We start from the raw sequence: 59,285 nt of genomic DNA, 5'->3' as shown, positions 1-59,285 counted from the left end.
GTAGAAGCAGAAGCATTCCTAATTATTTTGATTTTTTTTTTTCCACATTGGAAAAAGACCTTAACCTTGAAGGGCTGGTAGAATCTGAGAACTGTCATTTCTTATTTAAAGGTTTAGATAGTTAGTGACAGTTTTGAAGTCACTGTCTTTGTTCTTGTTTACCTTAATGGATTGTTAGGTAGGGCACACAGTGTGTTGTGTTTAATATTTTAATGCCTGTCTTCTTTCTTTCTACCTATCCAAAGCTAACACTCACAGTCCTACTCGACTCCGAGTTCCTCAGGAAATCTCCCCTGAACACACCAGCTGGAACGGTTCCTTTGCTTTTCCAAAATCTTATGTAAATTCATACCATTTATTTGGCATTGCTTGTAGAGAGTTTTACAGAATTCAAAAGCTGGAAAGGACCTAAGAATCATTCAACACAATCCTCTCATTTTGCAAATGAGGAAAGTAAAGTCCAGAGCTATTATATAATTTAGTTAAGTCACATAGTTAAGAGACACATTGGAAGTTATAAACCCAGTTCCCCCAATTCCCAGTGCAGTCCATTCCTTCGTGCCACAAGTGCCTTCACATTAACTATCTGGTAGCGTAGGTTACCTTTTCCAGAGAACAGGTCATCTCACCAATAGTGTATCTGGAGTTCAGGGAACTCTTTCACTTTACTTCAGTTCGTAGCTTAATTTATACACATTTTATATACTCTTTGGTAGACTAACTGGTTGTGTTTTAGGGAGTCATAGGCGAGAGCAGGAGTCCGAACCCGATCCCCAGCAGCCGGCCAGGGAGGCTTAATGGGGGTCACAGGTAGGGTCAGGAGACCTCAAGGAGAGAGAACGCCGAGAACGAAGTGGCGCAGTCGTCATCCGGGCATTGGCCGGGGGCTCCGTTGCCCCGCGGAGGGCGCCGGGGGGCGGGGCCGGACGGCCCGGGGCGGGGCGGTGGCTCAGGTCCTCCTGGCAGCACGCGGCGGCGCCCCCTCCCCTTGCGCCACGGGCCTCCTGGCGCAGTGCACGTCCCCGTCCCGCGCCTCCGCCCCCTCGCCCACTCGCTCCTTCCCGCCCTCTCCGCTGCGCCGGCCGAGCCGGCTTCCCCTCGGTCTCTCATGAATATTGAGCGGCCCCTGTTGTATTTCCCGAGCTCCATTGCGGAAGCCGAGGCTCGCCATATTGTGCGGCGGCGCCGGCAGCCGCGGCACCCTGTACCTGAGTCTCGCTCTGGCCGCGGCTAGCGCAGCCCCGGACTGGAGCAGGAGCCGGTGAGCGGGGCGGGCGGGTAGGCGAGGGGCGCGGAGGCGGCGGGCTCGGCCGCGCGGTAGCTCGGCGTGGCTGCGGGAGCCTGACGGCCGCCCCGGGGCTGGGGGGGGGGTGTGTTCGCGGGGGTGTGAGGGGAGATGGCGCCGCCACCCCCGGCCGCTCTCGGGGCGGGGATGGCGGGGGAGGCGGCTTCTCATTGTTCCCGTTTTTTCGAGGGTCTGGGCGGGGGTGGGGAGTCCGGCTTGGGGAGGACCCCGTGGGCGAATCTCGGGGAATCCTTCCTTCGTGCGAACCGCTCGCTCCTCTGCGCGGAGGCCGGGGCTGCGGTGCGGCGCGGCCCCCTCGCCACCCGGGGCGGGGACGCTAGCCTCTCCACGTCCGCTCTCCGGGGGCGAACCGCGAGGAATGCAGGGTTTTCCTCCCCGGGCTTCCCCCTCGCAGCCGCGTGTGTGTGTCCGCACTGTGGAGGGTGAGGTAGGGGCGCTTTGTGCAAATAGCCCGCTTCCCCCCGGGGTGCTGGAGTCAGGGTTCGAGCGTAGAGGCGCTCCTCGGCGTCGGGGTTCTCTGTAGGCAGCGGGGAGACCCCTCCTGGTTAAAACATTCCTGGACTGCCGCTTGCTTGCTCGGGAGTATCTGTTGCTGCTTTCTGAAACCGCGAGGTTGCCCCGGAGGAGTCGTGGGGGGAGGGGGTGTCTTGGTTTGTTTCTGATGGAAGCTTCGCGTTTTGAACCCAGTCGTGTACGCTGGGGTCTTTGGTACCGACTGTCGCCGGGGAGCCCTCGTCCTGGTTGTCAGGATCATTTCCCTCCTGCAGACGTTGCCTCCCTGCTCCCAGAGATACTGTTAGTAAAAATTGGTCTCTAAAACTTTGAGTTTCATTCCGATTATTTGGCCCCTAAGACCAATTATAGGCTTATCTCCTTGAATCCTTTTGGGGTATCTATTACCTGGCTGTCAGAAGTTTTAGGGAATGTGTACCTTTACGTGGTAAAATGGTTAGAAAATGTCAGGTTTCTCGAAGGTGTGTAAAGATACTTGTTTGCTGTGAAAAGGGTAGCTTTGCATTCGGTATTGTAGTAATATGGTTTACTTCTTTTAAAAAGTAAAAAAATTGAGACATGGTTTCATTGTTTTAGACTGAGAATTATGTTAAAAACTAATGTATGTGTGATTTGCATCACACAGTCTACTTTTGGTAGTTCCAAGATGATCAGCTGGAATACTTAGTGTAATTGGCAGATAATCTACTTTCCTCACTTGCATTAGAGTGTAGTTGTTGAGTATTTTAATAACTTAGATTGGTGTTAGAGCTTGGTTTTAAAGTGAGTGTTTCATCCTTTGACTTATAAAGCATTTAAATGGCAGCAATATGACTCTTGGTTATCCCTTTTTTCCCCTAAAATTTCTACTTGTCACAATCAACAGGTATCTTTTAAAATCTTGTTTGTACATTTAATGTGATTTTTAGTAAAATAATGGGTAGTTATATAAGACTCCATTTTCCAAGGCTAACACAGCAAATATGGCCCCTTACTTTTTCTAAGGATTGGAGATAATTTCCTTCAGGTACCGTTGTGGAATACACATTTGAGGTAAATTATAGTAGTGAAATGGAGAATTTATGAAGGAAAACTGCCTGAGTAGGCTAGTCCGCTTGAGTATTAGAAAAATATGCTGATGGTCCTCAAATGTGCTGCATAGAAAGATTTTAAATTAGAACCATTAATATACTGTAGGCAATGCAGACATTCAACAGACTGCGAATTTTGAGTTTTTTCCTCTGCCTGTGTGGAACACTCAGACTGCTAGCTCCCAGGTTTGTGTGGATAGAAATATGGAGCAGGTCAGCAAACATCTTTGGAATTTCATTTGTCTATTACTGACCTGCAGCATGTGGTGTCAGGTCTGTCTCTTTAATTTGATTTATTCGTGATTTGTGTTTATATTATGCAGTCTTTGGAGTAAAGGTGATATATGTCTAATGAATAATATATAACCAGATGTTTCAGTGACAGTTTCTTTTCTATACATTAGCACAGAAGCATAATTCCTTCTAGCAAGAAAAGTGAGTTAACATTAAAATGCACTTCATTAAAATTACGGCAACATTTCTGGTGTGACTTAAAGCACCTCACACCTTTGTATCGACTCATTTGTTAAACCTGGGGAAACTAGACAATGTATCACAGTTTGCAGTTTTTAAAAAGGGAAAAATACTGTGAGAGTATGTACAGTCTGACGGCATACAGATCTACACTTGTTTTTTAATTAATGTTTGTTACGCATGGTGTGGAAGACAGACATTGTCGTCAGACATTAGTTATTTAATTTCCTGATGTTTTTCATTTCTTTGGAATCTTTCAAGATATCAGTAAGTTATTATAGTAACTTATTGAATGTTTATTTGCATTTAAGTGAGTAGATCCCCATATAATTTGGGTACAAAGGTACAGTAAAATTTACCCTGTCCGTTCTCTGTAGATCCAGATATCCTGTCTATTCTCCCCCGCCCCCAGACTTTCACTTTGTCTACCTAATGTGTCAGACGGGTCCTCTGGTGTCTCTTGTAAGGTGTATAGCTTGGTTGATTTTACATGGATATACTGACTTTTGGCAGTTAAGTAGCAACTGGTGTTAGTATGTCCATGGGCAGGAGCTAGGTGATGAGTCCCCGAATTATGCTAAGGGAGTAGGTGGCCCCCTCTCCACTTTATGCTTTGTGGAGGAACCCCAGTGGAACTGGCATGGACTTTCAACTTTAAAATTTTTTTCACTTCTCTTTTGTCTTATGGATGTTAAGCAGCCGAAGTGGACTAATATGTCTCGGGCTAGTGATACCTTTTCTTGGATGCTCAGGAACTATATACATACGTTACTAAGAATTCTCAGAAAGATTCTCATTGCTTGAATTTTCCTTCTCTCTACGTATCTGCCATTTTGTCATAATTAAAAAAAATCAATTTATTAAGTACAATAATGAAAAATTATTATTATTTTTTTTTTTGCGGTACACGGGCCTCTCACTGTTGTGGCCTCTCCCGTTGCGGAGCACAGGCTCCGGACGCGCAGGCTCAGCGGCCATGGCTCACGGGCCCAGCCGCTCCGCGGCAGGTGGGATCTTCCCAGACCGGGGCACGAACCCGTGTCCCCTGCATCGGCAGGCGGACACCCAACCACTGCGCCACCAGGGAAGCCCGAAAAATTATTTTTGAAATTAACCTCAGATTAAATTGTCTAATGAGGGCATTTTATTAAATGAAGTAACAAACCATAACATTTGAACAAAGCATTTTGGTCATTTGTTTTCAACAGTTGTGTTGATTTGGGGCTCTCCTGCAAGAGGGATTTCTTTTTGTTCCTATGCTGTAGCGTGTAGTTGTAGTTTATGAAGAAGTTGGATTCTAAACGTCAGTGCATAAAATGAAAAACACATGTAGTAAGAAATTATGCTTGAAAATCCCTTAGGATAGGAAAACATACCAATAGGTTCAGTTCAGCTTTAGTGTTGGAATAGGTTGTTGTTTCTTTTGTTGAACACTAGATGAAGTAGTCAGCCTGCAGTATGGGCTGTGTTGAACACAGCAAAAAGAAAAAAAGTCTTTAAATATAAGAATCACATTCAGCGTGGCATCATGCTCATACCAGGAGAGGCTTGTGGGAACTGAGACCACTGAGGAACAGCAGACCAGCTCCACTATCTCACATTTTCTCTAGGATACATGTGCTCTAGTGAGAGGACGTGGGGTGTGTGCTTGGAATAGCCTGAACTGTTTAAATGTTTCTCGTTTCCTCTCTTTTTTTTTCCTTTGCAAGCTGGATAGTTTAAATCACAAAAGTTAAATGATTTTTTTGTTGCAATTTAATAGACACTAATTTAAAGGGTTTGGTGTTTTTTTTTTCCTAAAATATATTTTACCTATAACTCCAATGTTCCTTTGCTTTTCCCTTCAGTAAAGAAGCAAGGTATCTCAGAGGAGAGCAGCTAGAATCACTGTGATTAACAATGTATTAGTGTCCAGCAGAGAAAACAAACTTCAATAGGAATTTGAACAGAGGGGATTTAATATAGGGAGATGGTTAGATGAGTGTTAAGAGCAAAAAGAGAACTTTATAGTAATCAGTTAAAGAGCTCAGAGAAGAGGTTCTACTGGCCTGGTTCTCAACTTTTGAGGTCAGCCTTGTTGAGCTGCTGATTAGTTCTGGGGGATACTGAAAGAAGCTGGAGGCTGGAACCAGTTGCTGCTGCCAGTAACTGGAAGGAAGTCCCCTCACCCATCTTCCTGCTTTCCCATCTCCATGCATTACCTCCATTGGCAAAGCCTAACAGGGAGCCCCCTGGCAGAAGAGTTGGTGAAATACAGTTGCACAGTCTCAGCCTAAGCACCACAGAGCAGTCTAGAGTGGTGGTTTTGGAGTTGAGAGACAGGGAGTAAATTACCTGCACAAGTAGTATAGATTCAAATAATTTAAATAGGGAATCCTGTGCTTACCTTGCCTGTTCAAAAAACATATATTGATTATGTTCTGTGTGCCAGACCTTCTGCTAGGGATTAGAGATAGAAAAATGAAGCGAATAGGGTCTCTTATTCAATTGAATAAGCAGAGATGACAAACTGCCATACAGTGTGTTAAATGCAGTAACAGATAAGTGATATGCTTTGGGAACCCAAAGGACGTAGCAGCCTACTTGCCTCTTCTCTTCCCAGCTAAACCTAATGACTACTGTTTTTATTTGGTATCTTGATCAAATCCAATTTCATTCTGTTTGACTGCTGTCCTGTGAAAGCTGTTTCTCTGAGATGCCTCAGATTTATCATGCAGTTATTGCCATTAGTTAAGCATTTCTCTGTGCTTTATTTTTCTAGGTTATAAAGACCATCATTTTCTCTGTACTTATAGCCTAGCCTAGTATTTCACACATAGAAGATGTTTGAGGAATATTCATTTTTGCAGTGGATAATGGGAATTAAAGTATTGCTCATTACCTTTGTAGACATTGTTTCCTCCTTCCAAGGTCACTAGAAAATAGTTTGGCTAGAGTGTTATGATCTTATAGATATGAGAATTGAAAGATTTAAATAATTGGTTAATATAAACTATATAGTACAAGTAACTGATCTACAAATAGGACTTTGGATTTCTGATGTGTTGTATTCCAGATCCAGCAGTTTTGGCAGGGATTTTGTTTGATGGCTAAATAAAATCCTCTTCTACTTCTCATTTTAGAGCCTAATGTTCTAAAATCTCAAATTATTTTGGGGTGGGGGGAGGAAGAAAAGAAGCCCCTCATTTTATTTCTTAAAAATAAAAACATCATGCAGTTTCTATTTACATTGTTCTTTTTAGTTGTCTACTGTTTTCTTTTTTCTACTCACTGTGTTGATTACACTACCTCTATTAGCTATTGTAAAATGTGCAAATCTGCATACTTCATTTCGACTTCTTTTTTAGAAGAGTATTCTGCGTGTTTCCCCCACCATACACAGACTATGTTGATTTAACTTAAAACCAACTGATTTTTCACTTATAAAAAGATGTATGTCTCCATGCCAGTAATTGCATTAAATCCTCACTATTTACACTATTTACTGTATAGAGTCTAATTCAGTCTGGGACGGCTGTCTGTATAGAGTCTAATTCAGTCTGGGACAGCTGTCTGTATAGAGTCTAATTCAGTCTGGGACGGCTGTCTTGGAATCCAGCCAAATGTTTTGTAGGCTTTCCTGTATTACAGAAGGGGTAGTGTTGTGTATAGTAGAAGGAGCTTCAGAATTGAAGGCAGGAGACTTTGTTTCTAGGTCTGGTTCCACTACTAGCAAGATTCTTGGCCTTTCTGTTTTCTTTTCTATAAAAATAATAATAAAAAATAGCACTCTCGTTGACCTTCCATGTTATTTGTAAAGGTTTAAGAGGTAATGTAAAGAGCATTGTAAATGTAAGAGGGTGTATTTGAAGAAAGAGAGAGGGACAGATTGATCTGTGGCATGGATCTTGAAAGAGAGAAAGACAGAGATTGATCTGCGGCATAGTTGTGTGTCTACTTTCAAGTTTTTGAGTCTCCATATTTAAAAGAAGATTTTTAGGGTGAAATGGAGTGTGGGAGGAGTTGTAGATGTCCTATAACCCTACTTTTCCCAAGTCTGGTCAATAGTGTAGTATTCCCAATCTCCTTAAATAATTGTCTGTTAAGGTTGATGTGCTTCATTAATTTCCTTTCACCAGGGCTAAATATCTTATGTCCTGAGACAGTACCCCAAATTTATACACTTAGGCACAGAACTACCACTTTGCAGATTGTTTAAGTGACAAGGGCCTAAGGGAGTAGAAGAAATAGATGCTGTTACTATTTTGACTGGAAATTACCTATTCTGGTTTTGTTTTATTTATGTTGTTTTATAATACCAATTACAGAAAATCTCTGTGCTTTTATTTATTTTTTTGGTTACGTCAGGTCTTAGTTGCGGCACGCGGGCGCTTTAGTTGTGGCATGTGAACCCTTAGTTGCTGTGTGCATGTGGGATCTAGTTCTCTGAACAGGGATCAAACCTGGGCCCCCTGCATTGGGAGCTTGGAGTCTTAACCACTGCACCACCAGGGAAGTCCCTCTCTGTGCTTTTAAAAAGACACTTAGCAAGATTAGAAATTATACCTGTTTAGTTTTTTTTTATTAACACCTTTATTGGAGAATAATCGTTTTACAATGGTGTGTTAGTTTCTGCTGTATAACAAAGTGAATCAGCTATACATACACTTATATCCTCATATCTCCTCCCTCTTGCGCTTCCCTCCCAGCTTCCCTATCCCCGCCCCCCCCAGGTGGACACAAAGCACGGAGCTGATCTCCCTGTGCTGTGCAGCTGCGTCCCACTAGCTATCTATTTTACCTTTGTAGTGTGTAAATGTCCATGCCACTCTCTCACTTCGTCCCAGCTTACTCTTCCCCTCCCCATGTCCTCAAGTCCATTCTCTAGGTCTGTGTCTTTATTGCTGTCTTGCCCCTACGTTCTTCAGACCCATTTTTTTTTTTAAGATTCCATATATATGTGTTAGCATATGGTATTTGTTTTTCTCTTTCTGACCTCACTCTGTACGACAGTCTCTAGGTCCATCCACCTCATTGCAAATAACTCAATTTAGTTTCTTTTTATGTTGTTTAGTTCTAATGAATTTAATTTCTTATCCTTGATCTTAAAAGTTTTTTTTGTTTCTTTGTGGGTAAATATGAACAATTTCTTTTGAATTTTATTTTATTTTTTTATATGGCAGGTTCTTATTAGTTATCCATTTTATAGATATTAGTGTATATATGTCAATCCCAATCTCCCAGTTCCTCACACCACCACCATCATGCCCCGCCACTTTTCCCACTTGGTGTCCATACATTTGTTCTCTACATCTGTGTCTCCATTTCTGCGCTGCAAACCAGTTCATCTGTACCATTTTTCTAGGTTCCACATATATGCGTTAATATACAATATTTGTTTTTCTCTTTCTGACTTACTTCACTGTGTATGACAGTCTCTAGATCCATCCACATCTCCACAAATGACCCAATTTCATTCCTTTTTATGGCTGACTAATATTCCATTGTATATACGTACCACATCTTCTTTATCCGTTCGTCTGTCGACGGACATTTAGGTTGCTTCCATGACCTGGCTGTTGTAAATAGTGCTGCAGTGAACATTGGGGTGCATATGTCTTTTTGAATTATGGTTTTCTCTGGGTATATGCCCAGTAGTGGGATTGCTGGGTCCTATGGTAATTTTATTTTTAGTTTCTTAAGGAAGCTCCATACTGTTCTCCATAGTGGCTGTATCAATTTACATTCCCACCAACAGTGCAAGAGGGTTCCCTTTTCTCCATACCCTCTTCAGCATTTGTTGTTTGTAGATTTTCTGATGATGCCCATTCTGACTGCTGTGAGGTGATACTTCATTGTAGTTTTGATTTGCATTTCTCTAACAATTAGTGATGAGCAGCTTTTCATGAGCTTCTTGGCCATCTGTATGTCTTCTTTGGAGAAATGTCTACTTAGGTCTTCTGCCCATTTTTTGATTGGGTTGTTTGTTTTTTAATATTGAGCTGCATGAGCTGTTTATATATTTTGGAGATTAATCCTTTGTCCGTTTATTCATTTGTGAATATTTTCTCCCATTTTGAGGGTTGTCTTTTTGTCTTGTTTGTAGTTTCCTTTGCTTTGCAAAAGCTTTTAAGTTTCATTAGGTCCCATTTGTTTATTTTTGTTTTTAATTGCGTTACCCTAGGAGGTGGATCAAAAAAGATCTTGCTGTGATTTATGTCGAAGAGTGTTCTTCCTATGTTTTCCTCTAAGAGTTTTATAGTGTCCAGTCTTACATTTAGGTCCCTAATCCATTTTGAGGGTTTTTTTGTGTGTATGGTGTTAGGGAGTGTTCTGATTTCATTCTTTTACATGTAGCTGTCCAGTTTTCCCAGCACCACTTATTGAAGAGGCTATCTTTTCTCCATTATATATCCTTGCCTCGTTTGTCATAGATTAGTTGACCATACGTGCGTGGGTTTATCTCTGGGCTTTCTATCCTGTTCCATTGATCTTTATTTCTGTTTTTGTGCCAGTACCATACTGTCTTGATTACTGTAGCTTTGTAGTATAGTCTGAAGTCAGGGCGTCTGATTCCTCCAGCTCCATTTTTTCCCTCAAGCCTGCTTTGACTATTCGGGGTCCTTTGTGTCTCCATACAAATTTTAAGATTTTTTGTTCTAGTTCCATAAAAAATGCCATTGGTAATTTGATAGGGATTGCATTGAGTCTGTAAATTGCTTTGGGTAGTATGGTCATTTTTGCAATATTGATTTTTCCAGTCCAAGACATGGTATATCTCTCCATCTGTTTGTATCATCTTTAATTTCTTTCATCAGTGTCTTACAGTTTTCTGCATAAGGGTCTTTTGTCTCCCTAGGTAGGTTTATTCCTAAATATTTTATTCTTTTTGTTGCAGTGGTAAATGGGAGTGTTTCCTTAATTTCTCTTTCACATTTTTCATCATTAGTGTATAGGAATGCAAGAGATTTGTGTGCATTACTTTTGTATCCTGCAACTTTACCAGATTCATTGTTTAGCTCTAGTAGTTTTCTGGTGGCATCTTTAGGATTCTCTGTGTATAGTATCATGCCATGTGCAAACAGTGACAGTTCTACTTTATCTTTTCCAATTTGTATTCCTTTTATTTCTTTTTCTTCTCTGATTGCAGTGGCTAGGACTTCCAAAACTCTGTTGAATAATAGTGACAAGAGTGGACATCCTTGTCTTTTTCCTGACCTTAGAGGAAATGCTTTCAGTTTTTCACCATTGAGAATGATGTTTACTGTGGGTTTGTTGTATATGGCCTTTATTATGTTGAGGTAGGTTCCCTCTATGCCCACTTTCTGGAGAGTTATCATAGATGGGTGCTGAATTTTGACAAAAGCTTTTTCTGCATCTATTGAGATGATCATATGTTTTTTATTCTTCAGCTTGTTTACATGGTGTATTACATTGATTTGCGTATTTTGAAGAATCCTTGCATCCCTGGGATAAATCCCACTTAATCATGGTGTATGATCCTTTTAATGTGTTGTTGGATTCTGTTTGCTAGTATTTTGTTAAGGATTTCTGCATGTATATTCATGAGTGATATTGGTCTGTAATTTTCATTTTTTGTAGTATCTTTGTCTGGTTTTGGTATCAGGGTGATGGTGGCCTCATAGAATGAGTTTGGGATTGTTTCTTCCTCTGCAGTTTTTTGGAAGAGTTTGAGAAGGATGGGTATTAGCTCTTCTCTAAATGTTTGATAGACTGTGAAGCCATCTGGTCCTGGACTTTTGTTTGTTGGAACTTTTTTTTTTTTTTTTTGCGGTACACGGGCCTCTCACTGTTGTGGCCTCTCCCGTTGTGGAGCACAGGCTCCGGACGCACAGGCTCAGCAGCCATGGCTCACGGGCCCAGCCGCTCCGCGGCAGGTGGGATCTTCCCGGACCGGGGCACGAACCCGTGTCCCCTGCATCAGCAGGCGGACTCTCAACCACTGCACCACCAGGGAAGACCTGTTGGAACATTTTTTTTTGTTTTTTTTGCGGTATGTGGGCCTCTCACTGCTGTGGCCTCTCCCATTGCAGAGCACAGGCTCCGGACGCGCAGGCTCAGCAACCATGGCTTACGGGGCCAGCCGCTCTGCAGCATGTGGGATCCTCCCAGACCGGGGCACGAACCCATGTCCCCTGCATCGGCAGGCAGACTCTCAACCACTACGCCACCAGGGAAGCCCCTGTTGGAACATTTTAAATCACAGTTTCAATTTCATTACTTGTGATTGGTCTGTTCATATTTTCTGTTTCTTCCAGGTTGTTCATTTTATTGGCATAGAGTTGCTTGTAGTAGTCTCTTAGGATGCTTTGTATTTCTGCAGTGTCTGTTGTAACTTCTCCTTTTTCATTTTTAATTTTATTGATTTGAGTTCTCTCCCTCTTTTTCTTGATGAGTCTGGCAGTGGTTTATCAATTTTGTTTATCTTCTCAATGAACCAGCTTTTAGTTTTACTGATCTTTGCTATTCTTTTCTTTGTTTTTATTTCATTTATTTCTGCTCTGATCTTTATGATTTCTTTCCTTCGCTAACTTTGGGTTTTGTTTGTTTTTCTTTCTCTACTTCCGTTAGGTGTAAGGTTAGTTTGTTTATTTGAGATTTTTTTTGTTTCTTGAGGTAGGCTTGTATAGCTATAAACTTCCCTCTTGGAACTGCTTTTGCTGCATCCCATGGGTTTTGAATCGTCGTGTTTTCATTGTCATTTGTCTCTAGGTGTTTTTTGATTTCCTCTTTGATTTCTTCAGTGATCTCTTGGTTATTTAGTTATGTATTGTTTAGCCTCCGTGTGTTTGTGTTTTTTACATTTTTTTCATGTAGTTGATTTCTAATCTCATAGTGTTGTGGTCAGAAAAGGTGCTTGATACGATTTCAGCTTTCTTAAATTTACTGAGGCTTGATTTGTGACCCAAGATGTGATCTATCCTGGAGAATGTTCCATGCACACCTGAGAAGCAAGTGTAATCTGCTGTGTTTGGATGGAATGCCCTATAAATACTAATTAAATCTATCTGGTCTGTTGTATCATTTAAAGCTTCTGTTTCCTTATTTATTTTCATTTTGGATGATCTGTCCATTGGTGTAAGTGAGGCGTTAAAGTCCCCCACTATTATTGTGTTACTGTCAATTTCCTCTTTCATAGCTGTTGGCAGTTGCCTTATGTATTGAGGTGCCCCTATGTTTGGTGCATATATGTTTATAATTGTTATATCTTCTTCTTGGATTGATCCCTTGGTTATTATGTGGTGTCCTTCCTTGTCTCTTGTAACATTCTTTATTTTAAAGTCTATTTTATCTGATATGAGTATTGCTACTCCAGCGTTCTTTTGATTTCCATTTACATGGAATATCTTTTTCCATCCCCTCACTTTCAGTCCTAGGTCTGAAGTGGGTCTCTTGTAGACAGCATATATATGGGTCTTGTTTTTGTATCCATTCAGCAAGCCTGTGTTTTTTGGTTGGAGCATTTAATCCATTCACATTTAAGGTAATTATCGATATGTATGTTCCTATGACCATTTTCTTAATTGTTTTGTGTTTGTTTTTGTAGGTCCTTTTTTTCTCTTGTGTTTCCTACTTAGAGAAGTTCCAGATGCTCTACACGCATTTGTAGTAGAGCTGGTTTAGTGGTGCTGAATTCTCTTAGCTTTTGCTTGTCTGTAAAGCTTTTGATTTCTCCATGGAATCTGAATGAAATCCTTGCCAGTTAGAGTAATCTTGGTTGTAGGTTCTTCCCTTTCATCACTTTAAATATGTCATGCCACTCCTATCTGGCTTGTAGAGTTTCTGCTGAGAAATCAGCTGTTAACATTATGGGAGTTCTCTTGTATGTTATATGTTGTTTTCCCTATTGCTTTCAGTAATTTATCTTTGTCTTTAATTTTTGCCAATTTGATTATTATGTGTCTCGGCATGTTTCTCTTTGGGTTTATCCTGCCTGGGACTTTTGTGCTTCTTGGACTTGGTGGCTGTTTCCTTTTCAATGTTAGGGAAGTTTTCAACTATAATCTTTTCAAATATTTTCTCAGGTTCTTTCTCTCTCTCTTTGCTTCTGGGACCCCTATAATGAGAATGTTGTTGTGTTTAATGTTGTCGCAGAGGTCTCTTAGGCTGTTTTCATTTCTTTGCATTGTTTTTTCTTCATTCTGTTCCGTGGCAGTGAATTCCGCCAGTCTGTCATCCAGGTCACTTATCCGTTCTTCTTCCTCAGTTGTTCTGCTATTTATTCCTTCTAGTATATATTTCATTTCCGTTATTGTATGTTTGTTCTTTAATTTTTCTCACTGTTTGTTCTTTAATTCTTCTAGGTCTTTGTTAAACATTTCTTAAGTCTTCTCGATCTTTGCCTCCATTCTTTTTCCGAAGTCTTCGATCATCTTCACTATCATTATTCTGAATCCTTTTCCTGGAAGGTTGCCTATTTCTGCATCATTTAGTTGGTTTTCTGGGATTTTATCTTGTTTCTTTATCTTGTACATAGCCCTCTGCCTTTTCATCTTGCCTGTATTTCTGTGAATGTGGTTTTTGTTCCACAGGCCGCAGGATTGTAATTCTTGCTTCTGCTGTCTGCTCTCTGGTGGCTGAGGGTATGTAAGAGGCTTGTGCGAGCTTCCTGATGGGAGGGACTGGTGGTGGGTAGAGCCGTGTTTTGCTCTGGTGGGCAGAGCTCAGTAAAACTTTAATCCTCTTGTTTGCTTATGGGTGGGGCTTGGTTCCCTCCCTTTTGGTTGTTTGGCCTGAGGCGACCCAACACTGGAGCTTACCCAGCTTTTTGGTGGGTCTAATGCGGACTCTGGGAGGGCTCACACCATGGAGTACTTCCCAGAACTTCTGCTGCCAGTGACCTTGTTCTCATGGTGAGACACAGCCACCCCCCCACCTCTGCAGGAGACCCTCCAACACTAGCAGGTAGGTCTGGTTCAGTCTCCTGTGGGGTCATTGCTCCTTCCCCTGGGTCCCGATACGCACACTACTTTTTGTGTGCCCTCCACGAGTGGAGTCTCTGTTTCCCCCAGTCCTGTCAATGTCCTGCTATCCAATCCCGCTAGCCTTCGAATCTGATTCTCTAGGAGTTCCTCCTCCCGTTGCTGGACCCCCAGGTTAGGAAGCCTGACGTGGGGCTCAGAACCTTCACTCTGGTGGGTGGACTTCTGTGGTATAAGTGTTCTCCAGTTTGTGAGTCACCCACCCAGCAGTTATGGGGTTTGATTTTATTGTGATTGCCCCCCTCCTACCATGTCATTGTGGCTTCTCCTTTGTCTTTGGATGTGGGGTATCTTTTTTGGTGAGTTCCAGTGTCTTCCTGTCAGTGATTGTTCAGTTAGTTGTGATTCTGGTGCTCTCGCAGTGAGAGCACGTCCTTCTACTCCGCTATCTTCAGTGTTGATCTTAAAATTTTTAACTGACATATTTGTGAAGAAAGCATGCCTCATAGAATTAGTGGAAAGATGCTTTTTTATTTTTGTGAGGTACTGTTCTCTAGGAATGTTTCCTCTTGTGATTGTAAAGTAATGGAAGCATGTTGAAGTCTCTCTAATATTGATAGTTGAATTTTGTCTAAAATATTAAGACTAAATTTCTCCATTCTTAATGTTATTATGATCAGTTATGTTTGTATTCAGATGTGGGTCTCATTTACCAGTTTGAGTTAACTAGTCATAATTTATCAGTTTAGTGCCCTGAAATATTTTTTTTTCCTGAGAAGTCTCTATAACTTGAAAATTTAATGTTACAGTTTTGTATAATTTAAATAACATGATTGTCAATTCCAGTTTATTTTATTCTGAAGCCTTTGAGTCAAGGATACTGGAATAATTGATTTAGGAGAATTAAGACAATACGGTTGTGCCAGTGAGAAAAAAACAGTTTTACAGAGTCAAGAAGCTGTCATTCACTTCTTAAATGGATTGTTTTTAGTTTTAATCCCTATGTGCAAAATAGTGCTTAGTCCTTTGAAAAGTAATTAAGAGCTAAGAATGGGAAAAAAAATCCATGAATTAAGTTGTCTTTTTAATGAAATATAATAACTTTCAGTTGTCACTTTATTAATTAAAATTTTTTTACTGGAAAATTTAAGAAATGGAAAAAATCATGCTTTCAATACTCAGTTTTAATTGCTCTTGAATTTTGATGTATTTCCCTTTGGAAATAAATTTTAGCCTTTGGCTTTTGTTTTGTTTGAAACATAGTTTTAACTATCTTTTGTATATAGACTTAAATTTATGTTTATTTTAAAATCTAACTTTAGATATCACTAACATTTTCTATGCCATAACCAATTTGGTAACATTTTTGATGATTACATAATATTTCAGGTGGATGTACCATAGTGTATTTATACACTTCCTTGTGGTTGGATCCTAAGGCTCCTTTTAGCTTTATGTTGATGGTAGGGAAGTACAACATTCATTGTGGCAACCAGATGGAAGTAATTAACAAGTAGTACCTATTGTCTCCATAAGTTTATCTTTGCAAGAATAAACCTGTGTTTTTTTTAATTGAAGTATAGTTGATATACAATGTTGTGTTAATTGTTGCTGTACAGCAAAATGATTCAGTTATATGTATACATACGTTCTTTTTTATATTCTTTTCCATTATGGTTTATCACAGGATATTGAATATAGTTAGTAGGACCTTGTTATTTATCCATTCTATATATACTAGTTTCCATCTGCTAACCCCAACTCCCAGTTGTTCCCTCCCTCACTCCCCTCCCCCTTGGCAACCACAAGTCTGTTCTCTACGTCTGTGAGTCTGTTTCTGTTTGATAGCTAGGTTCAGTTGTGTCACATTTTAGATTCCACATTTAAGTGATATCATATGGTATTTGTCTTTCTGACTTTACTTCTTATGATAGTCTCTACGTCTATCCATGTTGCTGCAAACGGCATTATTTCATTCTTTTTTTTTATCTCTGAGTAGTACTCCACTGTATATATATACCACATCTTCTTTACCCATTTATCTGTTACAGACACTTAGCTTGCTTCCATGTTTTGGCTATTGTAAGTAATGCTGCTGTGAACATTGGGGTGCATGTATCTTTTCGAATTATAGTTTTGTCTGGATATGTGCCCAGGAGTGGGATTGCTGGATCATATGGCAACTCTATATTTTTAGTTTTTTGACGAACCTCCATACTGTTCTCCATAGTAGCTGTACCAGCTTACATTCCCACCAACAGTGTGTAGGAGGGTTCCTTTTTCTCCATATCCTCTCCAGCATTTGTTATTTGTAGACTTTATGATGGCCATTCTGACTGGCATGAGGTAGTGTCTCACTGTAGTTTTGATTTGCATTTCTCTAATAGTGAGCCATGTTGAGCATCTTTTCGTGTGCCTGTTGGCCATCTGTATGTCTTCTTTGGAGAAATGTGTCTTTAGGTCTTCTGCCCATTTTTCGATTGTTTGTTTTTTTGTTGTTGAGTTGTATGAGCTGTTTATATATTTTTGAAATTAATCCCTTGTCAGTTGCATCATTTGCAAATATTTTCTTCCATTCCATAGGTTGTCTTTTAGTTTTGTTTATGGTTTCTTTTCCTGTATAAGAATTTGTAAGTTTGATTGGGTCCCATTCGTTTATTTTTGCTTAAAATAAACCTGTCTTTGATGGCAGTGGCTTGTTGTGCAGTACAGCTGAAGAAAACTGAGAAGCAGTTAGAGAAGGTAGCCTCTGTTTCCCTGTTTAAGATTTGGAATTCTTTTTTAGACAGTGTGTAGCAAGTGTTTTTGACCTTCAGTCCAAGGATCTCTTAAGGATCCATGAGTAGTCTGGAATTTTGCTTGTGTGTTCTTTTGTATTTTTTTTTTTGTATTCTGCACCCCACCCCCCAGAGATGAGAGTTCCTAGCTTTCATCAGATTCTCAAGGGGCATATAGACTCAGAAAAGTTAAGGGCCATGGACTTACAGGATTTTGTTTAAAATGTGGAGGTAGAGGGAAAACTATATTTAAAAAGTGCCTGAAAACAGTAAAACAGTGTCTGTTGTATCAAATTACTGTTAGTTTTCCTTTCCGTTTATTGTTCAATAATATTGAATCAGTTTTCCTTAGGAGAGAAAGGGTTTTGCTGCTTTCGCTACTTAAATTCTTCTTTACTGTAGTATTATTATGGTTTTCTTTTTTTAACATTTGTTATTTGAAGAACTCACATTAAGATTTTCAAAGTCTAATTGCTAATAAGTAACTTTGCCCTAATAGACATATATATATGTCTATATATTTTTAATGTATATATATTTGAATATCTTTTTAAATTGCTAACCAGGAACTCTGCCGTAATGGACATTAAAAATATATGTATACACACACACACACACACATATATATCACCTAAAACATGCTCATTTTACAGATAAAGAGAATAAGAGGTATATATCGACTTGCTCAGTCATGTTGATTTCTAGTATATATGAGCTATGCCAGATTTTTGCTGCTTTTATGAATCTAGAGGTTATGCTAATCTTTATATTTATTAGAGCTGTAAGACATCTTTCTATCCTTAAAGTTTCTGATTTCTTTTTTCTTCATCTAAGACCCCGGCCTTTGAAACTGCAGGAGCTGCTTTTTGCCAGTTTTAAACTTTTTTTTGATGCAAGTTGCAGAAACCAGGAGATAGGGGCAGAAGAGAAATCAGTTTACCTTTTGAAATTGTATCAAGAGCCCAAAATGAGAATTGAGGTCTCCTGAATCCCAGTCTGGCTGCTACTGTTTTCCGTAACAGTTGCTTTTCTGCAAAAGAAAATCTACCCTAAGTAAAGGGATACCAGAAACACATTCTTTACTTCTCCAATCTTATCTATTGTTTTAAAACTGTTAAAATCTGTGCTTGTTATATTTTGGTAATAATAGTAATAGGAGTTGAAAAATAGAGGGAAACCCCCTCTACAAACTCCAGCAACTCCATGTTATCTTCTAAAATAGAACTTTTACATAGCTATAATTGTAGCACAAATGCAAGTTAGTGGCCTCTCTCATCTCTTTACCTTACAAGTATTACTACTTATTGCATATGGTATTAATAATTGTTATTTTTAATGATTTAAGAAATTTCCCGATGTTGATGTTGCAGCAGATGTCTCCATGCTGATGGCATTATTATTGTAGTAGTAGTAATAATAATAATTGGCGTGGTAGTTAAAGGCATGGCTTTCTTAGTCAGATAGACCTGAGTTTGAGTCTTTCCTCTGACCCTGTGAGACCTTTAAACAAGTTGCTTGCTTGTTTGTTTATTCAGTTATTTATATTTTGGCTTGATTTCCTTATTTATTAAATGCGGGCAGTAATAGTACATATTTCATAGGGTTGTTAGGATTAAGCAAGATTTCATATAAAGTGGTAAATACTCTGTAGATGTTACCTATTATTATTAATAGCATTATTTTCTGGGACTGGTATTACTGGGTGCAAGAATATGAATGTTTTATATCTCTGGAAATGGATTGCCTAGCTGTTTTCTGAAAGGGTTATTCCATTTGCTGTTGGGAGAATGTGGAGGCATCAGTCTTCAGCTTTCTTATCTTTCTCAATCTTATTTTTTCTTTTCTGCCCTTGTCAGAAATTTAGACCCTGTTGGTATATTTTCTGTGACACAGGGAATGTTGCTGTTACTTTGTACATTGTTACTTGCTAAAGCTAATGTGTGTTCATCAGCACTTCTGCTGCTTCTGACAGGAATCTGCACTTGATAGGCATTTCTCTTCCCAAGAAAGGATGACAACCTTGGTATACCACTTTTCAAAAGTTGTTAACGTCAGACTTCCCTGGCGGTCCAGTGGTTAAGATGCTGAGCTTCCAAAGCAGGGGGCGTGGGTTGGATCCCTGGTCAGGGAACTAAGATCCCATATGCTGTGCAGTGCAGCCAAAAAAAAAGTTGTTAACATCTATTCTGACATGTTGGGTTTTGGACTAAAAGTCGTTAGTTACTAGAATTCTCTTTTTAGCTTTGCCATTAATGATAAGCATATGTAAATCTTTAAGCTTTGCTTTATGCTTTACTTGTGTTTCATATCGCTCTCTCAAAAATAGAAATACAAATCTGTTTCTGCCGTTAAATCTGCAGGTTTTTATTGGGAGCCAACCATGTATGCTGATGGCATAGAGCAACAGTCCACAGTCAGTAGTAAGCTGGTTACACACATCAGTATGCTCCCCTGTTTACAGTTTCCTGTAATCTGGGTACGGATGTGAAGTGCAGTTGGTACTCCCTCTTGCTCTACTTAGGAACTCAGAATTTTTCTGCTCTGCTCAGCAAATTATCAATGTCCTTTGTGTCTCTTGGTCTTGTAGCATGGGGAGAATGAAAATTAATCTCTCTCTAAGAATGTGGTTAGTTTGTGGTATAGAGCTGGTGCATGTCCAGGGCTGAGGACCTAGATTATGCTAGAGTTTGAGGTCTAAACTATAGTACTAGTGAGTCAGTAGCTTGGCGGTAGGTCGCTAGATTCAAATAATTGGTTGAAGCAGTTGACTGGGAACCCCTTAGGCAAGCAGAGGTTGATACATGTTAGAAGAGTTACAAAATCCAGACTGGCAGATGAGAACCAGGAGGTAAAGTGCCACTGTTAAGGACTGTCTTGTCAGAGGGAGAGACAACTAAGAATTCAGGAAATCAACAAAAATGGGAGGTTCTGACCAAATGGAGCAAAGAAGAAAAAAATAACAGGAGGAAAAAGCAAACAAAACCCGCCACGCGTACAGCCTCTAGCACAAAGATACCAGTTCAGAGGAAAATCTATAGCTAGCTCACTGTTTAAAATTTGTATGCAAGCATACCAGATGGATGTGGAGAGCTATGGTATCAGCTCTTTTCTTTAAGACAAGGAAAAAAGTGCAGAAAGCTTTGTATATGACTTGGAATGCTAGACGTGTGAACTTTAATGCACAATACGCCTCTTTTTGACCTGCTTTGAAAAGAAAAGAGTGGAGGAAACGACTGGTCGAGGTTGGTTGAAGTGTTCAAGTTGCTAAAGGTAGAATACCTTCTTAGCTCAAGAGGACACGACTGTGTTAGGCATTTAAGCAAGCTTTTTTTTTTTTTTTTTTTGCGGTACGCGGGCCTCTCACTGTTGCAGTCTCTCCCGTTGCGGAGCACAGGCTCCGGACGCACAGGCTCAGCGGTCATGGCTCATGGGCCCAGCCGCTCCGGAGCATGTGAGATCTTCCCGGACCGGGGCACGAACCCGTGTCCCCTGCACCGGTAGGCGGACTCTCAACCACTGCGCCACCAGGGAAGCCCTTAAGCAAGCTTTTTTTTTTTTCAAAGCAGTATTGTCTTTAATAAATAAAAACTAGAAAAATCTCAGTATACACCAACAGTTGAATGAGTAAAGTGTGGTATAATCATACTTAGAAGTCATACACTTCATCAGAAACATAATGCAAGCCACATAAGTAATCTTAAGTTTTCTGATAGCCACTTAAAAATAAAAGTAAAATGAAACAGATGAAATATATGTTAATATCTTTTACTTAACCCTTATATCCAAAATATTATCATTTTAACATGTAATCATTATATACATTATTAATAAGCTATTCTACGTTTTTTTCATACTAAGTATTTAAAAATATAAGCAAGCTTTTTGATCCACAAAATATGAGAGCTGAGGGGGCTCTTGATATTACTTAATGTAAATTCTTAAACTTAACAAATAAGGAAACTAGATCCTCAGTTAAAGTGACTAGCCTTAGTTCACCCAAGAATTTGGAAGCAGACCTTCTTTACTATTTGAGTATATTTGTAGAAGATTTGTGGCTATTCCTGTTTCAGTAACCGATCTTCCTATTATCAAATTGTCTCCACCTAGTGGCAACAAATATTTTGCAAGGCTGAGTACAACCACTGGGGAAAAAACTGCTGGGGGCCTTTATTCCTCACTGCTTTTGAGGAAGTCAGCCTGGTGACAGTTGTGTTGTTTTGGGGAAGGGAAAGGAGGAGACAGTGTGCCTAATGCTTAGTACATTTTCCGTAACCTTATAGGAATTTGTAAACTCTTTATAATTGAATTAGGCAGCACATTTATCGTTGACCATGTAAGAAGTTCGTGTGTTAAGCTTGTACTCTTTTCATGTACACACACACACACACACACACACACACACACATATTATATAAGCAAATATGTATATATACTCACATATATACTTTTCCCCCCTCTTTTCCCATCTTTATAATGAGTTAAAAGATAGCATGATAACTTCATCAGTGGAGAATAGATGAACTAAACAATAAATGATGTTGGGACAATTGCCAGTGATGTTGGGGGGGGGCTCTGTGGAGGGGAACAGGTCCCAACCTTTGTAAAAAATGAAATTCTGAAAGTATTAGAATAAAGTATGGGTGGATGGTGGATATTGTGTACAATTTTAGAGTATGAATTAGCTTTCCAAAGAAGCCATAGAGGAAAAGATAAATACATTAAAAATATATAAAAAATAAAATCTGTGGCCTAAAGAAGCCAAAGGCAAAAGACAGCAAACTGGGGGAAAATATTTAACAGTCATGACAAGCAAAAGGTCAATTTCCTTAACAGAAAAAGTTCTTACAAATTAATTTTTTAAAAAACTAATAGAAATGGATATGAATAAGTAATTGACAGACCCCCCCCAAAAAATGGCCAGCAAAGCTCTGAAAAGATACTCAGCTTCACTCATGGTTGAAGCCTTGCAAATTAAAACAACAATGAAATATCATTTCCCACCTATCAGATTCGGCAGGCTTTTTAACAAAGTGTTGCTAATTCTTAATTGGTAAAAGGGTACATTGGTCTAGCAATTTAGCAGTATTTGTCTGAATAAAAAAAGTTACCTGCTTTTTGATCCAGTAATTACACTTTTAGGAATTTGCCTAGGCAACATCTTAACTAATATAATTTTCTGTCAAATGTAAAGTCAACAAAACTAATAAATGAATGAATGAATGAATGAATGGTAAACCACATCTTTATTGGGGAACAATTTCAGGAACTTATAGTATCATTTGGAAATGCCAGGAGTTTCCTAAGGTCACTTAAAACTAATCTTTAGCTAGAACAGTTCTCAACCCTGGCTATACATAAAAACCATCTGGTTGACTTTCTAACCATACCAAGAGCCCCAGAAATAATGATTCAGTTGCTCTGAAATGGGACCTTGGTATCAGAATTGTATCAGAGCTCTCCAGGTGATTCCTGTATGCAGCCAAATTTGAGAACTACATCTCTAGATTAAGGTTATTTTTCCTGTGAATACATTAATTTTCTTCTGGCAGAAGATAAGACTTTATTGGGCAAGTAAGCTGAAGTTCATATTTTTTCCACCTTGTCCCACCCTGCCTTTGACTTTCGCTTACAATTTGGGTTCAGCTGGTATGTTAGTTTCCTATTGCTGCTATGACAAACTACCACAACATAGTGGCTTAAAAATAACACAAGTTTGTTATCTTACAGTTCTGACAGCCAGAAGTCCACAGTGGGTCTTGGGGAATTAAAATCAAGGTGTTGACGGGGCTGTGTTCCTTCTGGAGGCTCTAGTGGAGAATTCATATCCTTTTCTTTTTTAGCTTCTAGAGGCTGCCTACACCCTTTTGGCTCATGAATTCTTCCTGCATCGTCAAGCCAGCACTATAGCATCTTCACATTTCTTTCTTTGACTTATACCTCTGCCTCCATCACATTGCCTTCTCTCTTTTAAGGACCCTTGTGATTACACTGGGCCAAATCCAGATAATCCATAAACTCCCCATATCAAGATTGTTGATTTAATCACATTGGCAGAGTCCTTTTTGCCATGTGTGGTAACATGTTCACAAATTGTGGCCATTATTCAGCCTGCCACAGTTGGAGACCTAATTCAGAAGCCGCTAAAAATTTACAAATGGAATATTTTATTGTATTTTAAATTGATATCATATTGCAGCCCAAAGGAAATTAGCCTTTTTATGGTAAGTTATGATTAGTGTTTATTGCCCCTCAGAAACAATCTGCAGTTTTTCTTTTATTGTTAGAAATGTGGGTTGGATAGGCTAGGCATTCTTGTTTCTATTATAAAATCAATAATAGCTATCATATATTCTTCACAGAATGGTACAAAATAGGTACATACTTTATTTCAACCCTGGCAGGATTTTATACTTTGATATTTGTAGTATCTCCAAAGAGTAGTTTATAGCAGGGTTGAGGTTCACCCGTAGGTTTCTTCCTATTGCTGATGAGTTGTTTTCGAACCAGCTGCAGATAATCCATAAAGATTGATATATGGTGGGATAATTTTAACTACTTCTGTTCCTACACCTGTGAGTTCAGTTAACAAGCCCAGAATTTCCTTTGACCCTTACTCCACTTTTTCTTTTTACACTGCATGTTCCTTTCTCTTACAGTTTTGGCTAATATAAGCTGAAATTTCCCACCAGAACCTTTCTTTCTTCAGATGCGTTTATTCTTCTGGATGACCTTGCATGTACCTTATGTGCAACAAGTCCAGAACTGAATTCATCTTCTCATCCCTTCCTAGAAGATGCATACCATTTCCTGTTTAAAAAACATTTAAAATATTTTTTATTGCTGTAAAATATAAACTATGTAAAATTTACCATTTTTAATCATTATTAAGCATAGTATGAAGTAGCATTAAGTACATTAACACTGTTAATGTAACTATTACTACTATTTATTTCCAGAACTTTTTCATCATCCTACACTGTAACTACTCATTACCAATCCACCCCCGCCCCCAGCCCCTAGTAACCACTATTCTACTTTCTATGAATTTGACCATTCTAGGTACTTCATATAGTGGAATCACAATCTTCATTCCTTTGTGTTTGGCTTATTTTACTTAGTATAATGTTTTATTTATTTAATAGTTTAATGTATTTTAATAGCAAACTTACAGGAAGAGCACAGAAGACAGACAACATTAAAAACATGTACTTGCATGTAGGACAACTCAGAAAAGCATAGTGAATGAATGGAATCTACTATATGATAAAAATGCTACAAACACCATTTAGTTGCAGTCAGTAAGAAATTTACTCGTTTTAAAAGAATCCAAATGCTGGCATTGTCCAGAAAAATTTAACAGGTTTATTTATAATTGTTATAAAGTTGAACTGCTGAGACATTTTGACTTGCATTAATGCTTTATGTCCCCTCATTTATATTAAAAATTCACACACAAATGAAAATGGAAAAACTGCCAGTACCTGATTTCTGTCCCCTATTTTTCCAGTCATGTACTTAGGTACTTTTTGACCTCATTGGGGGGTGGGGGGGATCTAACATTCAGAACTACCAGTAACAGGAGGATAGCGTTCTTTGATGTGCAGACGTTTTTAATTTTAATAGAGTCCTATTTATCAGTTTTTGCTTCTGTTGCCTATGCTTTTTGTGTCATATCCAAAAAATCATTGCCGAATTCAATGTCATGAAGAATTTCCCCTGTGTTTTCTTCTAAGAGATTTATAGTTTTAGCTCTTACTTTAGATCTTTTATCCATTTTGAGTTAATTTTTTTATGTGGGATAAGGTAGTGGTCTAACTTCATTCTTTTGCGGGTAGATAGCCATTTTTTCCCAGTAACTTTTGTTGACAAGACTGATCTTTCCCCATTGAATTATCTTGGCACCCTTGTCAATGTAATTGACCATAATACATGAGGATTTACTTCTGGGCTTTCTATTCGATTCCATTGGTTGGTCTGTATGTCTGCCTTTATGCCAGCACCAAATTATTTTGAATATTGTAGCTTTGTAGCAAGTTTTGAGATTAGGAAGTATGAGTCCTCCAACTTGTTCTTTTTCAAGATTATTTTGGCTATTTGGGGTCCATTGAGATTCTATATGAATTTTAGAGTGAATTTATTTTTTCTGCAAAAAATATTGTTGAGTTTTTGTTAGGGATTGTACCAAATCTGTAGATTGCTTTGGGTAGTATTGTCATCTTAACAATATTAAGTCTTCTGATCTATGAACAAGGGATGGGATATCTTACCATTTATTTATGTCTTTAATTTCTTTTAGCAGTGTTTTGTAATTTTCAGTGTACAAATCTTTTTTCTCCTTGGTTAAATTTATTCCTAAGTAGTATTCTTTTTGATGCTTTTGTAAATGGAATTGTTTTATTGATTTCTTTTTCAGACCGTTCATTGTTAGTATATGGAAGGTCAGCTGATTTTTGTGTGTTTTTTTTTTTTTTTCCCCTCTGCAACTGTTGAATTCATTGATCAATTCAGTTTTGAACATTTTTTTGGTGGAATCTTTAGGGTTTTCTACATGTAAGATCATGGCATCTGTTAACAGATACTTTTACTTCCTTTCTAATTTGGATGCCTTTATTTCTTTTTCTTGTCTAATTGATCTGGCTAGAACTTCCAAAAATACGTTGAGTAGAAGTGGTGAAAATACCATTTCCTATTTTGTTATCTCAATTTCTTAGCATCAACATCTTAAAAAACCCACAAGCTTGTGGCTCTACTCTCCTCTTTTCTTATTTCCTATATCCCATGTATTTTACCTTCTCAGTATTTTTCAGCTCTGTCCCTCCTAAGTCATTCTTATTATTACCAGCCCCATTCTAGGCATTTCTTATTTGGATACTAGCCTTTAACTAGTATTCTTGCCTTCCTCATCTTCCACTGTTGCCAGAGTTGGTCTTTTTGTCCTAAATGCAAATGTGATCTTGTCATTGCACTGTGAATTTCTCCTGACACCTTTGCATGACATATTGGGCCACCCTGATCTCACCCACAGTTTAATTCTTCAGCCTCACTCTGTGCCACTCCCTTTCTCCCTCTTATCACCAATTTAATGGTGAACTACTTGGAGTTTCACAAACACCATGCTGAGTTGTGCCTTTACTTTATGTTGGTCCTTCAGGACTGCTTTCCTTTCCTCAGTTGGTTAACTTCCACTTAACTGTCAACTCTCCTCCTCCAAGGAGGAATGTCTTTCTCTAGGTTTCTTTGTGCTCTTGTAGCATTTATCAAACTGTGTTGAAAATATGTTCAGGGCCCACTAGCCAGTAAACTCATGGAGGGTCTCATTTCCATCATGTGCTGTGGTAGCTCTCAAATGTTTCCTAAACTTTTGAACTCAACTGTTTTTCATTATGGGTCGGTCTGTTAGTGTCTCATATGGGTAGGCAGAGGGACAGAAGGAAAACCAGGCTGCTGCTGATATAACTGGTGTTGGCTATTAATAGCCCTTGATAGGTGCTTTCTGAAGTCTTGGGGAGAGACTGAATTGGGCCATTAAAGTATCTGGGGGGGGCTTCCCTGGTGGCGCAGTGGTTGAGAGTCCGCCTGCCGAGGCAGGGGACGCGGGTTCGTGCCCCGGTCCGGGAGGATCCCACGTGCCGTGGAGCGGCTGGGCCCGTGAGCCATGACCGCTGAGCCTGCGCGTCCGGAGCCTGTGCTCCGCAACGGGAGAGGCCACAGCAGTGAGAGGCCCGCGTACCGCAAAAAAAAAAAAAGAAAGAAACTATCTGTGGGGGTGGGGAAAGTGAAGGAGTAGTGTTTGAGGAGATGAGATAGTGATGAGAAGTATTATAGGAAGGCACAGATCACACTAAATTATCTAGATCTGCATTTTAAATGCTTTAAAAAATCTTAAAACATTTATTTTTCCTGTAACTATAACTTAATTTTATATAGAGACCAGAAAACATTAAGTCTGTTACCAGTAGTACTCAGAAACTTAATTAAGACTGGATAATGAAGATATGGTAAATCACCTTTGAAAGGTTCCTGCTTTGTGTTCCACAGTGTGGAAAGATATAATCCAATTAGGAAGTGATTATATTACCTTTTAAAATAAAGCTATTGGGTTACCAAAAGTAATTTAGCTTTTTATTCCAGATGTTTAGTACAATGACAACTTTTCCAATAAAGAACTTTCTTTGTGTTTTTAGAAACTTACAGAAATTAGTGTCTGTCTTACAGCTGTAGCTTTAGATTAAACTGCTGTGAGTGGCTTTTATGAGGTGGTGCCTATTGCAGGCAATGTTATGATGGCAGTTGGATTGCTTACTCAGAATTATTGCACCCTGGTTTGCCTAGTCTTGAATAAATTTCTAAATTCTAACACCTGTATCCTGTGAGCAAGAAGTGTTTAAATTAAGGAACAAATCGTTTGCTCATTCACATGTTGTATAATGTAATGCAAGAGGAAAAGAAAAATGCTAAAGGTTGGGAGAGTTAATTTGATGTGACCTTTATTTACTTTATGTTCAGAGATGGCAATAACTATGGAAGAAAAAGATAAATTTCTTGTTACAAAAAAAGAGTTTCATAGTTTTTGTTTCATAGTAGAGAAGTAAATCTCAAACAAATGAAGAAAAATGCTTTATAGGAAAATGGGATAATCTAAGTAATTTAAAAGTGATTGTATTTTCTGATACATGGTTCACAATTTAAAAAACAAATTAAGGAAACAAATCACATACAGGATAAAGACAGAAGTATTGGCTGTGAGGAGTTAGTTATATAGTTACTTTTACTTTTGGCAGTTGTGGTAGGCTGAAAAATGGACCCTCCAAAGATATCCACATCTGAATCCCGGGAATCTGTGATGTTACTTTATTTGGGGGGTGGGGGTCTTTGCAGATGTTATTAAGTTAAAGATTTTGATATAAAGAGATTACCCTGGATTATCTGGGTGAGCTCTAAATGTTATTACATTTGTCCTTGTAAGTGAGAGGCAGAGAGAGTTTACATGCAGGAGAGGAGGAGGCAATGTGACCACAGAGGCAAAGATTGGCGTGTTGTGGCCACAAGTCAAGGAATGCCAGCAGTTACTCCAATCTGGGAGAGACAAGGAACAGATTCTCCCATAAGATCTCTGGAGGATGCACAGCCCTGCCAGCACCTTGATTTTGGCCCAGTGATATTGATTTAGGATTTTTGGCCTCCAGGACTGAGCGAGAGAATTTTCTGTTGTTTTAAACCACAAAACTTGTGGTAATTTATTTCAGCAGTTGCAGGAAACTAATACTTCAATCTTTCTTCAAAGTATGAATGGACATTTCTATAAATAACTTCATATACCTTAGCTCTTTGTTAACTCTTTGTTCTTTTGTGGGGGTATATTTGTAGCTCAAGCACGTTAGACTGTAGTTCTATTTCAAATACTCTGAATAGACGAGGTAATTTTTATGATTAAAACAACTGGTAAACATTTTTAGGTGCAGAACTTTGAGGCTTTAGCTCAAAATAAGTTACATTTAAAGCTCTTTTTTGGGGAAGAGTGTTTTTCTTCATTCTGGAATCTCCCTGGTGGCTACTTTCAATAGCTACACTCTGGTGAGAGTACAATTTAGAGTCCTAAAACTTTACAACACAGTGTCAGCCACTTTGCCTGTGTATCTGCTGTTTGATAAGATTTCTTCTTTCACCTGTACTACAGAAAATGTACACTTGAGGCTTTTATTGAGAATGGAGTTATGAGTTTTTTAAGACCCAGCATGTGTCAGGGAGTCTTTGAGACTTGACACATTGGTTTATTAGGAGTCTGACCCAAGTGTAAAGACCGTATAGATTCTCTACACTTTAGCCCTGTATCCTTAATGATCAGACAGCAGTGTACCTGGCCTATATTAATCTTCTCAAAGATTATATATGTGTTTGGGGAAAGAGAAGGATAATTCAAGAAACATCCATTTGAATGCCTCTAAATGTTCTTCAAAGCTGTGGTTCAAGATGCCCTTCTTTATGTCACCTAGTGCCCCTTTTATAAAGAATTCGTAAGTTTCTAATGGGATTTGAGCCAGAAATGTCTCTATCTAATACTTCTTTTTTTCCCTTAAGCTTCCAGGAACTACTCTTAGTATTCAGTTACATACAGGTGACTAGCAGTAAACAACTGACAAAGGTATCTGCCCTTTCTGGCAACTTCTGTTTGTTATAGAAAAGGCCTTAAATAAGTAGTCTTGGGAACAAATAAGCCTGTTGATTGATTTTTTTTTTTTTAATCACATGAGGCACATGATCAAGCATTCTTGAGTTCCTTTCTAAAATAATAAAATTGTTATTTTTGAAAGGGGTTTTATGTAAAAATTTTTATTTTTAATAAGTTAATGGGTGGCTAAGTCATTTTTTCCCCTAGTCTTTTACATATTGGGGGCCTGAGAATAATTCCTATTTATTGAAATAATATCTTTTCAGTTTTATGGGTTATCATTTATAAAATGCCAGACATTTTATATGAACATCTCATTCAACTTTACCAATGACACTGAAAAGTTTTGTCATTTTGCAGATTAAAAAAAAAAAGCCTTGAGAGACTGAGATGCTTGTGGATCTATAGCCAGTAACAGCCAGCATTAGCATGCAAACTCAGGTTGATCCAGTTCCAAAAACACTCTGCTTTGTAGTTGTCTCATTTGTTGTACTATAACAAGGATATCCCTAAAATATGAAGTTCTCTGACTTTATGCTTGAAGAATTTATGGTTTAGTGGATCTGTTTTTCCTTCTAGGGGAGCCAGAGAATGATCTTTGGAGCAAATGCATGGCCCAGTCAAGGAATTTGAGGGTCTTGGAGGTCTCAAAGAGTTTAATGGAATCTGTATTAGTATTGTCCTTAGTTTTTTCATGTGAAACCTGCTATTTGCCACATCTAATGTCTATGGACTAGACTACGGTTTTTTAATACTCCCCTCAGCCAATTTGAGGATTATAGATGAGAGGTGGGATAAAAATGGCACTTTGGGGATCCTTTACATTACTTTGCTAGGTACTATTAAGAGAATATTTATGTGAGACGATGTTATGATTAGTGTCTAAGTCCCTAGATGAGTCTTCAAAAGACTAATCCATAATGTAATTGAATTAGTATACAAATACAAATTTTCCAATAGTTTAGACATGTAACTTAAGTATGATATGTTTTTAATGGAAAAACTTAAAGTGGAAATTTTAGTTTCTAAGTTGGGGATTAATGACAAAATAATCTGTATATTCATTAAAAAAAATTTGTCACTCTTCCTAAAGCCTGAATTACAGGATATGTTTTACCAATCAAATTCTGTTAGAATGATAAAATTTTGATATCTATATTCGTTCATATTATCCTGAAAGTAGACAAAATTTCTGGGGCCAGGATAGATTTTACAGTAGTAACCACATCAGTTCCCTTTTGCCCCAGTTCTTCACCCCTAGAGTGATGCAGTGAGAACGGGATGTTCGTTTAGTAGGTGGTGAATCCCCAAAATTTGATTCTAGGCGCTTGTATACAAGTTGCCCACCTCTCCTGAGAGAGGGAGAGAGACCTTTGCTCCCAAATATAAACAAATTTTCTTTGGTTACGGAAGGGGAAGATCCTAGATTCTTAATCTTTGGACTATTAAATGAATGTTTCTGGGGGGAAAATTAGACAAGTCTCAGAATTTACAACCCCTGGAATGTCTCTATAGTTTCACAGCTGTCCCACCCTGAAATATAAACACATATCCTAGAGAGGTGAATCTCTTATCTATAAGTTTTCAAAGCTTGTCCTTTGAAGGACAGATTTCTTTGCTCAGAAAGCCCTCACCATGCAGAAACAGAACTATTTTCTCTGCACATAGAAAATAGACCAACTGATAAATCTTCCTTTTCGTTTTATCTTTTCTCATGTTAATTTGAATTGACTTTTTTTTTAGTCATGAAAATATGAAATGTTAAGGTTGCCTAATTTGAGCTCCTTTCTTTATGTAGTCATCACCATTGTTGAGTTGTTCAGCAAATACTTATTAACTACTATACGCTAGGCACATTGCAAGGTACTGGGAATATTGTGGTGAATAAGATAGGTAACTACCCTGCTTTCAAGGAGCTTAGAGGCTATAAAAGTGTAATGGTGAAAAACAAACAAACAAGGGAAGACTTGAGAGAATGACAAAGTTAGAATTTTGTTAGAATGCATGAAGGAGCTAGCTGTGGGAATATAGTGGAAGAAGAGAGCATTCTGTTCCAGGTAGAAGGATGGGCTACTGAAAAGATTCTAAAATTAGAATGCGTTTGCCAAGATTGATAAAGATGGCAAATGTGGCTAAAACATGGAATTTGGATTTGGATTTCCTTTTTAATTGCTTAAAAGAGGTCGATCACATTATACATTTTGCTCTACAACTTGCTTTTGTTTTTAACTTAATGTATGAGGTATACATATGTTGAATTCCATGTCAGTGTGTATAGCTACATAGTATTTTGTACTATGGATATATTCTAATTGGCCATATTCCCATTGATAAACAAATATATATGTACATGATTTTTTGCTATTACAATGCTGTGATGACTCTTCATGTATATATATTTATTGCATACCTGTGTGAGAATTTTTGTCAGGTAGATTTCCTAAGAGAACCATTATGAGGTCAAAACTTCGGTGCATTAAAAATTTTGACAGATATAGGCTGCTCTGAGTGGTGATGGTTCAACCAGTACCGTACAGTGAGTCTTATTTTTTGATTTGGCCAAAGAGAAGACAGTTCTTTTGGTGTATTCTTTCATTGGCATCTATTTTTCAGATACTGACTTTTGATTCACAAGTTAATTTTATTAAATTTTTTGAAGGATAAATGAATGGGATTATTTTGTAGTTTAAGGCTACCTTCGTGTGTTAAAATACATGTTGTACTAAAGTTCTAAAAGCTGATGTGTCTACTATTAGACTTATAAAGAATGTGGATAAAATGACATCAACCAGTAAGTTAATTGTATGTTGATGAAAGGTAATAAAGTGAAAAGTAGGGAATGCATTTCCATAGGGATTTCTGTAACAGTCGTGTATAGCTTGATTCAACCAGTTTCCATTTCAAAGAGTACATTCTTAATGCCAAAAACCGCAGTTATGCCTTAAATGCCAAATTGCTCTGTCCCCAAAACCATGCCACTGTATACACTTCCAATGATTTGAGAATTCCTGTTTCTGCACACCCTTTTAACACCCAGTGTTATCAGTCATCTTAATTTTTGTCAGTATTGCAGACAAAAAATAGAGCATATGTAGATAACATTGTCTTGATTTGCAATTTAGTGATTTGTAGTGAAGTTAAGCACAATGTAGTTCTGTTGGCCACTTGTATTCCTCTGTTAATTACCCATTTATCATTTTGCCTATATTGAGTTGTCTTTTAAATTGACCTGGGGGAAGATTTGTTGTGTATTATGGATTTGGGGCTTTGTTTATTATGTATGTTGCAAATATTTTCTCCATGTCAATTGTTTATTTTTAAATGTGCTTATATCTTTTGTTGTTTTTTGTATATAAGTTTAAAACTTTTATGAGGTGAAATGTGAACTATTTTTAAAGCCTTCTGGGTATTGCATCTTGCTTAGGCTGCCTTCCTAATCCCAATCATATGAAGACATTCTACCCTCTTCTAGCTCTTTCATATAGTTTTTAAAAAATGTTTAATCCTTCTAGAATTTTTTTATTTATCTGTGTAGGTACATCTGATTTAATTCAAAAAACTTAAAACTTTTTGTTATCCCTCTGATTTAAAGTATCCTGAATTACATAAATTCACATGCTTTTGAACCCTCTGGTTGTGCATTATTTCATTCATCTTTGTGCATTAATTCATTCGTCTTTTCTTTGGACCATAGTGTTGCTTTTTATTAGGCTTTATTGTTAGATGTAAGGTAAGCCTCACTGATTATTTTTCTCTTTTAAAATATCCTGGGTGTTCTTGTGCATCTTCTAAGTGAACCTTAGAATCACTTTATCTATTGATATTTTGATTGGGATTGCCTGACATTGGATTTATATGTTTATCCAATTTAGGTCTTCTTTAATGGCCTTCAGTTAAGTTGTAGAGTTTTGTCTGGTCAATATTTTTTGAAATTTACTCCTAAATATTTCATAGTTTTTGTTGCCATTGTGAATGGTTGTAAATGGGAACTATTAAAAAGTACATTTCTAAGTGGTTATTCCTGGTTTATAGGAAACCTGTGGCTTTTTGGCCTGGTTTTCTCTCCTCAAGCCAAACATGTTACTGCCTTTTTTTTTTTTTTAGGTCTAGTAGTTTTTCATTTGATGCTACTGGACGTTCCAGGTAGCGATATTATCTGCAGCTGATAATTTTGTCATTTCTTCTTCCACTGTGTGTGTGTGTGTATGTGTGTCTCTCTCTTTTTTTTTTTTTTTTTTTGTGGTGGCATAATTTAGGACTTCCAGCAGAATGTTGTAGGGCAGTCATGTTTTGCTCCTGACTTTTTAATAGGAATCTTCAAAAGTTTTAACTTTGGGGCTTCTGGCGTATTTTCATCAAGTTAAGGATATTTCCATTTATTTCTAACTTTCTAAGACTTTTAATTAGGAATAGTTGAATTTCTTAAGTGTATAAAGATGAATATAGCATTCCCTAATAATCTAATTTAAAAATCTGTTTTATATCTATGTATGTGCATTTTCTAACGTTTTTTCCCCTTTTGATTATGTCAGAAATTTAGCTATTGGATTAGCTGTATCAGGTTACTAAATTTTGCTTTCATGAACAAGTCCTTTTTTTTTTTTTTTGTGGTACGCGGGCTTCTCACTGTTGTGGCCTCTCCCGTTGCGGAGCACAGGCTCCGGACGTGCAGGCTCAGCGGCCATGGCTCACGGGCCCAGCCACTCTGCGGCGTGTGGGATCTTCCCGGAATGGGGCACGAACCTGTGTCCCCTTCATTGGCAGGTGGACTCTCAACCACTGCGCCAGCAGGGAAGCCCTCCTTTTTTTTTTTTTAAAGCAGTTGTTTCTGTTTGATTTATGCTTTTATAATGATCATTTTTCCCTTTTACTTAATTAGGTTCATATTCTAATTTCTAATGCTTGGTTCATATTTTTTTCCACTCTCCATGGTTTTATTACTTAAAAATTGAAGGTTATAAGTATTTCTGAAGGACATTTTTCTCATTACACATCCCATACATTTTGATAAGGTTGTATTTTCACTTTATTAATTTATAAAGAACATATAGTGTCAATTTTGCTTTCCTTTTTAACCCATTCCAGTGTGGCTTTTGCCCCTCAGCTTAACCCCATTTGATTCTTGGGAAGATCACCATCATGGCACCTTCTTTAGTTCTGTAAAACCTCTTCTTGTGTATTTTCCCATTTACTTACCTGTCACACTGACCTTTCTGTCTTTCCGACATGTCTGTTCCTTTGAAGTCCTTCCTTGATCCTCTGTTTTTAATGGCTCCTTTTCTTTTCTTGATTATCTAAACCAATGCCCTTTTTTGTATGTCTTATTTAGAACTTAAGAATTTTTACTTTATTGTGTATATACTTGTGTTTACTGCTATCATTCTTAGCACCTTGTACAGTGCATGGGGTGCAATGGATAATCAGTATTTGAATGAGTGAGTAAATGATACGTAATCTTATGAAAGGATTGGGGTAGGGAGAGGGACCTACCCAGATACATAGGCCTTTTGTCAGGGCATATCAATTTTGGTAAAAATACTTCAGGAAAATTGATAATCTGGAAATTAAATTCCTTTCAAAGTATCCAAGACTTACAGCCTTTTGTGTAGCTCAGGAGTACACACGCATACCCCGCTTTGAAGATTCCTAGTTAAATCATAAAAGATCAGCATTAGGAAATTCTTTCCATTTATGTATTATTTAAGGTTCATTTCTTTTTCCTTTCTAAATGTCTTCCCTCATTTATTTAACTTTTATTGAAAAGCAGGCTCATTTCTAGGTGTAGGAGAAAATATTAAGATGTGTCAAATTATTTAAGTCAGTGGGATAGACATGTAAGCAGCTCTAATGCATACAAGTAAGTTCAAAGTACAGAAAATACTGTGTACTTTGCATCCCTTTTTTTCTACTCAAGTAAGTATAACCTTTTCCTCTGGCTTCTTCAGGATCTTTTCATTGTCTTTGAATATCTGTAATTTGAAAATGATATGCTGAGGTGTGGTTTTTTTGACATTTATTCTGCAGGGTATTCTTGGAGCTTCCCGGATTTGTGGTTTGATTATCTGACATTAATTTGGGGAAATTAATTCTCAGTCATTATTGTTTCAAATATTTCTTCTGTTCTTTCTCTCTTCTCTTCCTAGTATCCCCATTACATGTATGTTACATCTTTTGTAGATATTCCACAGTCCTTGGATATTTTGTTCTGTTTTTCTCAGTCTTTGTTCTTTTTGCTTTTCAGTTTTTGAGGGTTCTACTGGTACATCCTCTGACTCAGAGATACTTTCTTTAGCAGTAGGCAGGCTACTAATAAGACCATCAAAGGCATTCTTTATGGCTGTTACAGAGTTTTTGAGCTCTCATTTCTTTTTAGTTCTTTCTTAGGATTTCCATCTCTCTGCATACATTGGCCATCTGTTCTTCTGTGGTCTTTATCCTTTAGAGCCCTTAGCATATTATTCATAGTTATTTTAAATTTCTGGTCTGATAATTCCAGTGTCCCTGCCATATCTGGTTCTGATGCTTGCTTTGTCTCTCAAATTGTGTTTTTGTCTTTTGGTATGCCTAGTAATTTTTTCTAGAGCCGGACATGATGTACTGGGTAAAAGGAACTGCTGCAAAAAGGCCTTTAGTAATGTGGTGGTGAGGTGTAGGGGGAGGGCAAGGGTTCTGTAGTCCTGTAATTGGTCTCAGAGCCTATGTCTCTGGGCTGTGAACTTCACTAGTGGTTCTTAGTTTTTTTCTAACCCCTTTTAGGTGGTACAGGAAGACTAGAATGGACTGGAGTTGGGTATTTCCCTTCTCCAGGTCACTTAGGTTCTGGTAATATCCCAGCAGGTTAGGTTCTGGTTAACTAATTTCCCCTGAGGGCAGGACTTGTTACGAAGAACTAGAATGCTCTGGCATATTTAGAAATGGTTCCTTTTCCCCTCCCTCTGCTGGAAGCATGAGGGGAGTTTTCTCTGATAATTAGTGTGGGAATCTGGTTGGGCTGCTGGAGGTAAATTTCACAGTATTGTGGGGGCCTCCCTGTGACTGGGTCCTCCTGGAGTTTTTAACTCTCAGACTTGTCCACACTGAGCTTCCTCCAACCATTTTTCAGTTATAGTTCAAGAGTTTCCTATCTGACACTGCTTCCTACTGCGGTTTCAGTGCCTCAGTCTGCTCAGATATGTTGAGATTCCCTGTATTCTGTCTCTTCAATTTTGGGGCAGTGATTTGCCTTGTGTCCTCCTCTCGCTTATGGATCCCAGAAGAGTAGTTGATTTTTCAGTCTGTTCAGCTTTTTTACTTGTTAGGACTGAATGGTAACTTACATGCAGAACTGGAAATGAAAGTCTAACCTTTTTCTTGTTTAAAAAAAGATAAGCTTACTAAATCTTTTTGTGTAGAATGCATAGGAGTTTTCGTCTCTTTTGCCTGCTCTGCTCTTTGCTTTATGGGTAGTCACTTCTTGAGGGTGTTGTATTGAAAAAGCTTTTGAAACCACATTGAGCCTCCACAAAAGGACTTTGTGATCTACCATATGCGAAGATGTGGAAAGTCAACATGAGTGCCAGGTATTTGTGGTCCTTAAAAGAGCATTCTGAATATCCTATTGCTGTTTCCCCTTTGGTTATTGAAGCCGTGAGCTTTCAAAATTTAGCTGTGACTAGATCTTTCCTCAAGATCTATTTTCTGTTTCTGTCACTGCTACTGAAGTTATCTTGTCCAAACTATAAATGCTAACACTCTCTCCACAAATTTGAGCGCCTACTTTGTGCAAGAAACATTTCTGTTTTGTTGGGGGTATCTTTTATTCAGAAGTATAATTTAGGTGGGTATTGGGCCACAGGTAGACCTAGATCTTCTGTTGTGCTGCAGGGATCTTCAGGCAGTAGTCAACTGGGAAGCACATTCCTGTTGCTGGAAAGAATCCCTAAGATTACTTTGTCTGACACCTAATTTCCCTTCTTTGCTGGCTTCAACTCTACTCTCCATCCTTTCAGATTATAATTATTACCTAGGCCATCCATTCTTGTTCCTTTCCTTTTTCGTTGCTCTGTCTATATACATAGATGACTCCCAAATACCAGTCATCAAAATCACAATTTATTCCCATCCGAAAAACAGAAGCTAAATGTCTTTTACATTCTTGGCTTGGGCAAGAGTGAGCTGCAGACAGAAATGCAGCTTCTCACTAAACCAAAGAAGAGGAAAGGTTATATATGATTTGGGGGAAGGGTAGAATTTAGGTTAAATTTAAATGAAAAAATATATTGACCTAAAGCAAAGAGGAACTAATTCTAGAGAGCTTATCTGTTCAGTAACTGCCAAAAGTAGAAACTTGAGCTTCCTAAATACATGTAGATAATGTGCTTTAGGCCAGAGTAGAATTTACAGCTTCCTCTGTATATGTGGATTGTGTCTTGAGGCAAAAAAGGGAATTTTTCATTCTCAGATCATCTTTTGACCCTCCTTGGCTAGGTCACAGTAGAGGTCACTATTGTTCAGATTTACACTGCTGACATGTTCTTAAAAATTGAGATAGCAGATTTGGTGATCAGCAAGACTGTATCCTTTTTTTTGGTCTAGGATTACCTGCTGTATTATCTGATAAGATGGCATCCATGCAGTAGCATTTAAGACTCTACCTACCAGGGAACATATGATTGATTGTAATACAGATTCAAACAGAAAGACTGGAAAATTTTTAAAACTCGTGTAGATCCTAGTTTTCCAAATGATGATACCAGGAAGTTCTGGAACTACAACTAACTTGTGAATTACTTCCTGAATCTTAGTTGCCACAGGAATACAAATATCCAAATCGGATATAATTTGGCTATGTTCAGGAGAACTGGCATCTCTAGAAAGAAGACTTTAAAAAAATATATATATATATATATATACTTAGGCGAATATTTCATTTGACAGTTCCTATTAATTTGCTGGGGAAGCTTTCTAGAGACAGATGAAAGGAGTGTTCTGTTTATAGTTGACCCCAGGGTAACAGTGTTGAGACATGGGTTAGGATTTAGAATTCTTAGAAATTCCTCCTATCTTAGTAGTTTTAGTTCTCCGATAAATTCATTATGCTATTGTAGGATTTATGGTAGAAATAGTGGTACATGTATCTACAGGGGAGCTGTATTTAAAGGTAGTTCACTTTGAATTCAGTGAATTCTAGAGTCATCTTCAGAGCAGCAGCATCGGTAGATTTGGGGCCATTGTTCTTTACACACACACACACACGTGCGTGCACACACACACATACACCACGCTTTATTTGCTAATATGGAGCAGTGCCTCTTCCAGATATTTTTCTGATTGCTGTATCTGCCAGTATCTTTATGAATAGGTCGTTAAAACTTAGAGGCTGAAGGATCTTTGATTTTTTTTTTTTATCTGAAGTATCATATGTTTGTTTTAGTTTGTAATTTGTCAGTTTTCTAAAGGTCTCCTAACATTTTCTTTCAGCTGTGTTGGAAATCATCCAAATTTGCAATTTTCTGTTACACTTTTTTTTTAAATCCTGTATTTTAGATTTTAGCCTATTAAGAAAAAGAGGGGGCAGGTTCTTTTTACATTCCCTCTTGGGTCTATCCCACAATACAGGTTGAACGCCTTGAAGCCAGTTTCTTATGTCTCTTATTTATCGGTCCATTCCTTGTTTGCAGCCTAGAATTTTAGTCTAAGTTTTAAAGGAAGGGCACCAGAAAAGGCTTTATTTATCACCCTGGTTTTCTTGCGTTCTCTAGTCCCTGTTGAACGTTTTGCAAGGTTTTTTTTTTTTTTTTTCCAGCCACTTTTCAACTATTTTTATCCATCTGAGGGACTACAAGTAAATGGAATCATTAATATAAGCCTGGGATTCCTGGACAGTTTCTTAATAGAATGAAATTCAGTAGCAGCCATTAGTCTGTCTGCCTTTTGGTTTTAGAAAGTCTTTTATTGTGACTGTTAGCCCTAAACTGTACCTTAACTTAGTTTCCATTGGTTTACCTATCATTGTAGCAGTCTTAAGTGGGTATGGGTCATTGGTTGTTTTCTTGGGGGAAGACCTTGAGGAAAGGATATTTCACTTAGGATTCTAGGGGTGGCAGTAGAGGGGAACAGAGGGAATATAGGTAAAGGTGGTGATGCTAAAACATGATAACGTTGGATGCATAAGGAGGGCAGGTTTCAGATAATTTGAATGCTTTTTTTCTTTGGTCTTTGCTAGAGAACTTTAAAGGGATGCTACTTTGAAGTTTGGGTTTAATTTTGAGGCCTCAGCATACCAGTCAAAAAGACTGCCCATTGTGTATTTGGTCCTTTTTTCCCTTTCTTTTCTAGAGCTTCTTTTAGTTGTATTATCTTTGACATGTCCAAAATTACCAATAATAGCTAAGGTAATTATAAACATCCTTGGAGAAATTGTGCCGTCTAGCCTGGTAAGCAGAATAACTAGGATTAATAAGAGTGTATATAGGGGCAGGAGTTCTGTCAGGAGAAGTTTGTATCGTAGATGTAGAGAAACCCACATCAATACACAAACTACATACAATAAGATCAAGTGATGCTCATAAAATGGTGGCTAGGGGGGCTTCCCTGGTGGAACAGTGGTTAAGAATCCGCCTGTCAATGCAGGGGACATGGATTCGAGCCCTTGTCTGGGAAGATCCCACATGCCGTGGAGCAATGAAGCCTGTGCGCCACAGCTGCTGAGCCTGCGCTCTAGAGCCCGTGAGCCACAACTACTGAGTCCACGTGCCACAACTACTGAAGCCTGCATGCCTAGAGCCCGTGCTCCGCGACAAGAGAAGCCACCGCAGTGAGAAGCCTGTGCACTGCAATGAAGAGCAGCCCCTACTTGTCACAACTAGAGAAAGCCCGCACACAGTAACAAAGACCCAATGCAGCCATAAATGAATGAATGAATGAATGAATGGTGGCTAGCGACCATGATTTAGCCCCTAGAGTACAGAAATGTTAACCTTTAACCCCAGAGTACAGAAATGAAGGAGAAAGTCCTCCTACATTAAACAAAGTGATCTCTCTTTTAGTTAATCTCTTCATGAAGGCTTTTTAGAGAGGCTTATGGCAAAGTTTTTTGCTCCAGAGAGCAGATACTGGTCTGTTGGGTCTCTTGTATCCATCAGTTTGACTAGATAGCAGTTAGTAGAGTCTGTGCCATCATTTGATCCTCTGAAGATTGAATGATAGAGAAAAGACAGTATTTCATGAAGGAGAAGTTTTCTGTCACAAAATTCTTTCAATTTGTGACTCCCGCACTCAGGGAGATACTCAAAGAACCACAGGCTACTAATCATAGGATAACAAACTCAGCTAGATTAGTGACCAGAGCTCTGTGAAAAATTGCTCAGATTTCAGGCTACTGTTGGGACACTGATCAGGAATCATGATGGAGCTGAAAGATAATTGTATTTCAAGCACAGAAGATTCAAGGAATGTTTGCTTGTTTGGGAGTCCACTGGTTCTGATAAGCAAAATGAGTGAGTCTTCAAGGTAGACTCAGTGGACAGCCTCAAAATTATAAACAAAAGCCATGACTCACTCAAATTTGAAAAATTTGAACATATCTCAAATTTTTGCTTGCACAAGGGAGAAACTTCATGTGGAAATGTAGCCGTTTTGAAGAGACAATGTATATTGAATTTTAGAGGGGGCTAGAATTTAGGTTAAATTTCAGTGAAGTGCTTTTACTTATAAAAGCAAAGTAAGTTAATTGCTCATTGGGTGGGTTCTTGAGAGCAGGGTTCTTTTAAAAATTAATTATTTTTGGCTGCGTTGGGTCTTTGTTGCGGTGCGCGGGCTTCTCATTGCGGTGGCTTCTTTTGTTGTGGAACACGGGCTCTACGCGCGTGGGCTTCAGTAGTTGTGGCGCATGGGCTCAGCAGTTGTGGCTCCCGGGCTCTAGAGTGCAGGCTCAGTAGTTGTGGTGCATGGGCTTAGTTGCTCAGCAGCATGTATGATCTTCCCGGACCAGGGCCCGAACCCGTGTCCCCTGCATTGGCAGGCAGATTCTTAACCATTGTGCCAACAGGGAAGTCTAAGAGCAGGTATTTTTAAATGGTAGCTGCTAAAAGTGGGAAATTCAGCATCCTGAATACAAATAGATCATGTCCTTCATTGTTTATGTGCCAGTGTAGAATATATGCCATACTGTGTGCAAGTTGTGTCTTTAGGCAAGTGTGATATTTTTCTTTCTCACTATCTACTGGACGACTCTACCTCCCTCAGTGCTCCATTAAATAACTGGAACTCAGTGTGTGTAGCAGCTCCACTTCTCTTCTAACCCACACCTTCCTTCTGTGTTCTATCTCAGTAAAGTATGGTTGCTTTCCTAAAATCTTATTTGACCCTTCCCTCTTAGACCAGTGTCGTATGTATCATGTAGTGATCTGTCTGATTCTTTCTCTCTGTCTGTGCTTTGCTGCTTTGGTTCAGATAGTTAATATCACTGAGGTTTTTTAACAGCCTCCTCATTGTTCTTTTTACTGCTAGTTGCTTTCTATTCTGTCTTCTACATACTGCTTGAATTTCTTTGAAACTATTTGATCATGTCACTCTCTTGTTTAAAACTTCCAGTGGCTTCCAGACTCATACCTACATACATGTTGCTCGACTTGCCTGGAACCCTGTTTCTTTTGTACTCCCATCCCAGTGTAGTATTTTTTTTAAGGCTGTTTAATCTCCATTTAAGCCTTCCCTGACTCCTTAAATTTCCTGATCCTTCTCTGTAATTCCATATTGTTTTTTCCATATGGTTGCTTAGACTCGATCTTGTCAGTTTGTAGTTTAGCTGTTTACACACATTTCTTTGTTTATAGGATTTGAATTCTGAGGCAAGGACCTAGAGCAATTCTACTTGGTCAATAATAGATGTTTACTGGATACTTGAATGATTGGAGCCTCTTCCCTTGCCCTAGAGGAGTTAGTTGTCTAAGACCATCTTCCTTACATGTATACTAGATCTCGTCCCCCTATTCAAAGACAGGCAGAGAAGTTGGCTGTACGTTGTTCATTCATAACAAGAGGAAAGTCACAGTGGTGAGGAGACCTTGAACTTGTGTCACATGGTGAGCAGTAGGAGGAACTAGGACATTTAGCCAGAAGTAAAGAAAAATCAGGTGGAATATGATAACAGTGTCCAAATATTTGAAAGACTGTTGTGTAGAAAAATTATTCGACTTAGTCAGTTTGCCTCCAGAGGACAGCTGTAAGGTGAATAGGAAGCAGTTTTGGGCTCATCATTAGGAGGAGATAAGCTGACTTATTAGAAAGGGGATTTTTCATGAGTGGAGCTGTGAAAGTAGAGGCAGAATGACCTGTGGCTTAAAGTGCTTTAAAGTAGATTTTGTATCTTTGGCAAAAGTTGGACTAGATGGCCATGCTGAAGAGTCTGAGATTTTCCTGACAGTTCTAAGTTCCATGACTGCCAGTTTCAGAAAGATACTTCTTATTTTGGGTGAAGAGAGTTTCCTATACATCAGTAATAATTAAGCATTCTCTGTGTGCGAGCTGTTAGGCATTCAGAGATCAGTGATAACTTCTTGCTCTCAAGTAGCTTGTATTTATAAATGGAAAGATTCTTGAGCTTTTCTTCTTCGTTCTTGAGGAGCCAGTGTGTAAATTCTGTTGGTTTTACTCTCAGGATTTACAATGTCTAAAAATTAGTTTTGAGATTTACTTCCCTTTCAGATACTAAAATTGGTTTTCTCTCTTCTTTATTCCTAGCAATGTCTCAGGCTGTGCAGACAAACGGAACTCAACCATTAAGCAAAACATGGGAACTCAGTTTATATGAATTACAACGAACACCTCAGGTAATATAGATTAAGATAACTTAGGGGAAATATGAGGCATATAAACTGGGATATAGTTTTAGAAAGTGAAAACTTGAAAGAACATAACAGTAATAATAAATTTATATACAGTTCTAATTTATGTATGTTTGGTTGACACTTCATTTCTTGAACAAATAATTTGAGTGCATATTCTGTACCAGGTCCTAAGCTAGGCAGTAGGTAAAGTGGTGAATAAAACAGATGTGGCACCAGCCCAGGGAGTTTATGGACATCAAACAAGTAAATTACATATATGAGAAGTTATGTAAAGGGAAGGTCCTTAATGCTGTAATAAATAATAATGGGAGAACCAGGGAAGACTATTTTGAGAAGGTGAAGATGGGGAAGACTGGGAGAGGAACAGGTTTGAAGGAGATAAACATGCTTAAAACTGAAGTCATTTTCAGTTTGAAATGCCTATAAGACAAGTAGAGATGCTACCTAGAGGTCTGGACTAAATATAAAGTTTTAGGACTTGTCAGTACATTTTAAGCATGAGAATGCCAGATCACCTAGAGAGAGATGAGCAGAAGGCCCAGAACTTCATCCAGAGGAGCTTCAAGATTTAGAAATTAAGTAATGGAAAAGGAGCCAGCAAAGGAGACTGAGAAGGAACGGCCAAAGAAAAGTAAGGAAAAATGGAAGATGAAGTGAGGGGATCAAAACATAGGACAAAGTGTTTCAAGGAGGATGCAGTTACTGTGTTCAGTACTACTGAGAGGATGAATAAGGTGAAGATTACAAAAGTGAGCACTAGAGTTGGCTGTATAACTTGGTGACCTTGACCAGAGTAGATTCACTTGAGTAGGTTTTGCTGTGTTAAAGGGGAGGGGGAGGTGAAAATGAATAGGTAATGTTTCAGAGAAGTTTGGCTGTGCAGAGAAACAGAGAAATGGAGTGAAAACTTGAGGGCAACATAGAATTGGGAAGTTATTTAAATTTTGTTTTGTTAATAAGATGAGAGATGGAACCAGTGTCACCCCACCCTCCTCTACACACAGCTCTAAGCTCATCATTCACATTTCACTATGCAGCAACCCTATATTAATCTAGGCTGATTTAGTGAAGAGGGAGAGATTGCTGAAGTCTGAGATCAAATAGAAATCCAAAGAGGGATATACTTGAGAAGGTAGGAAGGAATGGACATGTGATAGGAAGAGGTGTACTTTCTCCTTCTAAGAAGAAAGAGGAAGATGCTTTATAAAGATTTGGTAGAGAGAAAACGAGAGTTCTTTAAATGGAATTTGAGGTAAGGTAATTAATCTATTGAACATTTAGGTGGTAGGTCTGCAGATAGAAGAAAAGTTGTAAAATAGTGCAGTGAAAAGAAAAATGAGTTTTTAGTGATATCAGTCTGGTTGTGTGATTCCTCCCTTTTTTTCCCCTGCAGTGCTATGCAGATGCACAGGTATAGGCATGGAAAATATGGATGGATGGTTTATCCAGGGTTCAGATTTTGCTAGGCAAATTCTAAAGAGGAAGAGGGGACCAGACTTGATTACTAGCTAAGTCATCATCATACTCTCTGTGTGATTTATAAGATCGAGGTTATAATTCCTAAATCAAAAGTTTGTGTGTATATTAAACTAAGTAAAATACAGAAAGTGCTTTATATAGAGAGGTTGAAACATAATGGATACTTGATAATGGACAATATCTATAGTTTCGATGGCTTTCCTTGTGGGGTCATCAATCTTTGACCCTATAGAGAAAACACAAGTACGACGGAGAGCCAGTGGAGACAGGAAGTGTAACATATGGAAGCCCCTTATTCTACCTGCATCTTTCTTTTCAGTGGCCACATACTAGACCTTTTTCCTCAATCCATAGGAGCCTGTATTGGTGCCTTTAGAGCTACATAATCTTTGTTCTCAGTGCCACCTTGTGGGAAGGGCGAGTAGTGGCAGTGGCAAAGAAAGTAGGAGTCACTAATCTGTGCATTTGGGAGGTTTGTCCTGAATTCTACATTGGATCTCCAAATGCATTTTCGCACTGAAAACATTTTTAGACATGACAATTAGAAATACTAATACTTTTTATACTTCGGAGGTGCTATGGTTTAAATCAGTTTGTAGGTTAGCTTGAGAACCTGACCACTTTGTATAAAACTGCTCTGTGGATCAAGACTTTTTAAGGTTCAAAAGGTGATTTTAAAATTAAATCCTGTTAAGCTGTGTATAAATAGGGAATACTTGTATTTGAATTTTAAAATCTTTTAATGGATGGCGTGAAATGTATAGTTTATTATCAAAATGGTGCAGTTTTGCAGATGGAAGAAGTTTTAGGGTTCATTTAGCTTAACTTCCTCATTTTGCAGGTAAGAAGACAATGTTAAAACTAATTATTTAGTGTCACAAAGCTAGTTGTAGAACTAATAGAACCTAAGCCATCTGATTCCATATTCAATGCTTTTTTTATTGCTATACCAGGGTGATTTAACATTAGTTATCTTTTAAATATATAATATGTTATCTTTAGTATTAAAATAAGGGCATTTATATAATGCTTTGGTGCTGGGGCTGAGGGGAGTTGGAGGAGATTATAGCTAAAACAAGATTGGTTGTGAGTTGACAGGGATGGTGACTGGGTGATGGGTATATAGATGTTCATTTTTGTCATTTTCTATATTCTTACGTTTGAACTTGTCCATAATTTTTTTTAATTAGGTAGCATTTAATTTTAAAGTGATGCTTTTTACAGGAGGCAATAACGGATGGCTTGGAAATTGTGGTTTCACCTCGAAGTCTGCACAGTGAATTAATGTGCCCAATTTGTTTGGATATGTTGAAGAACACCATGACTACAAAAGAGTGTTTACATCGTTTTTGTGCAGACTGCATTATCACAGCCCTCAGAAGTGGGTATGTTAAAATGAATTATGCTAGGTACTTAAATTATACAAGGACAGTGTTCTAGTGCTCTGTGGGTTTTGAGAAATACATTTTCTATAAGTGTTCATTTGAGAATTGGAAATTTATCTAAAGTCTAGGTTTTAATTATTGGAGAATCTTTGTTTTGAAACAGTTGATTTTATATAGTTTTAGAAGCTTTTTAGGATGAGTTTTTGTTTTGAGGAAATTACAAAGCATGAAACCATGATTTTCTCACTGTCCTGATGAATATTTTAATAAAATAATTCATAACATATAAATTAATATATATTAGTGGATAGTTTTTCCATGTATAGCATGGATATCAGAAACAGGAAATTTAGGAAGGAATAGATTTTTATTTCTAAAATAGTTATATATAATTTATCATGGGGAAGTATTTAGTTTTTTCTCTATTGGCAAGTAGTATGGAGAGTCTCATGTTTCAAAAATCTTGCTTAGTCACTAGTCAGATATTCAAGGAAAGTCAGGTTAATCAGTTTAAATTTCTGCGACTTAGTAAAGCTATTGGAATACAGATGATAATTATCTGGAAGCTGGCTATTTTTGTCTTTAGCCCAAAGATCCTGGCATTATTTACATTTTCTTTTCTCTCTTTTTATTTAGCAATAAAGAATGCCCTACCTGTCGGAAAAAGCTAGTTTCCAAAAGATCACTAAGACCAGACCCAAACTTTGATGCACTCATCAGCAAAATTTATCCAAGTCGTGATGAGTATGAAGCTCATCAAGAAAGAGTATTAGCCAGGATCAACAAGCACAACAATCAGCAAGCACTCAGTCACAGCATTGAGGAAGGACTGAAGATACAGGCTATGAACAGGTATACGGGAGAGAAGGCCAGGCAGGGCGGCCATTTTTCCACTCTATTAAATACTGAATTAACACCCTCCATTTTGAGAAAGATAAAATGCAGTAACAAATAGTAGTTCTGTGTGGTTACCTTTTCTTGAAGGTATAAAATATGTCTCTAGGCCTAATACGGTATTCCATTTAAAGTACTAGAGTCTTAAAAAAGAAACAAAACAAGACAAATACCCTCTTATACCCACTTCTCCCTCCACTTACCATTGTATTTCTTCTCTTTAAAAGAGTTGTCTGTGCTTACTATATCCAATACTTCTACTGTCCCATTTTGAACTCCCCCAGTCAGGCTTTATCCCAATGCCTCATATCACCCTTGTTGAAGTTACCATTGACCTCCACACTGCAAAACCCAATTGCTGATTCTCAGATCTCATCTTATTTAGCAGCATTTTATACAGTTAATTTCTCTTTTCTCTTTGACTGGTTTCCTTCCGCTGGCTTTCAAGAGACGATATTCTCCTGGTTCCCTTTGTATGTCGTTAGCTGTTCCTTATTTCAAACTTAACATGTTCAGTACTGAACTTGTAATTCTTATCCCCTACTTCTCTTCATTCTTGCTCATTTTAGTTGATGGCAACTCCATCATCCTACTTGCTTTAGCCAAAAACTTTGGCGTTACCTTTCACCTCTCTCTTTTTTCCCAGTCCGTATTCCAGTTTGTGAATAAATATATTTGTAGCTTTTTCCATAATATATCCAAATTGGTCTAGGCAACCACCATCTTTCATTTGAAAGTGTTGAAATAGCCTCCCAATTGGTCTTTCAACTTTCCATGCTTACCTCCACATTGTCTGTGCTCAGCACAGCAGCCAGAGTGATAAATTGGAAGTCAGGTCATAGTTCTCCTTTGCTTTGAAGCCTCTAATAGCTTCTATTCACAGTCAGGTTAAAAGACTTTAATGATAGCTTCCAAGACCCTATATAATCTGAGCACTTTCCTCACCCCTATTCTCTTTTCTGCTCTGACATCTCCTGATATGTTTAGGCCTCAGGGAGAGTCAGCATCTTCCACAGCCACATCGCAATAAAGCCAGCCACCAATAAAGCCACATCCCAATCTAGTGGCTTTCACCTTGGCTGAATATCAGAATCACTTGGAAAGCTTTTAAATCCTAGGGCTTCAAAGGCATCACTCCAGACTAAGTAAATCAAAATCTTTGATTGGGGTACAGGCATTCGTATTTTAAAAGTTCGAGAAGTGGTTCGGAAGAGTAAACTTTTAGTCTTTTACCAGGAGAAAGAATCCCCTTCATAAAATCCTTTATAGATAGACCTTTCATTTTGCTTGAACATTTCTAATGGTGGGAGTATGTGATAGAAGCTTCTTTCATTTGTTAATAACTTTATTAAAGCTTCTTGGCTGTTTTTAAGACTTAGCAAGCTTGTTTCTGCCTCAGGGCCTTTATACTTCCTGTTCTCTCTTTCAGGAACCCTCTTCTTCTAGATAGTCCACATGGCACACACACTCATTCTTCAGGTGTCTGCTAAGTTCCCGTCTTCCACCACAGGACTCCATACTTTCTTACCCTCTCTGCCTCGTTTTTCTTCATAGCACTTATCATTCTCTGAACATGTGTATGTTATTTGCTGTACTAGAATAACATAAGCCCTAAGAGGGTAGAGACTGTGTGAGTATTACTGATTCTTATAACACCAGTACATAGAACTACGTTTGGCTTAAAGTAAATAGTTTTGTATGAATATATATTTTTTTAAAGTTCTTCCCTTATATTGAATTAAAATTAGTCTTTTGTGTGTAGCAGTCTTGATATGTCTTTGTCAAAATACTTATGTTGGGTTCTATATTTATTTCAGATTCTGCTTCTATCTACTAGTCCTCAAATAACTTCATATAAATATACATTCTTATATGCTCCTCTAAAGGCTAAATATTTACATTCCTAATTTCTTTTATTCCTCATATGACATTCAAGTTTGTTGGTGTGTAATTCTTGAAATGCTACCTCTATAACAGTATGTAGTGTTACGGATATGATTTGATAAATGCAGGATATGATAGGCTTTTGATCTACCTCCATTATCTGAACATTATTTTATGAATGCTGCCTGAAATTACATTAACCTAGCTGTGTTCTTTGGAAAGAAGTGTGAGGTAAATATAAATACATTAGACAAGTAACCCTGTTGAGTTTTTTGTTTGTTTCATTATTTTGGTCTTTCCATATCACAGTAGAAAATTATGATAAAAAACATAAAATTTACCATATTCAGCATTTTTAAATATACAGTGCAGTATTGTAAGTGCATTCACACAGTTGTACAATCAATTTCCAGAACTCTTTTCATCTTATAAAACAAACTCTGTACCCATTAAGCGACAGTTCCTCATTTCTTCCTCCTCTCCTCAGCTCCTGGTAACCACCATTCTGCTTTGTGATTCTGTGATTTTGATTACTTTAAATACCTCATATATGTGGAATCATACAGTATTTGTCTTTCTGTGATTGGCTTAATGTCTTCAAAGTTTATCCATGTTGTAGCACCTGCAGAATTTCCTTCCTTTTTAAGACTAATCCATTGTATGTGTTCACTTTTTTTTTTTTTTTAATAAATTTATTTATTTTTGGCTGCGTTGGGTGTTTGTTGCTGCCCACAGGCTTTCTCTAGTTGTGGTGAGCGGGGGCTACTCTTCATTGCAGTGTGCATGCTTCTCATTGTGGTGGCTTCTCTTGTTGCGGTGGCTTCTATTGTTGCGGAGCAGGGGCTCTAGGCGTGCAGGCTTCAGTAGTTGTGGTGTGCAGGCTCAGTAGTTGTGGTTTGCGGGCTCTAGAGCGCAGGCTCAGTAGTTGTGGCACACGGACTTAGTTGCTCTGCAGCATGTGGGATCTTCTAGGACTAGAGATCGAACCTGTGTCCCCTGCATTGTCAGGCAGATTCTTAACCAGTGTGCCACCAGGGAAGTCCCAGTGTTCATATATTTTTGAATCATAGTTTTGTCAATTAACATATTAGTCACCCCCTCTTAATTTTGAAATGCTGTATAGATTTCATAAACAGTATTTTATTTTTTTGGGGGGGGGGAAGTTCTTGAGCATCTTTCCTAAGCAAGGATGCTCACTCGCACCACTTCTATTCAACATGGTATTGGAAGTCCTAGCCACAGCAGTCAAAACAAAAAAGAAAGGGAGGGAGGGTATCCAAATAGGAGGGAAAGAGGTAAAATTCATTATATATGCAAATGACATAATACTCTATAGAAAACTGTAAAGACTCCACACAGAAACTATTAGAACTAATAAATGAATTCAGCAGAGTAGCAGGATACAAGATTAATATACAGAAATCTGTTACATTTCTTTACACTAACAACGAAATATCAGGAAGAGAAAGTAACAAAACAGAACAATCCTGTTTAAAATTGCTTCAAAAAAAAAAAAAAACCCTAGGAATAAATTTAACCAAGGAAGTAAAAGACCTATATGCTGAGAACTATAAAATTGATAAAGGAAATAGAAGAAGATTCAAAGAAATGGATAGACATCCCATGTTCTTGAATTGGAAGAATTAATATTGTTAAAATGGGCATACTACTCAAAGCAGTCTACACATTTAATGCCATCCCTGTCAAATTACCCATGGCATTTTTCACAGAACTAGAATAAATAATCCTAAAATTTATATGAAACCACAAAAGACCTAGAATTGCCAGAGCAGTCCTGAGGAAAAAGAACAAAGCTGGAGGCATAACCCTCCCAGACTTCCGACAAGACTACAAAGCTACAGTTATGAAAACAGCATGGTACTGGTGCAAAAACAGACATACAGATCAGTGGAACAGAATAAAGAGCCCAGAAATAAACCCACACAACCTGTGGTCAACTAATCTTTGACAAAGAAGGCAAGAATATACAATGGAGAAAGGAGTTTCTTTAGCAAGTGGTGTTGGGAAAGCTGGACAGCCACATGTAAATCCATGAAGTTAGAACATGGCTTCATACCATACACAAAAATAAACTAAAAATATCTTAAAGACTTAAATATAAGACATGACACGATAAAACTCCTAGAAGAGAGTATAGGCAAAACATTCTCTGATGTAAATTGCAGCAGTATTTTTTTAGATCAGTCTCCCAGGGCAAAATAAATAAAAGCAAAAGTAAACAAATGAGACCTAATCAAACTTATAAGCTTTTGCACAGCAAAGGAAACCATAAACAAAACAAAAAGACAGCATACAGACTGGGAGAAAATAGTTGCAAATGATGAGACTGACAAGGGCTTAACTTCAAAAATATATAAACACCTCATACAACTACGTATCAAAAATCAAACAACCCAATCAAAAAATGGACAGAAGACCTAAATAGGCATTTCTCCAAAGAAGACATACAGGTAGCCAGCAGGCACATGAAAAGATGCTCAACATCACTGTTTATTAGAGAAATGCAAATAAAAACTACAAGGAGGTATCACCTTACTCTGATCTGAATGGCCATCATCAGAAGTCTACAAATAATAAATACTGGAGAAGGTGTGGAGAAAAGGGAGCCAGTCCTCCTACACTGTTGGTGGAAATGTAAATTGGTGCAGCACTGTGGAGAACAGTATGGAGGTTCCTTAAAAAACTAAAAATAAGAGTTACTATATGATCCGGCAGTCCCACTCCGGGGCATATATCCAGAAAAGGTGAAAACTAATTCGAAAAGATACATGCATCCCAGTGTTAATTGTAGCACTGTTTACATTAGTCAAGACATGGAAGCAACCCAAGTGTCCATAACAGATGAATGGATAAAGAAGGTGTGGTACGTACACACACACACACACACTCTCTCTCTCTCTCTCTCTCTCAGAAATATTAGCCATAAAAAATGAAATACTGTCATTCATAGCAAAAGTGGAGATTATCATACTGAGTGAAGTAAGAGAAAGACAAATATATCACTTATATGTGGAATCAAAAAAATAATACACATGAGTTTATTTACAGAACAGACTCATGGACATGGAAAACAAACTTATATTTACCAAAGGGGAAAAGGGGAGGGGGAGGGATAAAGTAGAGGAGTATGGGTTTAACAGATATGCATCACTATATATGAAATAGATAAACAACAAGGATTTACTGTACATAGCACCAGAAGCTATATTCAATATCTTGTAATAACCTACAATGGAAAAGAATCTGAAAAAGAATTTTATATACATATGTATGTATGTATGTGTGTATATAACTTACTTTACACCCAGAACTAACACAGAATTGTAAATCAACTATAGTTCAATTTAAAAAAAAAGTTCTTGAGCGTCTTTCCCAAGCAGTGGGCTATTATTTCCTTGTTCTGGCAATAAAAATGTAGTAATGGCACTATTCTTAGAAGTGCATGTCGTTCTTTCATATTTCTTTTTCATCACATATTCCCTCCTTTTTTCTTGTATATACAGCTGGAGAGGCAATACATATGGTAGAAAGAATGTGTATCGAGTTCTTCCTCTGGTTCTGGTGCTTACTAGCTTATAACCATGGACCATGGACCTCAGTTTCATTGGTTTTTCTCAATTATAAAATGATAATAACGTTAACTGCCTTGATAGTTGTTTTGATGGGTAAGTAAGATGTATACACAAAGTACCTTGCCCAGTTACTGGTTTTTAGTATTTGAGCTTGTTAGAGAGCTGCTTCTGTGTTTATGCTCCATATTTAGATACCATCGCATCTTCTGCATTGGAATAATTTTGCATTGCATTAGCAGACTTTGGGTGAGGTCAGCAGCGGGCAGGTAGTGCTTACCATTACTCTTAAATCCTGTTTCCTTAAGAAATTCTAATTAAAAAGGCATAAATATCTTCCCTCAGAACTGTAAATTTTTCATAACTGAATTATGCCTTTCTTTAGATTTAAAATCTCATAATAAAGGAAATCATCAAAATGTAAATATTTGCCAATAATTCCTATAATCAATAAAGAAAAGTTTTAAGGGAATATAAACATTTGTTTAATTTATTCAGATGTTTGCCTGTGTATAAGTGACATTCCCTAGACCTTTCAGGGACATGTGGGAAATAAGTGACATTATTCAACTTGGAGCAAATTCAGTTATCAAGATGTTTTTAGAATTTAGTTTTGGGGTTTTTTTTTTTTTTGGCTACGCTGCGTGGCTTGCGGGATCTCAGTTCCCCGACCAGGGATTGAACCCAGACCATGGCAGTAAAAGCCCGGAATCCTAACCATTAGACCACCAGGGAACTTAGAATTTAGTAAATTCAGTAAACATACTTCAAAATTGATGCACTGAAAAGGCCTAAATGAAGATTTCATGTTTTTTGTTTTGTTTTCCTTAACTAGATTACAGCGAGGCAAGAAACAACAGATTGAAAATGGTAGTGGAGCAGAAGACAATGGAGACAGTTCTCACTGTAGTAATGCATCCACACATAGCAATCAGGAAGCAGGACCTAGTAACAAACGGACCAAAACATCTGATGATTCTGGGCTTGAGCTTGATAATAACAATGCAACAGTGGCAATTGATCCAGTAATGGATGGTGCTAGTGAAATTGAATTAGTATTCAGGCCTCATCCCACACTTATGGAAAAAGATGACAGTGCACAGACAAGGTAAGCGTGTGGGTTAGTTTCAGATTATCTGAATTTAGAATGTTAGAATGTTAAGGAGTTAAAAGGCAATTTTAGATAAGAATTAAGGGTGACATTTGTCATCCCATTGATTGCCAGGGTTTGGTTGGATATTTTGGCTGCCTGAATTGTTGTTTTCGTCTTTCCTCATGTGCTTCCCACCCACAGTTGCGTATCTGAAAGGAATGACCCTTCTAGGCAGAGGAGGAGAAAGGATCATTTACATTTCTTAACAATGATGCTAGGGTGCCAGAAGGCTCTAAAATTCATGCTGGCCAGGATGGCTGCTTTACCACTATATAACTCTAGAGAGCCTGTCCTTGAGTGCATATAAGCATCAAATATTTGTTGAGTGAGTGAGTAAATGGTATACGATGCTTCAAAAAACAATTAGCACTTCAGTGCTTTGTCTTAAAAACCTAAAATTTATTAATTCTTAGACAAGAAGAAATTGGCTCATATTCTTAGTATTATTCTTGCTGCTGTAGACTCAAAACTTCTGATCATTGGGATTGAGGGGTATGTTCTTTTTTTTCCTCTCGGTACAGTGTTATTTCTATTTGATTTTTGTCATTCTGTGTCATATTTTATGGATGGTAAGGTAGGTAGAGCTTTCATGGCCTGGTAGATAGTGAGCTTGTACTTTTACCGTTTCTGTACCTTTTCAATAAGAAATTTTTAGATAATAGAGGAATAAATTTCTGGTATTTTGTCAATAATTGAGACATTTTACATTTTATATATCTTTTTAGAAATGTATTAGTTTAGTTTAGTTTTGTTTTGTTTTTGCGGTACGCGGGCCTCTCACTGTTACGGCCTCTCCTGCTGCGGAGCACAGGCTCCGGACGCGCAGGCTCAGCGGCCATGGCTCACGGGCCTAGCCACTCTGTGGCATGTGGGATCTTCCCAGACCGGGGCACGAACCCATGTCCCCTGCATCAGCAGGTGGACTCTCAACCACTGCGCCACCAGGGAAGCCCTTAGAAATGTATTAGTTTTATAGTTTATGTATGTTTTATCACTAATCTAGAAAGTAAGGTTTTAATGGTTTATTTTTCCAGATACATAAAGACTTCAGGTAATGCCACTGTTGATCACTTATCCAAGTATCTGGCTGTGAGGTTAGCTTTAGAAGAACTTCGAAACAAAGGAGAATCAAACCAGATGAACCTTGATACAGCCAGTGAGAAGCAGTATACCATTTACATAGCAACAGCCAGTGGCCAGTTCACTGTAAGTATTTAAAATAATAGGCTGTTGAAATTGGGAGTACATTGATCATCTGAGAGTGGCAGGTTGTGGGGTGGGGCCTAATAAAATGGTACAGACTCTGGAAGGAGGAGAAGTTGCAACAGGTAGTTAACTTGATATATCCTTTGTTCTTTTATGAATAGTGTAAGTGACAAGTTTATCTTAGAATTTTTTTTTAAGATGGACTTTTTTAAAATTGGGGTATAGTTGTTTTACATTGTTGTGCTAAGATGGACTTCTCTGTTTGTTCCATCTCACAATTTTGTGCTTTGAGCAGTTTTCATAATTCTTTCTTTTTTTTTTTTGTTTTTGTTTTTGTTTTTGTTTTAGGTGTTAAATGGCTCTTTTTCTTTGGAATTGGTCAGTGAGAAATACTGGAAGGTGAACAAACCCATGGAACTTTATTATGCACCCACAAAGGAGCACAAATGAACTTTTACTAAAACCAATTCTGAGAATGAACTTTTTTATAGCCTATTTCTTTAATATTAAAGATGTACCGTCATTACTTTTATGGACAGAACATTGGATATGTTGTTCAGTTTTCTTTCTGAGCCAGATTCGTTTACACTATTAGAATCTTTTCCCCTTAATTTAAGATATCCTTTTTTGGAAGGGACTGCAGTTATTCAGTACTTTTTCTTTCCTTTTAAAACTATATCTAGGGTTGTATGTTTTCACGAAGTGTGGTTCCATTTGGAGCATCTTGGAGCTTTTGACCCAGGAATTTTTCATAGTTCTGTATTCTTAAGTGAAGATTCAGTTGGCCGTCCTTTCCCCTCCCCTCAGAAGTTTTTTAGGCCTACAGAATGTTAATGTATTTTGACTTTTTTTTCCTGGAGTCTTGTATATTTATAGTTTTCTATATAAGCTGTAGTATCTTCATGAAGACCAAGGCTCAAATTTACTGTGCGTAAAAAACAATTCTCATAGGATTATTATTTTCATGGTGTTTTCTTCCATAATATCTCATTTTTTTAAAAAAAGTTCTTTATGAACTTAGTGTCCATTGTCATGCAATGTTATTTTCTTCCATTTTTTTCTCTCTAATTTTGGAATTTCTGATCCTGGGAAAGAGAACCAAACAAGATCTCAAGTTCTGTGAGAACTTGGTTCATTCACAGATTTCATTGAAGAAAGAAAAATTAAATTGGTCTTATGTAGTCTTCAAGTGTATATTTAAAGAAGTCTTTTTTGTATTAGTTCTACTGTCACCTCAGTTCCTTTATTATGTGTTATGTTTTTTCCTATTAAAATACCAGAGACATGGAGATATTTTGCACTTTAGCCTTGATGAAAAGTACAAGATATGTTCAAAGCTTCCCTGATTCTTTTCTTATTGGTAGCCACATAAGTTTCAAAAATAACATGGTACATAGAAGTAACAATGGGGAAAAATTTGCTTCTGTTTGAAAAGTGTGTTTAGCATTTTGGGTTGCCATATCAGTTTATAAATTTTGGTGCTCTGCTAATTATACTCTTTCTAGAGAAGCAAGTTAATGGAGCTTGAGCCCTGCCTTGATGTGTAGTGAAAGATAATTCTGTAGAAGAATGTCAGCCAGCATGGTAAAGTTGTTCTACTCTTCTTAATTTAGTTTTATATTGAAGGACAGTGTTTGGTGTTTAGAGCCAAAAGGCTTTATGATTACAGGTCAGAAATAAGATTGACTTGCGTTTTATTTTTCGTCCCTGTCCTGATTCCAGGTATGTTTCCAAGTTTATATTATCACAGTATTTACAAAAACATGTTTGCATTGAGAATTAACCATAAAAGGTTTTTGCCAGGGGAGAGTCATCCTCTAATACCATTGTAACTAAAGCCTGTATAGTCATTGTAAATTATTTACCTGTCATTTTTGACAGATTGGGGCCAGCTTGATGTTTTAAATCTTCACCCCAATACGAAAATTAAAAGGCTTGTTAAATTTTTTACCATTTTATCGAAAATATTTAAAATCTGTTTTTACCTTGGGAATCTGTGCCATGAAATTTGAAAACCACCAAAAATCAAGGGAAATTTTGTATTCAGTTCCTTTTCTGGTATAATGTTAAATTGTATAGATTATTAATGCATGTCCACTGAATATAACCCTGGTTTTGTGATATAACTGCTTAGATTTTATTGGTGACATTAGGTTAATGGTTGCATTAAATAACTAAATTCCCATTGTGATTATGAATTGAAATTTGTCTTTAGGCAAAAAGTTATTTGTGAATATGAGCTTTGTGCTTAGAGAATGTATGTGTTTTTATCTGTCAGTATGGGAGGATGTAAATTCTTTGCATCATTAGTGAATTTATTGGATGTGTAATCCTTTGAAAAATATAATTATAGGTATTTGATAAGAGCATTGAATGTGTAGTGTCGTGTGTGTGTATGTATGTGTATGTGTGTGTGTTTTGGAGGGTGGGTACTATTTACTATTAACTACCAGCCATTTCATAAAGTATTTATTATTTAAGTAACTTCTATAACCACCGTCTCACCTGAGGAACAAAAGGCTCACTAAATAGGACCTTTGGATAATACATTATCATTTAAAAATTTATTATGGTAAAATATATATATAACCTAATTTATCATTTTAACCATACAATTAATTCAGTGACATTAAGATACATTCACAATGTTGTATAACCATCACCACTATCTATTTACAGAACTATTATCCCAATCAGAAACTCTGTACCTGTTAAATGATAATTCCACATTACCACTCCTACCCCCAGCTCCTGGTAAAACTCTGTTCTACTTTCTCTCTTTGACTTTGACTATTTTAGGCACCTTATATATGTGGAATCATACAGTATTTGTCCTTTGTGTCTTATTTCTCATAGCATAATGGTTTTAAGATTCATCCATGTTGTAGCATATATCAGAATTTTATTCCTTATTATGGCTGAATAATATTCCACTGTATGAATATACCACATTTTTTTTATCCGTTCATCTGTTGATGGGCCCTTAGATTGCTGGACACTTTTTGCTGTTGTGAATAATGCTGCTATGACCATTTTTGTACAAGTATCTGTGTGAGTCCCTGCTTTAAATTCTTTTGGGTATATACCTGGGAGTGAAGTTGTTGAATCACATGGTAATTCTATATTTAATTTTTTGAGGAACTGCAAACTTTTCTACAGTGGCTGCACCATTTTGCAATTCCTCCAGCAATGTAGAAGGATTCCACTTTCTCCACATCCTAACTAACATTTGTTATTTTTGTTTTTAATAGCTGTCGTGATGGATGTAAAGTGTTATTTCATTGTGGTTTTGGTTGCATTTCCCTGATGGCATCTTTTCATGTACTTATTAGCCATTTGTATATATCTTCTGTGGAGAAATGTCTATTTAAGTCTTTTGCCCATTTTTAATTGGGTTGTTTTTCTGTGTGTGTTGTAGGAGTTCTTGATATATTCTGGATATTAATCTGTCATCAGATACATGATTTACAGGTATTTTCTCCCATTCTGTGGGTTGCATTTTCACTCTTTCAGTAGTGTCCTTTGATGTACCAAAGTTTTAAATTTTGATGAAGTCTAGTTTTTCTTTCTGTTGCCTGTTCTTTTGGTGTCATATCCAAGAAGGCATTGCCAAATCCAGTATCACGAAGATTTTCCTCCAAGAGTTTAGATCTTTGATCCATTTTGAGTTTTGTATGTGGCGAAAGGTAAGGATTCACCTTTGTTTGCATTTGGATATCCAGTTTCCCCAGCAACATGTGTTGAAAAGACTGCCCTTTCTCCATTGAATGGTCCTGGCAGCCTTAATTAATTTTCAATTGATGAAAATTAATTGACCTTATATGTCATGGTTTATTTCTGAGGTCATATTCCATTGGTCTGTATGACTGTTCTTTTGCCAGTACAGTCAGTTTTGATTATTGTAGCTTTGTAATTAGTTTTACGTTATCATTTTAAATCTTAAGGCTGGGGAAGACAATATTTCACTTGTACGTTTAAGAAAATTGAGGCTTAGGATTCTGACTTGGACAACTAAACCAGAAATAATTAAAATGCCAGATGAGAAGAGGTGTCTCTTTTGAATTCCCATCACATTTCTAGTTAGAAATATTTGGTTTTCTAAGTTTTAGAAACATGATTATTAGAAAGGAATAGTAATTAGTGTTCCATTGTTGTAATTATAAAAATGGCTTCTTTGAGAACTTAATGGAGTAAGGACCTCTGAAAATCTGATGTTCCATAAAAGCAATGAGAACACTAAAAGTTGTCAAAATCAACTTTGTCAGAACTCTAAAAATTAACTAAAGGCTGCCAATAGTCTAAAAAGCACTTATTAAACAGAAACCGTAACAATATATGTTGTAACTTTTGTGTCTGTGTGTGTGTGTGTGTGTGTGTGTGTGTGTGTGTGTATGTATGTATGTATGTATGTATGTGTTATACTGCTTAAGAACCCTGCTTTAGAGTCTGGATTTAAATTCCAAAATTCCAATGCAATCTGCCTGGATTTAAATTCCATGCATCACTAGCCTTGGGCAGGTGATGCCAAGGTCATCATTTGACCTTGGGCAAATCTTTTTTCATTTCTCCAGCACCCAGCCGCAATGGGCAAGTTGGTTTGTAACATTTTATATTGCCCTATCTTTCCCTAGTTC

At 37.7% G+C, this 59,285-nt stretch overlaps 1 protein-coding gene across 2 annotated transcripts; it reads left to right on the top strand.

The window, feature by feature from the left end:
* The first annotated feature begins 966 nt into the window (after positions 1 to 966).
* Positions 967 to 57,956, top strand: RNF2 (ring finger protein 2). Of its 2 annotated transcripts, none has more exons than XM_022593362.2 (7): positions 967 to 1,261; positions 42,954 to 43,042; positions 45,764 to 45,924; positions 46,561 to 46,776; positions 53,128 to 53,400; positions 54,480 to 54,651; positions 55,000 to 57,956. In XM_022593362.2, the coding sequence occupies exons 2-7, from the start codon at positions 42,956 to 42,958 to the stop codon at positions 55,099 to 55,101; spliced, it is 1,011 nt and encodes a 336-aa protein (XP_022449070.1). In that variant the 5' UTR covers positions 967 to 1,261; positions 42,954 to 42,955; the 3' UTR covers positions 55,102 to 57,956. The 2 variants fall into 2 exon arrangements, with proteins under 2 accessions (XP_022449070.1, XP_089766053.1); XM_089909927.1 differs by lacking the exon at positions 967 to 1,261 and adding an exon at positions 1,532 to 14,268.
* The last annotated feature ends 1,329 nt before the right edge of the window (positions 57,957 to 59,285 follow it).

Source organism: Delphinapterus leucas, chromosome 1, assembly GCF_059928025.1.
Source record: "Delphinapterus leucas isolate spDelLeu-1000000601 "Yukka" chromosome 1, BTC_Dleu_Yukka2, whole genome shotgun sequence".
NCBI lineage: Eukaryota > Metazoa > Chordata > Mammalia > Artiodactyla > Monodontidae > Delphinapterus > Delphinapterus leucas.
Note: the sequence above shows the minus strand (reverse complement) of the source record. Positions and strands in the feature narration are given on the sequence as shown.

Excerpts from the sequence above, each read along its gene's own strand:
- RNF2 (XM_089909927.1), top strand. The coding sequence starts at position 14,214 with ATGGTGAGACACAGCCACCCCCCCACCTCTGCAGGAGACCCTCCAACA. Across the intron at positions 45,925-46,560 it reads ATCACAGCCCTCAGAAGTGG|CAATAAAGAATGCCCTACCT; the intron begins GTATGTTAAAAT and ends CTTTTTATTTAG. Across the intron at positions 54,652-54,999 it reads CAGCCAGTGGCCAGTTCACT|GTGTTAAATGGCTCTTTTTC; the intron begins GTAAGTATTTAA and ends TTTTTGTTTTAG.